The sequence below is a fragment of the Cervus canadensis genome, chromosome 30 (genome assembly GCF_019320065.1).
Source record: "Cervus canadensis isolate Bull #8, Minnesota chromosome 30, ASM1932006v1, whole genome shotgun sequence".
Taxonomy (NCBI): Eukaryota; Metazoa; Chordata; class Mammalia; order Artiodactyla; family Cervidae; genus Cervus; species Cervus canadensis.
In genome coordinates this window covers 30,066,121-30,138,209 of record NC_057415.1, presented here as the reverse complement: position 1 = coordinate 30,138,209, position 72,089 = coordinate 30,066,121, and the positions used below count along the sequence as shown (strand labels likewise).

General features: G+C 41.3%; 1 long non-coding RNA gene across 1 annotated transcript; it reads left to right on the top strand.

Annotated features, from left to right (window-relative positions):
- The first annotated feature begins 44,852 nt into the window (after positions 1–44,852).
- On the top strand, positions 44,853–68,151 carry LOC122431743. The gene is made up of 4 exons (XR_006266615.1): positions 44,853–44,966; positions 61,999–62,010; positions 66,048–66,052; positions 68,140–68,151. It is a non-coding gene; the product is annotated as an uncharacterized LOC122431743 (long non-coding RNA).
- The last annotated feature ends 3,938 nt before the right edge of the window (positions 68,152–72,089 follow it).

Here is a 72,089-nt window from a genome sequence, read left to right as displayed (position 1 = left end):
TTCTAGGTACCTCATATAAGTGGAATCACACAATGTTTGCCCTTTCTGTAGGACTTTTCATCCTTGTCGTATGTGTCAGAACGTCTTTCCTTCTTAGGAGTGCTAAATTGATTAAACAATGTGGCCATTAGACTGGATTGCCTCTAATGCCTGGATGGCCTTTGTAACCAAATCAAAACCCAAGCTCTAAATGTCTCAAGTTTAAGAAATTGAAACCTAAATACAATTGATCATAAACAGGCTTTCCCAAAAGAGGCAAAATGCTTAAGCTATAGCCAATCAAATCATTGCTTTGCTTCACACTGTCTCTTAAGTCTTTCCCTTGCTACTGCCTGCAGAGGACTCCTAATACCTCAGGTTTGGTGTTCCTCACTATGGATCAATTTTTGCTCAAATATACTCTTAAAAATTTTAATATTCCTCATTTTTTCTTTTAATCAGGGTGAGTAATGTTCCATTTTATGTTTATATCACAGTTTATCCATTTATGCATCGATGGGCATTAAGGTTTTTTTCCTACCTTTTGGGTATCATGAAAAATGCTGCTATGAACATGAGTGTGCAAGTAGCTATGTGAGCCTCTGTTTTCAGTTCTTTGGTGCATATGCCTAGGAGTGGAATCGATGGATCATATGGTGATTCTCTTTTTAACTTTTTTATGCAACTACCAAATGGTTTTCTATTTCCCTCAGCAATGCACAAGGATTCCAATTTCTCCATACCCTAATGAACATTTATTATTTTTTCATTTTTTTTCAAGAGAGTTTCTTAAATTTCATTACCATTTAATCATTAACATTGCTCTGCACAGTAATACCACCTTTGTAGGCATCAATGCATTATGATCCTGCATTTATTTTTTTAAAATATGAATTTATTTATTTTATTTGGAGGCTAATTACTTTACAATATTGTAGTGGTTTTGCCATACATTGACATGAATCCGCCACTGGTGTACATGCATGTGTTCCCCACCCTGAACCCCCCTCCCACCTCCCTCCCCATCCCATCCCTCTGGGTCATCACAGTGCTCCAGCCCCGAGCACCCTGTCTCGGAGCACACTCATGCATCGAACCTGGACTGGCGATCTGTTTCACATATGATAATATACATGTTTCAATGCCATTCTCCCAAATCATCCCACCCTCGCCCTCACCCACAGAGTCCAAAAGACTGTTCTATACATCTGTGTCTCTTTTGCTGTCTCACATATAGGGTTATCGTTACCATCTTTCTAAATTCCATATATATGCGTTAGTATAGTATATTGGAGTTTTTCTTTCTCGCTTACTTCACTCTGTATAATAGGCTCCAGTTTCATCCACCTCATTAGAACTGATTCAAATGTATTCTTTTTAATGGCTGAGTAATATTCCATTGTGTGTATGTACCACAGCTTTCTTATCCCTTCATCTGCTGATGGACATCTAGGTTGCTTCCATGTCCTGGCTATTATAAACAGTGCTGTGATGAACACTGGGGTACACGTGTCTCTTTTTTGATCCTAATGAGTGTGAATTGGTACCTTATTTTAGTTTTAATTTTAATTTGCATTTCCCAAATGCTTGTCTTTTTTTTTTTATGGAGGAGGAGACTAAGTTACAGCAAAAGTAACTTATTCAAATTCACACAGCTAATTTGTTGGTTATAGATGCTAATCTGTAGACATGAGATTCAATCCCAGTTTCCTCTGACTCTGTGATTTTAATTGCCTTGCTGGTTTGCCTCTTCTTAGATCAGAAATGCTTGAGGTGGCTAGTGGTATAGGTCAGGAATGGTTTTCAGCAAGAAGTCACCCATTAAGTGGGAGATTCCCTAGTTATACAGACCTACATCACAGCATTCATTTAATGACCACTGAAAGATGGTCTTTGCTTTCAAAGATCTCTCAAACTTAGAGACAGTATTTTCAGACTTGAAGAGGTTTTATTGCTTTAATTTTTAAGGATAATTTTATTTATTTTTGGCTGTGCTGGGTCTTTGCTGCTGTGCAAACGTTCCTCTAGTTGTGCACACAGGGCCTACTCTGTAGTTGCGGTGTGTAGGTCTCATGGCGGCAGCGTCTCTTGTTGGGGAGCACAGGCTCTAGGGCACGTAGGCTTCAGTAATCGCAGCACTTGGGCTCAGTACTTATGGCTCCCAGGCTCTAAGCACAGGCTCAATAGCTGTAGCACATGGGTTCAGTTGCTCCACCACCTGAGGGATCTTCCCGGACCAGGGATCGAACCTGTGTCTCCTGCATTGGCAGATGGATTCTTTACCACCTGAGCGACCTGTGAAGCCCTATTTCTTTAATTTTTCAATCCATTGTGTATGATGTTTTAATAAACCACATTAAAAATGAAATACTAGGAGAGAAGACATTCATAAAATAAAAACATAATAAAAGATGTACATAATATATACTATCTTGTTATTTGATTCACTGCAAAAAAAAGCTTGCTCTGTCAAATAACTGTAAAGATTTACTCACTTTCGGTTTCTGTACTCGTCTCATGGTGGATCAGTAAGAGGGCACGGAGATCACTGTCCACGACCTACATGCAGAGGGCAGAGCGCGATCCTCAGTGAGAAGACACACATGTTGAATTTAAAGGACAAATGTGAGTTGCGCCTTGTTAATATGGAATACACAGATCTCCATTGTTTCCATATATTTTCTTGAGGGACTAGAACTTGCAGCACAGAGCAAATTCCATGAGCCTTAAAATTTGGCTGCCAAGAATTGACGAGGTAAAAATTAAAATAGACTTTGGAGTCAGGCTGATCTAGGGTTAAATTCTAGAAACTGTGTGTTCCCATTTGGGTGGTCTAGAGCAAGTCAGTTCTTCTTTCTGAACCTTATTATCATCATCCTAAAAAAAAAAAACTGAGGCTAGAAAAATCCTGTCTTATAGGGATGCTGTTGAGATGGAATTGCACCAAGTATGTAGTTCACTTAGCATAGTGCCCAGTCTGTCATAGCTACCCGGCCAATAAATGGTAGTCCCTTCCCTTTTCTCTTGGCAGAGCTCTGACAGCTTTCAGAAGCTGCCAGCAGAGTAAGACCACAGCAGTCTAAAAATGCATCCTCTCTTAATGACTGTTTGGTTTGGATGGAGACTGACTCATCTTTAGCCTCAACAGCAGCAGCAGGTCCTGGGCAGGAGAGAGGCAGTCCTGGGTCACTGCCCTCACCCTGGAGCTCTGCCTCTCCCCAGCGTGCTCTGGGCTGCCGCCACACCAGGCCCATTCAGATTCAGCAAAGCAAAAATACTGGAAGCATTCCTTTTAATTTGAAAAAGGTGCGCTTTGAAAGAGCCCAATAAGGAGTCCTTACAAAGCAGATGCAGTGTTCCCCATTATCCTGGCTTTACGTCAAAAGAATCAAGTACTTTACAGAAGACTCTCACAGTATCTTTGAAAAATCTGTGAAATCCTGATATCCCCAAATCTTGGTGAATAATTGGTGTTCCCCATCCTCTCCTTTTTCCTTTTGGCAGGACGTTTTTGGACATAATGCCTGGTAGGTATTTGGTTTGGATCTAGGTTGAAGTTCTAAATCCACAATGCCAGTTGTGTGACCTTGGAAGAATCACATATAAAATGGGTTTATAATTCTCATTGTAATGCAAAAGTTCATTCCTTCGGAAAGGAAAATTTTCTCTCTCACTATTTCCTCTCCCTAAGTGGAAAAGGGCAGATGGGTTTAGGCACAACTGAATGTTTTGGGGCTCATGGCTTCGGAAACAGTATCAAGGATGTTCTGCTTCCGATCTAGAGCAGCAGGGTTACCTCTGGGCTGGTGGAGTATAAACTTTTACTGTGTAGAAGGCGTACATCAAAGACTAGTTGGGCTGCCTGCACACCTCATAGTTAGCTATTCTGAACTGTGAGCACAACTGCTGAGCAAAGAAATAATGGGTTATTCTTTAAAGGAGCTCTGAACTTAGACCAATAACAGGGAGCTGTGTTTATCTGGATTATTTCTCTAAAAAGTTGATAGCTCAGCACATGCCTAGAAAAAAGGGATGAGGAGTCATGGGGACCACATGGCCCAAGAACTTTCAGCTGACTTCACGCTCACAATATGTAGGACTGTGTTTTCCCTATTTCTTCAGTGGACTGGCCTTTCCACATGCCTTCAGGAGAGGCCAGGCATCAGCCTGCTCCTGGAGGGTGGCACCCAAGCAAAATGATAGACGTACTAGCGCTGGACCAGTGCTCTGAGAAGCCCAGCTAGGTGCCTTGATGATGACACCATCCTCATTAGCAGTTCACACCTTTCACACATCTTTGAATTCACTCCCTACCCTACTGTTTCCTCCTTGTCTTAACGCCCAAAGAGCTTTTGCTTTCTAGGTAAAAAAAAAACCTTGGTAACCTGGCCAAGCTGCCTTAGACTGCCTTGGGCAACATCTCCCCTACTTGACCTTGACCTTAGAATCCTTTCCACCACAGAGCTGTCTTACAAGCAGCCCTCTGCCTCGCTTTTACCCCATGTCCAGTATAACTTGTTCATCTTGAATATGTATTGGGCTGGTGGGATTGGAGGTAGACCACTTCTCTTGAAATTCAATCAGTGGATATATTAGGAAGCCTGAGTGTGGTAAGAGGATACAGATGGAAAAGAACAGTCCCTACTGTTTTTAAATCAACCAAAGGACTAACCATAAACATGTTTTGAGTTCTCCTCTCTTTGTATTGTGACTGATCTTTTAACTTATAAAGGAAAAGGGCCCCTGAAAACATGTTCTCTTAAAATAGTCAGGAGAGAGATAACTTTTCATTTTCTGTGCTAAAGGAGAGACAGAGGCATGGCAACCCAGAGGGACATATATCCCCCACATCCTTGATGTTTTTATTTTGAATTTGTTATCATAATTGTACAACTGGTAGAACATGTGCCACTGGAAAGATGCAAAATAGTCTGTGTGGGATGAAGGACTTTCATAACTGTTGTTAAAGATCTATAGGCAAATTTACTACCATAATTCATGTAGGTTTTGTGTTTTTTTTTTATCATCTTGGAACACGGCTGAACTAACAGCCCAAACTAAAATGGTTCTGTAGAAAAATGGACTTTGTGCTTAGAGGGTTTCACGATCAGGGGAAGAGAATAGACTTTGGATTTAACTTTTTTACATGAGACAGGACAAAAGAAAACACAAATTCTTTATTTAAAAGAACTATATTTATGGGGCTTCACTGGTCGCTCAGACAGTAAAGAATCTACCTGCAGTGTGGGAGACCTGGGTTCAGTCCCTGCATTGGGAAGATCCCCTGGAGGAGGGAATGGCAACCCACTCCAGTATTCTTGCCTGGAGAATCCCCATGAACAGAGGAGCCTCATGGGGTACAGCCCGTGGGTCACAGAGTCGCACACAGCTGTCTGTCTAAGCATAACACATACCTATTTATATATTTTAACAGTTCATCTTTGGAGTAATACTGCTGTTTTGTTATAAAAGCATTTTGATGAAGCTATGGGTTATTCAAATATAAAACCTTGGACCTAAAATGGAGGGGAGACTTAAGACAAAAGGAAGATAAATTATTCTGCTTATAAAGTAAAAGGAGTCTCTGTTAGGGAGAGAGGTTTTTGATTGTTAACTATGAAGGTAGAGAATCCAGACATACAGAGTCTGGGACTCTAAGAGACAGAGTGAAGAAAAGATTCAGGAGGAGGGATTAAGTATGATAGGAGTAGGTCCAGCAATATGGTGGCAGGTGGGTGATAGGAGAGGCAAGGGAGGTACTGAGGCATGACTGTTGCCCAGATATAGTTCCACACCAGTGCTGGAAAATTCTCCACTACCTCTCCATCTTTTTTCCAACTTAAATTACAGTGGAAGAGGAAGGAAAAATAAAAGGAGACAACCTTGAATTGACCAAATTTTAATCTTGAATTGGCCAAGTTTATGTAAAGAAGCTGTTAAATTTGCCATGACTTTAATTAAATTTCATTAAATTATAATTATAGCATCATCTTTCTTTGAGTCAATGCCTATGAAATAGACACCCACACTCATGAAATCTGCTGAGCTTTTATCCAGACTTTGTGATTTCAGTGGTCATTTTTTTTCTGGGAATTGATGACATGCTAGAATGATTTCCGGTTTCCATGCCACCTATTTCTTCCCCATCACAGCCCCTCCCACATGTCTGTCTGTCTGCTTACTTTTCTCTTCTTCTTGAGCTTCAAGAGGGCAGACACTCTGGAGACCACTGTCACATCTGTATCTTGATTCTTAAGCAGAGTGATCAGATTAGTGGGTACAAACAATTGTTTGTTGAATGAATGCCTGAAAAAAGGAGGGAAAGAATGCCCAGGAGAGGAGGAGCAGTCACAGTGGGAGCAAAGGAAGGGATGGTCAATAGGTTCTGGGGATGAAGTAGGCCTTTGGTTGGGTCATAAAACTGGGTGTCCAGAAGCCACCAGCATGGCTGCAGGGTATAAGGACGAGAAAATTCAAGGTGGGACAGAGATAGCACAGGGAAGTTGCTGTAATCCTATGTCAAGTATTCAGTGAGCTAGCAAGTGTCTGATTCCCCCTGAGAGTCTATCAGCCTGCTGAAATGTTGTCTGGTGGGGAGGGCAGGCTGGTTTGGTTCAAAGTATCAAAGTCTTTCAAATTCTCACTAAAGAACAGGTATGAGGCCAACTCTGTGACTCTGTGAATAGTACTCTCATCCTATCCCACTGCAGTCATTTACTTATCACTTTGAACTCCCCTTTAGGATGTTCTGCCGGTATGTGAAGCCAGAAGCTCAGAGAAAACCAAGACCCTCTGCCACAAGCCCTAAAACACCACCTGGATTATGTTATTCCCTCTTCTGGCACCTTCAATGGCTTCCTCTTGCCGTCAAGGGGAGGTGGGGCTTGTTTCACACAGTGGTTAGGAGGAGTATTTGATGCCTCTCCACTAGAGTAAACCTTCTTGAGTGGGAAGGTTGAGAATCCTCATTCCTTACAGATTCTGTTAGGTAAGGGGAATGGGAATGAGAATAGAAACACTGGGGAAAAATCCCTAGTGGATGGAAGAAAGTGCAAGATTGTTGCTGGGCAGAGACTTGAGAAGGCTGGGTGATGGTGAAAGGAGGTGGTGAGAGCTGACACCCCTAAGGGCAGCAAACTTCCCTTCCCTGTTTCCTCTTCTTCCCGCTCAGCCCCTCTGGATTCCTTATGTTGCTGTCTAACCCATTATGAGTTTTAATAGATAAAAATCCTTAGAGCTGAGGCTGACTCAGAGTTAGCCCTGAATAAATATTTGTTACTCTTGAGCTTATTCTATTGTATTTTTTCTGTTTCTCACTGCTCATGATTTTGCTACTTTTAAAAAAAGGCTTGAATCAATGTGCTGCACGTCAAGGTGAATGTGGGGTGAGAGTGGGATCCAGGAGGTTTGGTGAGGAGATCAATCCAAGTATGAGTCGGTAGGTAGGTCGGCAGAGAGTGGCTGGTAGGAAGGTCCAATGTGAGAATCAAATGAAAATGACGTACCTCTGCTGTGGGGCTTGGGTCAGAAGGCACCAGATAGCCGCCTCTTAAATTTTCACTGAACAACATGCAGGGTGGTATTTGACTGGGCTTGGAAGTGTGGCTAGAATTATCTGCTAATGAGAGAAAGAGATGTTCAAAGTGACAGTTTCTCTGTTGGAGAACTAAAGAGGAAGCAGCAAGAAGGAATTCTGTGACTATAATAATAAAAGAATGTGGGCCAAATGGGAAAAAAAAAGAGAGAGAGAGAGAGAACAGAAATGTAAGTAAAAGCATGGGAGAATTTTGCCTTCCAGATTTCTGAATAAGCTTTCCTCATGCCTTGGGACTTAGGAAGATCCCCATGGAAGTCAGATGTGTGTGCAATGACACCAGGCGGGTGGTCTTCCTGCCCAGAGACATCGTGCCCACCCACCAACATAAGGAGAAAACTGAGCATGGTTCCTGGGAATGCTATGAGTGAGTGCTGAGCCATCCACGTTTGCTCTGGAGCTGTGTTCTTAAACATAACATAAGAACATTTAAGAACATTTATGTCCTTAAACATAAGTTGGGCAGAATTCCTCTCTGCCCCACTGCCTGAAGGATAGGTCCTGCTATTTAGCTGACCAGGATATGTCCCTGGTGATTTCTCCAGCTTCATCTCCTGCATACCTCACCCATCTGCATCAGCTACGATTCTGGGTCATAGGGATGCTGGTGAGTGCCCAGACACACTGTCCTCTTTTCCAACTCCATGTCTATGTACATGTCTTCTCCCATCTGGATTTCTTTCCTCCCTTCATATGCTTGTCAAGCTTCTATCCATCCTTCAAAACCTAGATCAAATGGTCTTTCCTTTCAATAGCTTTCTCTGAAATACTGCCACCCAAGTTTAATATAATCTTTTGATAGCAATAAAATAACATGCACTTATTTGTATTCTCGTTGCCTGCAATGCAGGAGACCTGGGTTTGATCCCTGGATTGAACAAATCCTCTAGCGAAGGGAATGACAATCCGCTCCAGTGTTCTTGCCTGGAGAATCCCATGGACAGAGGAGCCTGGTGGGCTACTGTCCATGGGGTCACACAGTCTAACATGACTGAAAGACTAACACACTTTGATAGTAATAACATAGCATGTACGTATTTATATTCTCTTTTAAATGTGTCTTTCAAGAGCATTCTTTTATTCAGTAAATATTTATCTAGCACCTATTGTGTACCAGACCCTCAGGGTAAGGAATATATATTGCTCATCTTTGTTTTTCATTGCAATAAACAAGTGCTGTAGAGTAGAGAAAAAATGAATGAGTGAGTATATGAATGAATGAAATGAACTACCTCCCCTAGGCTCTTCAAGTTCCTACCAGAAATCTGGTGTGATGTGCCATGAAAATTTGAGTACTCTGAGCTCCTAGTGAAAATGCTGACTCTTTTCTCTGGGATTCTCTGGCTGCCTATAATTTTTTGTAAGCCAGAGAGCCCCATGCAGTTCTCCAGAGAAGAACTCTCTCTGATGATCATCCAGTCTCTACTTTTCTGAACTCACATGTTCCTGTGGTTCTGGAGGTTAAAATAAAGCAATGACATCATGAGTTACCATCCTCTTATCATGTCATGGATGGGCTTTTCAGCTTATATCCCACCAGGAGGGAGGCTGACCACCCAAACTTGCCTTGCTGCCTGTCCGTGTCTTGATGTCAAATTAAGACCAAGGCTGAAGCAATTAAGTTTGTTTTTGTTTGTTCTTTTTTTTTCCTCTAAAAGTACTCTGTACCAATTTCAAAGACAACTCTCAAAATGGGATTTGAGGAATAAATAGGCCTGCCATATAATCACATTCTTGTCTTCTTTGGGAAAGACATAATAGTCCCCTGTTTTGATTTGATGATGAATAGCTTGGTCTATGTGTTTCCAGGTTCTTAGCTGTAATTAGAATATTTCTATAAAGGGTGACTGAATCAATAGGACTGATTTCTTCTCACCAGTGCCTGAATATAGATATCAAATGATGGTTCAGCACCCTCCTGGAGAAGATGTACTAGAGATAGTACTTATTGGGAGTCAGAAGTACCAGGCATCAGCTCTCAACTCTACATCTACCAGAGGGTAACACTGGGTAAATCACTCACCTCCTCCTTTGTAAAAATGCAGATAATGCTAACTTTGCAGAGATGTCTTAAGTTTCAAATGAGGCAGTGTAGACAAAGATCCTAGCATACAGAAGATGGTAGTATGTGTGAATTTCCTGTTTCTTTGGAACCCATGTGTTCTTCATACTCATGTTGCCCTTGGAGCCTACCTTTGAAAATGACTAGCAGAGTCATATGTCAAGTGACAATATTACAGATACCATTTATTGATGGTCCTGGCACTTCTATCAGTCCCTGGGATTTGCTGGGAACCACTGGTGATTCATTCTCTGCTCTGCTGTCCCATTTCTCTTGGGGCCTGCATCTTTGAGAGGGGAGGACACTTGTCTGACCATGGACCCCCGTCCCATTGGTCCATGTAGAATGGAAGAAGAAAGAGACTCAATCCAACAATTTTGAGATGTTTGAGAGAACTACCTACATTATCTGAGATCAGTGACTGGCCTGCCAATAAGGTAATTTATCCCACCTTTATTAGGTGGGATGAGGGATAGAACAAGGGGCCAACAGGGTTCACAGTGGACCACATCCAAGAGGACACAACCTGTGACACTCAAGCCCTGACTAAAGCCAGGCTGTACCTGTCTCGGGGGTGGGGCCTTCCCCTCAGCCCCCCACCACTGCCAGGATCCAGTTACCGCAACATTCACCGCCAGTTCACACCCTTGCACAGAAAGGAGACAGATGAGCATACTGAAGGTGCTCATTCTGCCTGGAGTTGTCACTTGGACTTTTTCTTGTTCCTGGTTTCCTCCTGTCTGCCCAGCTGGTATTGTATTGGTGTTTTGATTGGCTCTTAATGAGGCTTCTGAATAGTTATTGTTCAGTTCAGTTCAGTCGCTCAGTCGTGTCCAACTCTTGGCGACCCCATGAACCGCAGCACGCCAGGCCTCCCTGTCCATCACCAACTCCCTGAGTCCACCCAAACCCATGTCCATCGAGTTGATGATGCCATCCAGCCATCTCATCCTCTGTCGTCCCCTTCTCCTCCTGCCCTCAGTCTTTCCCAGCATCAGGGTCTTTTCAAATGAGTCAGCTCTTCGCATCAGTTGGCCAAAGTATTGGAGTTTCAGCTTCAACATCAGTCCTTCCAATGAACACCCAGGACTGATCTCCTTTAGGATGTTCTTGTTATTACACTTTTATAGATGGGCTGTTCCCACTTCGCTTTTTCTCACAGCTGAGAGCTCCTACCTCCCCATGAGAGTCAAGAAGAGATCAGTGGATGAGCTGGCAGAGTTTCTACCAAGACTGTGGAAAGTCAGAGTCACCTGGCCTCACAGAGTGCCTGTCAGAGCCCTGGATCAGGAGACAGAAACTTCTTCCCAAGCTGTCAAGTCGGGCCTCAAAGCTACACTTTGCCCTTTGTTGGGAACTTCTGTGAAGACCAACCTTGGACTGATGACTTTTGTCCCTGTTTGAAACAGAAAAGGAAAAGATCATAAGTGCCTAGAGTGACTCAATGCTGAGTGGTGGAATTTCTTCTTCAGCTAATCAAAATGTTTTCCAGGAAGAAGAGTCAGTAATTAGAAAGACACTTTCTATAGTGTCTTAAGAACAAAACCCTGCATTTTATATTATTGAACTGTCAACATATGAATGAGGCTCTTTGTGTCTTCTTCAACCTCTATTTTAATCAGGTAGCAGGATATAATTAATTTCACAGTTCATGAAATTGTACAAGGTAGAATATAGCCTTTCACTGAAGCCTTGACTTGAAAGCATCATGTGTCCTTTATAGAGAAAAATGATGGAAAATGTAAGCAGAGAGAGTAGAGCATCTTAGAGATGGAGAAGGGCTGTACGTCCAACGATGAGCTCAGCTCCTGCTCCACCCTCTTTTACCCTTTAGGAAAATGAGCAAACCTGAGGGTGGCTGGCTTCTTGGTGTATATAGAAGGCAGAGTTCTGGACGCTGGAGTGGTGGAGTCCCACCCGGCATGGAAACAGCTGGTTTTCAAGGGGCCGCTTCGGGCTCAGTGAAGATTCATGATGAGCATGATAGACTGGGAATCAGAGCGCCCTCCTCTTTTGGAGGCCTCCCAGATTTTGATGTGGCTTTACGAAAGGAAGGGTCTACCCCTTGTAACTGAAATTGGGTTGATGCCACCCTGGTAGAATGACAACTCAGAGTCATGTTTAACTTGATTTAAAGAGAATATAGAAGTTTTTTATTTCTCATATGCCTGGAGATGCAAGCTGAGATTCATACTTTCATTTATAAAATAAGTTGAGACTCTATTGTTACCTACTTACAGAAGGGCCCTCAATAGGAACGTTATACATTGGTAATTTCATCCTTAAAAATAAAAGTTTGGTTTTTTATCTTGTTTTAGCTGAAATGCCAAGTTTTCTTTGAAACCCCATGGACTTGAGCCCACCAGGTTCCTCTGTCCATGGAATTCTCCAGGCAAGAATACTGGAGCTGGTAGGCATTCCCTTCTCCAGGGGATCTTTCTGACCCAGGGATTGAATCCAGGTCTCCTGCACTGCCGGCAGACTCTTTACTGTCTGAGCCGCCAGGTAAGCCCTTCTGCACTATGTCAATATACAATCCAGGTGAAAGTATAAATGTCCCAACTGGAGCTGGTGGGACCCAGAGCCCTCCTACTTGGCCTGTCTCTCACTCTGTCGGCTGTCAGTGAAGCCTGTGGAGTATGAGGGCTCTGACAGCCAGCTTGGAGTCATCCTGTGACTCACAGACGTGCTGAGATAAGTAAGTGGCTGAGATTTCGAATAGCTAACTTCTGGGTCATGCCAGCCTTCCTTAGCGTTTTCCTCAAGGTCCTTCCTCATGGGGCCCATTCCTCCCTGACAGCTCTATCCTTTGCTACTTGTATCCATCTTTGTATTCTGAGGGACAGCCCTGGTGCCCATCTCAGTGCCTGGTGCAGGTGCTAAATAAATGAAAATCAATGATGTAACACATATCATTTGAGAGACGTCATCTTGCAGCCCAGATTATTCAGGGAACTGGAATAAAATTTGGGGGATGACAGAGAGAGAGAGAAAAAAAAGTTAAGCTTTACTTTTTTTTTTTTAAACTCTTTTAGTTCAGGATAACATCTACACAGTTCTACCCACATTGGAATTTAATATACAAAAGCTATTTGCATCTTTTGCTCTATCTCTTCCAACCTCACAGGGCATGGCTACATGCATATGCACACACATTGAGTTTAAAATCAATTGAGGGATAGTGAAGTCAGAAAGAATGTGATCAAAATAACTATTGCTAGAGATGCTGGATCAGAGAATGTGTTTTGAGTAAGCTTCCTCCTCCTTCTTCTTAAATCTTGACTTTGGAAAGAGCTGCCTTGCTCAGTAATTGGGCTTATTTAACCAGCCAACTTAACCTCAAGGCTCCAAAATCACTGCAGATGGTGACTGTAGCCATGAAATTAAAAGACGCTTACTCCTTGGAAGGAAAGTTATGACCAACCTAGACAGCATATTAAAAAGCAGAGACATTACTTTGCCAACAAAGGTCCGTCTAGTCAAGGCTATGGTTTTTCCAGGAGTCATGTATGGATGTGAGAGTTGGACTGTAAAGAAAGCTGAGCACCAAAGAATTGATGCTTTTGAACTGTGGTGTTGGAGAAGACTCTTGAGAGTCTCTTGGACTGCAAGGAGATCCAGCCAGTCCATCCTGAAGGAGATCAGTCCTGAGTGTTCACTGGAAGGACTGATGTTGAAGCTAAAACTCCAATACTTTGGCCACCTGATGCGAAGAGCTGACTCATTTGAAAAGACCCTGGTGCTGGGAAAGATTGAGGGCAGGCAGAGAAGGGGACGACAGAGGATGAGATGGTTGGATGGCATCACTGACTCGATGGACATGAAACTGGGTGGACTCAGGGAGTTGGTGATGGACAGGGAGGCCTGGGGTGCTGCAATCCATGGGGTTGCAAAGAGTCAGACATGACTGAGCAACTGAACTGAACTGAGCTGAACCTCAAGGAATCATGGCCACAGCACACCTGGACCTCAGGGTAAAAACAGAAAGATTTGAGTCTTCAGAGCTGCCTCTGGGCTCCAGTCTAGATACACTTCCATTTAGAAGCTGATGCAAAATACAACACACACACACACACTCACACACACACAAAACACCCCCAAAATGAGAAAAGAGAGACTTCTCGGAGAAGTCTTTCCTACTCCTTGTAGTTGGGGGTGGGAAGTAGAGAGTTAAGGATGGGGGAACTACTTCCTAGTATTTATGGTGAGATAGTAGACCTCAGTCTATAGAACAGGGGAGAAAATTCAGAAGATATCCTTAAGAGTCAGGTCCCACTACATTTAACCCTGTGGAATTCATGAAAGGCCCCACGTGGATCTTCATGTCAATCAGACATCTTGAATTGTGGCTTGTATGTTTATTGACTTGGACAAGCCCTAAGCTCATTTCTGGCAAGGCGACCATACTTGGTGGGTACTGCACAATGGATGAATTCTACAAAAATGAAGCAAAACTAACGCAAAAGATATGAGGACTGTGTTTACAAATGTATAACGAAGCTGTACATTAAATGCCCTAAAAGAATTTGGCTTTAGCCCTAGTGTATACAGTTAAACCCTAGTATACACCAAACATGATATGTATGAGTAGAAATTAGGAACTGTAAACAGATGGGCACAGACGAAACACAGCTATGTGAGTGAAAAGACAGGGCCAAACAGCCTATTAGGTCTAGGAAAAGCGGTAACACAGTTAAAGATCAACATATAAAATTAATCATCCCGTTCAGCACCCCTGCTAAGTGAAGTCTTTTAACGCCAGCAGTTCTCAAGGGGAGAGGCCAATGGAGACTCTAGTCTGAGACCAGGTTGAGGGTAATATAAAAAGAACCTGGGTTGGGCAGGTTCCACAGAGGATGAAGACAAAGGTGTCAGTGACGGTTCACAGGGAGAAGAATGGTGTGCCAGCCAGACTCCTTGGATGCAAGCAGCATCCAACTCTCTTGGAATAACAGAGAATTTTTGTAATTCATGGAAGCTTGAAGAAGTAGATTTGGCAAACAGACAAGATTCAAAGCGCGTCTGGAAGCCAGGCTGCAATAGCAACCTGACCAGGATCATAAACCACCCTCGCTGGACTCGACTGCAACGGAGGCATGTGGCTTCCACTGCTCTTAGTGTTCTGCACTGCGGGTCATCACTGCCGGTACCAGGCACTGAGCTTAAATGCCATGGATCTGTGTGACACCATAATTAGTTCCACCATCACTTCTTTTTAGCATCTCTTGCTTCTGATTTCAATTTCCTAGTAAAAATGCGTCTTTGGCTCAATCTGGATTATATGCCTGTGCCTCTGATTGTCAAAGGGAGAGTAGACATTTCCCTTCATTTGCTATTAAGAAAACATGCTATGGAAATGTTCCCCACCTCCTACCCACCAATGGAAGGAGAACTGAATGATGGGCCACTCTCCTGCCCTAAACACATTCACATATAAAGCTAATGGAATGTTAATTGTCTCGAGTCGTTTAACATTCAAATGCCAAAATTAAATGTATATCTGAAAGTATTAGATGCCAGAAAACAAACAAGCAGGCAAACAAGCAAACAAAAAAATAGTTTTTCTAGTCACAAAAAGTAATCTTTAGTTAGTTTTATGATCACTTTTTAAAATTAAAAATCAAGTTATATGTCATCTTATATTGACAAATTACAAATTATCTTGCCTAGCCCACACCTTTTCTCTTGTTATTTCTTCTTTCCCTTTTCTACCTATTTGCCCTTGCAATTGTCAACATATATACATTATATGGAGAGTTAGGCAGTGGCCAATAGAAATTACTACGGAAAAAAAGAGAAAAATCAAAATGGAGCAATGACGCAGTTTACTTTTTTTTTGGACACATTTGTTGACTCATATGTTAACAGATAGATTGTACGAGTTATGCCCACTAAATAAAATATCTGAGATAATAATAAATAGTATTTATTGCATGCTACTGAGTCAGATGCTTTGCATATATTATCTTGTTCAACCATCATAGCAACTGGGTTGAAATTATGATTACCATTTTACAAAAGAAGAAACTGAGGCTTAGAGAACATAAGTGACTTTGGTGAAGGTTTTAAAACTGAGCAAAGGGCAGAACTGAGGTCTTAACCCCTTGCCTATGTAACCCAGAAAGTCCTTTCAGCCACGCCTCCTCTGAGTTTTAGCGCATCTGAATGGACCTGAGTTAGTGTTACTCTGATGGGTGTTGGCTTCCTGCACAGGCACATTTCTTCAAAGATAAAGGCATTGCCGCGCTCACAGGCCTGGTGCACCGGGAAGACCCAGAGGGATCGGGCGGAGAGGGAGGTGGGAGGGGGGATCGGGATGGGGAATACATGTAAATCCATGGCTGATTCATGTCAATGTATGACAAAAACCACTACAATATTGTAATTAGCCTCCAACTAATAAAAAAATAAGTGGGGAAAAAAAAATAAAAAAAATAAAGAACACTATTAAAAAAAAAAAAAAGATAAAGGCATTGCCGCTCTCACAGGTTTCTTGGCTGAGAGAATGGTAGTCTCAGCTGCAAACTGAAACTGAGGATTTGTTTCAGAAAGTGGGGGTTGGCAGAAAAGGGAAAAAGAGGGTCTTGAATTGCAAGATGCAAGCACTGGCTGAATAAGACTGCCTGGAAAAGCAGTGCTTTTTCTTGTAGGATGTCTTGGCCAGTGAAAATAATTTGGGCCAAAGATGCCTTCTTCACAGCAGATGGACACTCATGGTCTGCCCAGAATAATGTGACACAATTTGCCTTTATTTGATGGTTCTTTCCACCTGTGGGATGTTTTCCAGGTCCCCCCCCCCTTTTTTTTTTTAATACAAGCATTGATTCTATAATTGAAAGAGAAAAAAGTTGTTAAACATTTCATAAATCTTGACAATTTTGCCTTGGCGTTGGATTTAAAAAAATAATACCCAACTTCTATAAGTAAAAATAATCAGAGCACAGGCTTTAAATTGTCAAAGTGTGACGGGAAGACTTTGTCAGGTAATAGTCAACAGAGAGTTAAGGATCTGCCTTAGTGGTTTACTCAGTGCTGCTTCTTGCCATCATTTTGAAATTTTTTAACTGGCAGAGTTCAGAAAGCAAACCCAATGCCTTTTTGGGAGATGGAGCCATATTTTTGCTCTGGGCAGGGTCACCTCTGCAGGAAGGCAAAATACTTGTAGGTTTTGCCTCTTCATTTTGTCCTCACATTTAGAGTTACATTTGTTACAAAATTTTATATTTGGGATGCTTTTTCTGTAATTTTATCATTTGCTAAAAAAAAAAAAAAAAATGCCCCAGATGAATTGCAGCTAAACTGGAAGTACAAATAAATTCATAAACATCAATATGCATTTCTCAAATGCATTTAAAAACCCATAGGTCTATACCATATAACTACATGCTAATTCATGGAATGGGTGAATTTAACGCAGATGACCATTATATCTACTACTGGGCAAGAATCCCTTAGAATAAATGCAGTAGCCATCATAGTCAACAAAAGAGTCCCAAATGCAGTCCTTGGATTCAGTCTCAAAAATGACAGAATGATCTGTTTGTTTCCAAGGCAAACCATTCAATATTACAGTAATCCAAGTCTATGCCCCTACCTGTAATGTTGAAGAAATTAAAGTTGAATGGTTCTGTGAAGACCCACAAGACCTTCTAGAACTAACACCCAAAAAAGATGTCCTTTTCATTATAAGGGACTGGAATGCAAAAGTAAGAAGTCAAGAAATACCTGGGGTAACAGGCAAATTTGGCCTTGGAGTACAGAATGAAGCAGGGCAAAGGCTAATAGAGTTTTGCCAAGAGAATGCACTGGTCATAGCAAACACCCTCTTCCAACAACACAAGAGAAGACTCTACACATGGACATCACCAGATGGTCACTACCAAAATCAGATTGATTATATCCTTTGCAGCCAAAGATGGAGAAGCTCTATATAGTTAGCAAACACAAGAGCAGGAGCTGAATGTGGCTCAGATCATTAACTCCTTATTGCCAAATTCAGACTTAAATTGAAGAAAGTAGGGAAAGCCACTAGGCCATTCAGATATGACCTAAATCAAATCTCTTATGATTATACAGTGGAAGTGACAGATAGATTCAAGGGATTAGATCTAATGGACAGAGTGCCTGAAGAAATATGAATGGAGGCAGTATATGTATAAGAGGCAGTGATCAAGACCATCCCAATAAAAGAAATGCAAAGAGACAAAATGGCTGTCTGAAGAGGCCTTACAAATAGCTGTGAAAAGAAGAGAAGCAAAAGGCAAAGGAGAAAAGGAAAGATACACCAATTTGAATGCAGAGTTCTAAAGAATAGCAAGAAGACATAAGAAAGCCTTCCTCAGTGATCCGTGCAAAGAAATAGAGGAAAACAATAGAATGGGAAAGACTAGAGATCTCTTCAAAGAAAATTAGAGATAACAAGGGAACATTTCATGCAAAGATGGGCTCAATAAAGGACAGAAATGGTATGGACCTAACAGAAGCAGAAGATATTAAGACTAGGTGGCAAGAATACACATAACTATATAAAAAAGATCTTCGTGACACAGATAATCACTAGGTGTGATCACTCACCTAGAGCCAGACATCCTGAAATGTGAAGTCAAGTGATGCCTTAGGAAGCATCACTATGAACAAAGCTAGTGGAGATGATGGAATTACAGCTGAGCTATTTCAAATCCTAAAAGACGATGCTGTGAAAGTGCTGCACTCAGTATGCCAGCAAATTTGGAGAAGTCAGCAGTGGCCACAGAATGGGAAAAGGTCAGTTTTCATTCCAATCCTAAAGAAAGGCAATGCCAGAGAATGTACAAACTACCACACAATTGCACTCATCTCACATGCTAGCAAAGTAATGCTCAAAATTATCCAAGCCAGGCTTCAAGAGTATGTGAACCGTGAACTTCCAGATGTTCCAGCTGGTTTTAGAAAAGGCAGAGGAACCAGAAATCAAATTGCCAGCATCCGTTGGATCATCGAAAAAGCAAGACAGTTCCAGAAAAACATCTATTTCTGCTTTATTGACTATGCCAAAGCCTTTGACTATGTGGATCACAACAAACTGTGGAAAATTCTTCAAGAAAATTCTTCAAGGTCAGGCCAGCTGACCTGCCTCCTGAGAAATCTGTATGCAGGTCAAGAAGCAACAGTTAGAACTATACATGGAACAACAGACTGGTTCCAAATTGGGAAAGGAGTACATCAAGGCTGTATACTGTCACCCTGCTTATTTAACTTATATGCAAAGTATATCATGAGAAATGCTGGACTGGATGAAGCACAAGCTGGAATCAAGATTGCTGGGAGAAATATCAATCACCTCAGATATGCACATGACACCACTCTTATGGCAGAAAGCAAAGAAGAACTAAAGAGCCTCTTGATGAAAGTGAAAGAGGAGAGTGAGAAAGTTGGCTTAAAACTCAACATTCAGAAAACTAAGATCATGGCATCTGGTCCCATCACTTCATGGCAAATAGATGGGGAAACAATGAAAACAGTGACAGATTTTATTTTGGGGGCTCCATAATCACAGCAGATGGTGACTGCAGCCATGAAATTAACAGACACTTGCTCCTTGGAAGAAAAGTTATGACCAACCTAGACAGCATATTAAAAAGCAGAGATATTACTTTGCCAACAAAGGCCTGTCTAGTCAAGGCTATGGTTTTTCCAGTGGTCATGTATGGATGTGAGAGTTGGACTATAAAGAAAGCTGAGCACCGAAGAATTGATGCTTTTGAACTGTGGTGTTGAAGAAGACTCTTGAGAGTCCCTTGAACAGCAAGGAGATCCAACCAGTCCATCCTAGAGGAAATCAATCCTGAATATTCATTGGAAGGACTGATGCTAAAGCTGAAACTCTAATACTTTGGCCATGTGATGTGAAGAACTGACTCATTTGAAAAGACCCTGATGCTGGAAATGATTGAAGGTGGGAGGAGAAGGGGACGACAGAGGATGAAATGGTTGGACTGCATCACTGACTCAATGGACATGAGTTTGAGTAAACTTGGGGAGTTGGTCATGGACAGGGAAGCCTAGCTTACTGCAGTCCATGGTATCATAAAGAGTTGGACACAACTTAGCGACTGAACTGAACTGAAGTCACCTCAGTCATGTCCGACTCTTTGCAACCCCATGGACTGTAGCCAGCCAAGCTCCTCTGTCTGTGGGATTCTCTAGGCAAGATTCCTGGAGTGGGTTACGATTTCTTCCTTCAGGGGTTTTTCCCAACCCAGGGATCGAACATATGTCTCTTATATCTCCTCCACTGACAGGCAGGTGGCTTTACCACTAGCACCACCTGGGATGGACCTATGTACTATAATGTTACTATAATATTACATACAATATTAAAATCTTTTTTCCTCCCTAGAGGAAGTACATAAGTACAATCTTTGAATAAGATGGAAAGAAAAAAGGATAAACTGATTATAGGACTTGAATAAGATGACTCTTCTCAGATGTTTTCTGTCTATTAAGATTTATGTCTTGAATATTCAGTAATGTAAATATATCATAAATCATTTAATAAAGGGAAAATTACTAGTTGTTTTGCCACTTTAGTAACTCAAGCACAGTAATTGTTTCTTTTTCATACAGTGTCAAGGTGTATCTGAGTTTCTTTTACTTTATGTCATAGACATTTCCCATGAATATGTAAAATTTTGAATTACAGTTTTATTGGTTGCATCAAATTCAGTTGAGGGGTTATGGCACAATTTATTTAACCAGTTTCCAATTTGAGAACTTTAAAATTGTTTCTAATTTTTCACTATTATGGAAGGTACTATGATAAATCTAGTTTTGTATTTAATTTCCTCCACTTCTGCACTTTTAGGGAACTAGTTCCGTAAAGTAAATTTCCTGGAATTGAGTCACTCAGTCTTATGAAGTGAAGTATTTGCTATTCTTGGTAGATATTATAAAATTGCTTTCCAAAGAAGTTATCGATTTACATTGCCACCAGCATTGTTACTGTAAGCCATTTTTTATTGCAAACTTAGCAGCGGAAGGTGTTTTATGTCTTTTAAATTGAAGTTCTTTAGGGGAGATTTCTCTGAGTTGAAGTGTGACTAAAAACCCACTGCTCGGCTCTGAGAGGCTATGAACTCATAGCAATGAAAATTGAGGATGTCAGAGGCCTTTTTAGTTTGATCTATCCCTCTGTGGCGTGTGTTGGATTATTACCCCCATGCCAGTGCTTTGGGGGACACAAATGAGTAGAATATGTTTGTCAAACATGTCAGTCAGAATTCCCATAAGACTTGGCCACAAAATGTGGACAGAGCTGGAATACAAAGGCCTGGCTCTTTGCCTGCCATCCCCTGCAAGGCTGGGGAGCCCATGAAAGAAAGGGCATCTCCTGGGTATGCTGCAGAGACTCTCTGGGTTCCAGAACTTTGCTTGGACACCTGGAATTCAAATTTCTAAGACTGCTGAACCGGAATAAACAAATGTACCCTAGGGCCACCTTCTACTATTTCATTCTCTGAATGTGTCATTTGTAATGTCAAAATGTATTCTACTGGAACACCATTGGACTTGAAAGTTGCCAAGGCATTGGAAACCATCTGGTTCAGACCCCTCAATCAAAGAGGAGGGAACTGAAGCTCAGGGAGTGGAAGGTTCTAAAGCTTAGGTTTCTTCATTGCCAAAGTCACGGTGGAACTTCCCAGGTAACTCAGTGGTAAAAGAATCCCCCTGCCAATGCAGTAGATGCAGGAGACTCGGCTTCAACCCCTGGGGTGGGACGATCCCCTCAAGGAGGAAATGGCAACACACTCCATATTCTTGTCAGGAAGATCTCATGCACAGAGGAGCCCCATGGACTATAGTCCAGGGGGTCTCAGAGTTGACTTGACTGAGCACACACTAATGTCATAGTAGTGCCATTTTCTCTATGCGTTATTTCTTGGTGATGAGATGTTTTCTTACAAAAACTGATTCAGGACTCTGTTGCTAAAGTAATCTATTAGTGGAATCTTCCTTGTTACCAATGACTGTTTCTGGTCTATCAGGCAGTAATTGTAGAACGCGTACTGAGAAATAATGGGCCTTAGTCTCAGGAATTCTGTATAGTTCAGTTACAGTGAAAGTAACATTTATTTAGCGCTCACCCTGTGCCAGACTCTGTTTCAAGTAATTGTCATAAACAAACTTATATACTTAAACAGTTTTCTGAGATATATTTTATCATCAGTTTTATAAAGAGTTAAGTTGAAATTGGTTTTTAAATAGTATATTAAATAGTAAAGCTAAATTAAGCTGCAGTAATAAACACCTGCAGATCTCATTGACTTACAACAGTGAAGCTTAATTTCTCTCACTTACATGTGCATTGTAAGTTTGTATGTATACATATGCACTATAAAATACATGTATTTGTATGTATATCTTTTATATGTTATATTTCATTGTTAAAAATTTATGCATTATATATTTTAGATATTTACAAGTATTATATTATATTTTATGTATTGCATATCATAGCTTCATTTTAGATGCTTAGCCCCTGTTTGTTTCAACATGACCATCAGAACTGCAAACTGCTAAATCTAAATGTTCAGCTAGAATTTTATGTCTGAGTTCCAGGTTTGTATCTATAACTTCCTATTGACCATCATCACTGGAATGTTCTGCAGGCACCACAAAATCATCACTATCTCTCCCAGCTTTGTGCTTTAATGCAGGTGTTGTGGTTCCCCCCAGTCTCTTCTCCAGCTTTACATCTCAAAACATCTCAGCTGCCATTTTTCAAGGTACTTTGATACTTTCTATCTTGAGTAGGGGGCTTCCCTGATAGCCCAGTTGGTAAAGTATCCACCTGCAATGTGGGAGACCTGGGTTCAATCCCTGGGTTGGGAAGATCCCCTGGAGAAGGGAAAGGCTACCCACTCCCATATTCTGGCCTGGAGAATTCCATGGACTGTATAGTCCACGGGGTGGCAAAGAGTTAGACACGACTAATGGGGTTTGTATAATATTATTCATCCCTCCCCTTTTATTTATACTGTTAATGTTATAACTCCCCAAATAAAAATGAATTCTTTAGATTTATTTAGTGTGATTTTTTTCTATGATGAATTAGAAGTGTTTAGAAATTTCCATTAACACAAGTCAAGTCTGATATTTAGAATACTCAGAAATGCTCAGAGATGAGGTAAAAATATCCCTAAAGCCTTTAAAACATGCTTCAGAAATTATTACAGGATAAAAAATACCTTCCTCTTTTGATAAGTAAGATGGTTTTACTTTCATCCTTATTATTTACTGAAACAACTGGTTTATATGTGAATATAGGGCTTCCCAGGTAGCGCTAGTGGTAAAGAACATGCCTGCCAATGCAGGAGACATAAGAGATGTGGGTTGGATCCCTGAATGGGGAAGATCCCCTGGAGGAGGGCACGGCAGCTCACTTCAGTATTCTTGCCTAGAGGATCCCATGGACAGAGGAGCCTGGTGGGCTGCAGTCCATAGTGTCTCAAAGAGTCAGACACGACTGAAGTGACTTAGCATGCACGCAGAGAATACATATAGTTTACTTCTCTTCAGTAGGTGTTTGACAAATTCTTTTTTAAAATTGGCTTTTAATGTCAGGGAGGCTATTGAAATAGACAAAATCAAACCACTTTCAGAGATTATCTAAGATAGTTTGTATCTTTGTTTTTTTTTTAAGTTTTACTTCTTTTATTTGATGTCAAAGACTCAAGGATTTGTTATAGTTTTCAACTGTAACATATACTCCATTCCATTGTACAGTTTATATCTTTAGAATAACATTCCTTTTACCTTATAGAAACTCTGTGCAGGGAACGACCACATCTTTCTTGTTCATCACTGTCCCCTCAGTAGTTAATATAATGTGTGGTACATAATGGGAACTAAATAAATATTTGCTTAATTAAAACATTAAAAGCAGTGGAGACCTTCGGGCAGTGACTGTATAAAATTTGCTTCAGTTTTGTGCATAGCAGTTATTCATGCTCAAAATATCACAAATTACTATAATTGATCTAAAAACATTGGTGGTAGGGTGGGGAAAAAAGAGATTTTAGATTCGTTTAAGAGGTACAGACTGAAAAAAAAAAAAGGAGGTACAGACTGGTAAAATATAGTGAATGACTGGAAGATGTGAAAAATTAGGGGAAAATAAAAGTCTAGGAGTGTCTGCTTTGACTGACTATGAGTGAGTGGTCATGGACTGTTCATAATAGTCTATTCCTTAGTTTTGTTAATAAAGTTTTATTGGATTTGAGCCACGTGCATTCATTTACATATTTCCTGTGACTTATTTTACACTATAATGGCAGAGTCGGGGAGTTGTGACAAAGACTATATGGCCCACAAGAACAAAAAATCGACTACCTGGCACTTCCAAAAAAAAAAAAAAGGTTGAGTCTTGCTCTACAGAATATGGATTTTTTTGTAGTTGTTGTTATTATTAGTGAAAGTGAAAATTGCTCAGTTGTGTCTGACTCTTTGCAACTGCATGGACTATAGAGTTCATGGAATTCTTCAGGCCAGAATACTGGAATGGGAGGCCGTTCCCTTCTCCAGGGGATCTTCCCAACCCGAAATCGAACTGGGGTCTCCTGCATTGCAGGCAGATTCTTCTATTATTATTAGAAGGGTGGCTATTGGGGCAAATAATTCATCTTTATTAATATGCTGAATTTGTGGTGCCTGTAGAATATTTCAGTGAGAATGTTCATCGGGAACTTGTAGATGCAAGCCTGGACCTCTGGCATGAAATTGTGGCTAAACATATGGGTTTACTGATTTGGAGTCAAGCTGTGGCTTGGGCGACCGCATCAAAACAATATGGTGCTTAAGCATCTGATGTGACGATACTGTTGTGCTCCGTTGCTTCCATCATGTCTGACTGTGTGAGTCTGTGGACTGTAGCCTGTCAGGCTCCTCTGTCCATGGGATTCTTCAGGCAAGAATACTGGAGAGGGTTGCCATGCCCTCCTCAAGGGGATCTTCCCTACTCAGGGGTGGAACCAGGGTTTCCTGTGGCTCTTGCATTGCAGAGAGATTCTTTACTAATGAGCCATTGAGCCACTGGGGAAGATGGAACATCATACTCACTGAGATCTAGCTTAGGCGGTGAGTCAGCAGTGTTTGATTCCATCCTGTAGAAGCACATGGAAAGAAGGCCCGGGGTGGGTGCAGCACATTAGCCTCCTCTCCCAGAGTGCAGTGTAGGGGGCCCGCTCGGCACGAGGCCCAGGCGGAGTCCTGTGTCGGCCACCACCCATTTTCTTCTGCACATCCTCACGACCGGCCCCAGGCTGAAATCAGAAGCACTCCTTTCGGTTTTCCAGTGCGGTTCTGCCAGCCCAACCACAGAACATCTCATACTGATTGATTAAGAGGAGGAAAAACTAAATGTTGGTTATAGTTCGAAAATGATGCCAGCCCCAGAGACGTGCAGCTCTGCCGTAACCATCAGGGTCAAGCCTAACAAGGCAGCGCAGGTCCTTTCCAGGCTGTTTTCCGGGGGCTCAGCCCATGTTTCTGTGCTGCATGCAGTACAAGGCGCTCAGCCTAGTGCAGGGACAGTTTGTTCCAACAGAGTTTGTAGGTCAGTTCCAACATGCCTCTGAATCCTCTTACTTCCGGAGTGATTCACTTCCATTTCCTCTTTCGCCAAGTAGGGGAAATAGCAATCCTTCCTTCTCATCCTTGGTCAATGTTGAAAGAATGAATATTTTGAAGGAGATGAAGAGTGTACAACCAGATGGATAGTGAGCTTCTGGAGGGAAGATGCTGCTGCCTTTGTAGACTAGAAAAAGTAGTAGAGACTCAGGTTGTTGAATAAGTGGGTTTTCAAAGGATAATTTACTCCAAATGTTGTATAGACTTTCTAATGTGGTGATCCATACCACAGACATTGACTGTATTAAAGAAGCAAGATTATTGGCAACTGTGCTAGGATCGCCTCCCCCCCTCCTTTTTTTCCTATTTCTTAGCCACTGGAGATAATGAACTTCATGCATGCAACTGATTTTTTGTTGTTGATGGTGATGAATTTACCTTAATAGGTGGGAAATCCTGCTAATACGTTTGAATTTACTCCAGTACACATTCCTGAGCTGTATTTCTGGAAATGTTGCTTCAGAGCACAAGTGTTTGAATTTGCCAATTCCAGCAGAAGCCATTATGTGAGATAATGCAAAGTGCATTGAAAAGTGGGTGGAACAAAAGGGGAAAGAAAAAGACCCTCAATACTATGAGCAGATTTTCCCTCCGATCTTGTTATTTTTTTAACCTCATTAAAAATTGTGGAATTTTATTTTTAACCTTGAATTTCCATGCTCCCTTTTTGGATTTCATGTGTATATAAGCATGTGCCCATGTGTGTATGAATGTTGTTATGTCTGAATGTGTATGTGTATCTATGCACCCCTGCCTGGCTGCAGTAAATTTCTGAGTCTGTGTGCGGGTAAATGTGGGTGTATTTTCCTTGTGGATATGCTGTTCTGATGGGAGGAAATCTTAGCTCCCACAAGAGCCGCATGCCTATCAGAAGGGATCTTTGTTACGTTTTTCAGCACATGCATTTGCAGAATTAAAGAGTGTAGGCACCAGGACAACCACAGAACCCTCTGTGAACTATTCTGGGTCTCCACAAAGACCTTTAATTTTACTATTGTATTTAGAGACAATGCCTGGCTTTGCATAGTTGCACATGGTTATCTGCTCGGAGGTCTCAAAAGATAGACTAACACCTAGCTGAGATCAACTCAGAGGCTGAACTGGCATCCACCGAACCTTAGTTGAATAATACATTTCACTCGAGAGTTTTGTTTGCTGTTTGTTTTCCTCCTGGCTCACTCTTGGCCCAGATTCAAGATAAACTTTGCTGCCTTTCTGCCTGCTGTGCTTAATTTTCTGTGGTACCTAAAATGCTGGATTTGTAGCCTTTTTCGTTTGGCTGTGGTTTGGCTTCTCCTTTCCAATTCAACGTTCAAGTTTCCTCTCTGTGTGCAGGACTCAGAAATGTTTCACTTGAGAGTTTAAGTTTCATGATTTTAATTATTCACATCGTCTAAACTTGGCTTTGAAATCAACCATATCAGGCATGACAATTCACCCAAGAGTCTGAAATGGAATAAAGAAAGCAGAGATGAGGCGACATCTGGTGCCAAACCACCCCTGCGAGGTGCCCATATGTTTATGAAGGGAGCGAGGGAGGTGGAGGGACTTGGTTGGAAACAGAGGAGAACTAACATGTATGAAGCACATACGATAAGATTAGCACTGAGTGTGAGATATCTAATGCACTTCACTGTCCCAAGAATCCTTTCGGAAGTAGGAATTTCCCAAGTTATTTTTCAGTTCCTGCTTGCATTTCTACACATGTGTGCTCTAGGCTGGATGCTGTAGTTGCAGTGGGGTTAATAAAAAATATTACTCTAACACTGTGGGTTAAACAAAAGTGTGTGTGTCTTTTTCTCCTTCTCCCTTTCTCTCTTTCTCTCTCCCTCCCTCTCTCCCTCTCTCTCTCTCTCCCTCTGTTATCCAGAAGGTTTTGTCTCTCTGGGTGTTTTCTGCATCCCATTAACAAATGCCACCCTGGTTTTATGAACTGAAGCTAAAAACTGCCAGCTCAGGTTTTGTTTTTTGTTTTTTTGGCCACCAGTATTTTATTGTTCAACTGTTTCCTGCCCGCTATGTGTGGGTTCTTTCTATAATGAAGCAACAGTCTAACATTAAGGATACTACAGCATCAGGTTCAGAAAGTTCTGTAAACACAGATTTGAAACTATAATACCCAGGAGAGAGAAGCTTCTCCAGTCTTTTCCTGTCCAAGGCTTTTTCATTTTTCAAACTCTTCTTTAATAAAGTCACATGCTATCAAGACGCCAAACATGAAATTTTCTGCATGGGAGGGTAGATGCATGTAAAACTTATTTGTTTTATTTTAAAGGTGTAACCGTATTGAAAAAAGAAGGCAGTGAAGAATAAAACATGAATCGCCTAATCAACCTGAAAGAACTCTATTAACATTTTCATGTATTTCCTTTCCCTCCCTCCATCCCTTTCCTCTCTCCTTCCCTCCTTCCTTCTTCATTTCCTCTCCTTTCTACTCCGTCCCTTTCCCTCCACTGTTTTCTTCCTTCCTTCTTTCCTTTCTTCCTCTCTTTTTCTGTTTTATTTCTACATGCTGTAAAAAACAACTCTTGAGATACAATCATAAAGCAAAATTGCTTCACCTCTTCCACGGTCTTTTTAAAATTAATTAGAAGAAATAGTTCTTCCTCTGCCCTAAACTGAAAGACTGAGGAATCTCATGATTATGCCTAAGTGATAAGAGAGCTGATGGTCTCTTTTTCAACAAACACACAATTGCAATTCGGAGATTACAGTTCCATGTCTCTTATGGTGATCAAAGCTTTGATTTAAAATAGTCTTCTGCACATCCCTCGCTAGACTAGCTGCCACTGGAAAACCTGAAGAAGGCAAAGGGGGTGCAGTTGACTTCCACTCTGTTTTTGCCCTTCAGTTTTGTTCATTTCTGACCTTTCCAGAGTTGGAAGTCAGGGGAAGAAACAGAAGTTTCTTAGTGACTGCCACTATCCAAGGTGGACTTTCCACCCCCTGGTCAGGCAAACGCTGAAATCATTGCTCTCATTGACCTTTAATGTGTTCTTTAAGACACTCCTGTCCCCACATGATGCTTCCCAAGGTCTTCTGTCTGCAGTTTTCTTGTTGCTGGTGATGTCCTCTCCTTCTGCGACTCATGCTGACTCCTTTCTCAGTCCCTAGTAATCCAGCACTGCCTTCAGCCTCTCTCCAGTGGGACTGTCTACCCTCCAGGAGTCTTGGTGAGTAGGAATCCAACCCCGTACTGGTTCTGTCACTCCCTCCTGATGGTTGTTCAATGAGAAACACACATTCTTTCCTCCTGCTGGGGTGCTTGCCCTCCAACACAACCTACCACCAGCAGAGCTAGCCACACTGGCTCCCTCCACTGAGATTTTCCACTGTGTGGCTCCCAAAGTCAAGAAACATATGTCAGGTTTCTGGGTGGTTCTTGTTGAAACTCTTCTCAGTAGGCTTGAGAAGAGTTTGAGGGCACTCTCTCTCCAACACACACACACACACACACACACACACACACACACACACACTTTGTTGACACCCATGGAGAGTACTCACAACCACAGCAGCAGTTTTCTCCAAAGACATTCTCCCTCAAAATTCTTCTCTCTTAACTTTCAAAACTGGATATTTTCATATTCTAAAGGTGAATAGGGATTTAAAGAGTAACAGCCTTTTTAATAACCATTTCCTTTAGAAGTTTGCATCTAGACCTGGAATCTCACTTTGAAATGTTGTATCTGTCAAATCTTAGTAACAATCAACTCTCATGATTTAACATTTTCACCAGCTTTTATTATCCTTGTTTTCAAATAGCATTTATCTTCATCATGATCCTATAGCATTATTTCCAAAAATATGATTTTTAATGGTGTTTTAGTACTAAAATGAGTTTCCTATTACTGCTGTTACAAATTACCACAAACTTTGTGGTGTAAAACAACGAAAATTTATTGTCTTGTAGTTCTGGAGGTCAGAAGTCCTAAATCATTCTCAGTGGCCTCAAATCAAAGCATTGGCGAGGCTGTGGCTTCTTCTGAAAGTTTCAGAGGACAATATGTTTCTTTGCCTTTTCCAGCTGCCTACATTCCTTGGCTTGTGGCCCTACATTACTCCAATTTCTGTTTCCATCATATTGCTTCCTCTCTCTCTCTTTCTGCTTCCACTGTCAGATTGCCTGCTCTCACTCGGAGTCTTTTGCCCATACCTCTGTGATGACATTGTACCCCTCCAGATAATCCAGGATAATCTCTCCATCTCAATAGTCTCCACCTAATCATTTCTTCAAATCCCTCTTTGCTGTGGAAGGTGGCATAGTCATAGGTTCTGAAGGCTAGGACCTGGATATTTAGAGGGGCAGCGGGGGCATTATTTCATGGACTACACCCACATTTTGGATGTTTCGCAATTTAACCAATTTTATTTTCAATTCTTTTTAAAAAATATTATTAAAAGTGCTGTAGGGAGATTCATTATAAATGAAAACATTTTTATGAATTTCTCTGATGGTTTCCTCAGTGTAAGTTCCTAGAAGTGGAGTTATTGAGTAAGAACATTTTTGAGAACTTTTGATTCACCTTGCCAAAATCCTTTCTAGAAAAATTTTGTAAAATTTTAACTATTTCATATTTAGAAGTCATGCCCTATTTTCAAGATAATATTATTTATTTTTAAATAATTGTTTTCCTTGTTCCACTTAGATCTGTAAAATATGGAATTTGAACTGTTGGCTATGTAAGCTGAGGATCATAAACGTATTTTTCTCCCCATCCTTTAGCCATGTTCCCTAATATATTTTGGTGAATATTATTGAATTTTATTGCTTCCTTTGCTGTGTGGTAAGTTCTATACTGTTTTATGATTGTTCTAGAATTTTGTTATTTTTGACTGATACAGCTGTTTCGTCTTATGACAATATGTTCCAGTTTTAATGATAATAATATTATATATGCTTTGGTAGGTGAGCTGTATCTTATTTCTCTTGCTTTAAACTTGTCCTGCACTATTTTATTCCTCTAGTCATTCTCTTCTGAATAACTCTGCACTCATTTCCCTAATGTAAAAACTATGATCATAGTAATCTCTCTATGATTATGATAATCTCATATATTTGTTTAGGAAGATCTGGCATCATTGTTCATCTCATCTGGGAACTTAAAATCTCTTGATTTTGTATTTTTCTTTTGAATTTTCTTTTCTTTTGAATTTGTTTTGAATTAAGTTTTCTTTTGAATTTCTATAAAATTCTGACATTTCATTTCCATAGATCACACAATTTTATTAAAGCTATCTAGGAGTATATTTTAATATGAATATAATCAATCTTTTACACTACATTTTTAAAATAGATATTATTGCTAAATAGAAAAGTTATTGATTTTATTCTTAATCTTAATTACCAATTTACTGACTAATTTACTCAGCTCTCTTATTAGTCTTAATAGTTTTTTCCTGACTTTTTTCCTTTACCTTGACAATATGTAGTCAATCATTTAAGGATAATAATTTTATGGCCTTTCCCCCAGGATTCTTGCTTTAGTTTTCTGATTCTTGCTTTATTGTATTGGCTAAGGTGTCCAGAAAAATAATAAGCATTAATATAATTGATGGTATCCTTGTCTTTTTTAATTAATACATTAATTTTAATGCTTCTGGCATTTCACCATGAACTAGGGCAAAGTAGGTTTTCTCCTCATGCAAGCACTCAAATATTGTTCTAATTACATCCCCTGAATATCTTCATTAGAATTATTAGAAACATGTATGTCAATAGCCCAGAAATATAGCAGACAACTTTTATGCATTTAGAACAAAGAAAAGAACATGTGCTTTGGAGTTGGGGCACTTGGGTTTGAATGTTTGTTCTAGCACTTACTGGGTGGACAGTTTGCACAAAACACTTTCAGTTTTTATTTCTTTCTTTTTTCAGTGTAGGTGATATTATTCCTTTATAAGACTGTATTGAAGATTCAATAAGATATCAGAAAAATACCTAGAGCAGTGCCTGGCAGACACTAGGGTCTGGGAATGGAAGATATCCTGTGTACATTGTTTTGTTCTGCAAAACATGGATTGTAAACCTGCAGAATGAATTTTAATAAGAAACGAGAGACTTTGCTGGTGACCTCTATGGACTTAAACTTCGACCTCTGTGCCTGCGTGCTAAGTTGCTTCAGTCCTACTCTTTGCGACCCCATGGACTGTAGCCCACCAGGCTCCTCTGTCCATGGGAATTCTCCAGGCAAGAATACTGGAATGGGTTGCCATGCCCTCCTCCAGGGGATCTTCCTGACCCAGGGATCGAACCCTCATCTTTTACGTCTCTGCATTGACAAGTGGGTTCTTTACCACTAGCGCCACCTGGAAAGCCCTTGTCCTCTATTTATGTATAAACTAAATAGTTAGTACAGTCTCTCCTAGTTGGGAAATTTCTGAAAATTCTATTACTCTCTAATCAGAGCCACCATAGCACCCATTTCTCAGATCCTGGGGCAAAGTGGCTGTCAAGGCAGTCTTTGACCTAGTAGGATTTCTGCAGAAGGAAGAGGAGAAGCCGCTGGGAGCCTGGGCAGCAGCTGTATTTTCCTCGCGGGCCCTCCTCTGGGAGCAGAACTGCGTGTTGTTGCAGTTGTACTGTACTGTTCTACCCCATGGATTCATAGTTAACATTTTTCTTCCAGGCACATTTAAAACATTTGGCTCACATCCGACTTGAGCTGTTTTATAAGGGCAATAACCGAGACCAGGGTGTGCTCTTGTCAGCAAGCAAAGCACGCAGCAGAGGCTGCCAAAGAGTTTCCTGCTCAAGGGGCCACCCATCCTTGGCTGCAGGATGCATGGCTGGAGCTCATGGCAACTTGCACACAGCGAGAGCTGGAACTTTCTGTTCTCAGGCCTCGTGCTTTGGATTCCATCCTTCAGGCCTGCTGCATTGATCAGTGGAGGCGGTTGTGTTTGCGCTTGTTTGGGACTAGCTCAGAACACATGTCACAGCGCTGGTTCAAGGCTTAATTCAAAGGCTTGGAGCCGGGAACATTCTCTTTAAAGACAAGTGAGAGTTAGCTAGCAGACACAAAGTTCCCACGAAACAGCTGAGGGGGAGACAGGCATCCCCTTCAGCCCACTCTCTGTGAATTAACTTCTGGAATGGGCAGACAGCATAGATGCCAAGTGGAAGGTTCCAACACTGCCACCCCACGCTCTTTGAAGTCCACCTTGGCAGGAGCTGATCTCTTTTCATGTGTTATTTGTTGCCAAGGACTGTGACGGGGAGGACCTGCAGCAGATCGCTGAGGCTGTTTTTTCAGGATTTCCTTTGATTGGAAGCTGCTGGCTGTGCCTTCTGCCACTGGCTCCGTCACAGAGCAGAGGGCTCGGCATGTCCCCCAAGCGACAGCTGCCTTGCCAACACAAAGGAGGAGCTGGCTGTGAAAGTGCCTTGAGCTCTAAAGAGCTGCGCAAGGGATGGGATATTGTTACTGCTTCCCTTGCCAGTAGGGAGGCAGTGTGTTGTTATGAGTAGAAAGAACAGAGGCTCAAGCCCAAGAGATGCAAGCTGAAATGTCAGCTTTTTCATTGAATCACAGTGTCCTCTTGACCTCAGTCTTCTCATCTGTAAAATGGCCATGAAAAGATTGACTCCCAGAACTTTTAGTCAAGGATTAATAAGACAGACATGTAGAGTGTTTAGCTCCTTCCTTCTGAATTCCAAAGTTAGTCCAGAAATTTTAATGCAGTCTGGGTTGCTGTTTATGTTGTTGTTCAGTTGCTGTCAGGTTCGACTTTTTTGTGACCCCCACGGACTGCAATATGTCAGGCCTCCCTGTCCTTCACTATCTCCTGGAGTTTGCCCTTAATACTCTCTTTATCATCTTCATTCATTCATTATTCACTCAATCAGCATTCAATACAAAAGTTGGACCACTTAAATGCCTTTAAAATTTTAGGTGGTGTTCTTTCTAAGTGCTAGGAATAAAAAAAATACATACTCAAGACATGGCTATCTCAAAGATTAAAAAAATGGAAATGACATTAAAAATGTAAAGGATGTTATGGTGGCTGAAGATTCAGGAAGTAAAGAGTAAACAAAGGTTTATACCTTTATACGAAAATACTTATACAAATTTATGGAGTAACAGATTTTATGGCAGAAGGGACATTTAACCAAGGGATGACATCAGTAGATAGAGAGCAACATAAAATATTTCAGAATTTAGAGATAAGGACCCTTTAAAACGTGATTGAGAGTGATTCATGCTTAGAGATGGACAGTCAGTCCAAAGGTTGCTATGGAAAGGATAAAAATGTCAAGTCTTATCAAAGAACGCAGGTAATGAAATTCAACCAGGTCTTACTCAGCGGAACTGCCTTTGTCAGTTGGATGCAAGGATAGGCTTAGTCAATCATGGACTGCCTGAAAGCTAGAATTGGGGTTGGACCGCAGAAGGATAGGTTCTATCTCCTTATCCTACTTCTATAAGACCTGCTTCTATTTCTCCTTGACTATTTTGTTACTGCATTCACCCAATCTTTAGGTTAAGCAGAGGATTCCAGGCTAAATTAAGACTCTGTAAACCACTGCAGTGTACCCTACTACCCAAGAAGAAATTCTTTGAAAGATGAGTTTTATTGCTGGTAACAGGAATTTGCATTGTGATTTACAGAATTTCCTTTTCTTCTTCTTTGCCTTCCCCTTCATTGTCTGAGGATACCTGTTGTCCCAGGAACTCCTTGAGAGCCGGGACTTTGGCTAGTCATCATTTTACCCTGAGTAATTAGTGGAATACTAGACAGACAGTTGCCATTCATGTACTACTCAATACTGCCATCCAAACGATCACTTTAGTATAGATATTTGATTAGCTACTTGCCCAGTGCTGCTTAATATTCTCCAGTAAAAGCTTATAAAGGGTCTGGCACTGGCTGTGGGGATGAGGAAGGAATATTAAATACAGCATGAGACTAAGAGGGAACATCTCCTTTCCTTATGATGCAAGTTGCAGTTTAATCTCAAAAGAATTGACCAGACAGCCAAGACGTAGAAGGAGTATACCAGGAGGAAGACCAGAGACAAATGATGGACAGTAATTCTAAGTAGACAATAGACATGGTCTTCTTTAGGTTTTCTGCTCCTACTCACAGGACTTACATATTTTCATCACAGGTCTGAAAATATTCTGAGGAGATAAAGATGCTTGGATATCAATCCTTCTTTCTAGTAAAAAGCTTTTTTAAGGAACTCTACTGGGGCCAGAATGATACCAGAATATCCCCTTTAATAACACCTTTTACCCGGGAAAAGTTGTGGGCACCCAGGATGGCATAGACTGCTCAAGCCAGATTAATAAGTAAAATTGCTGAGGTTACATTTATGCATCAGGAAACAAATTCAAAGAAAGAAAGTGAGTTGACCAAATTCTCACAGAAGTTATTGCCTTGGATCAGGGCCCATATTCTTAAACTCCTCATCAAATACCTTTCATACTAAGATCATGTGTGAAATGGCATCTTTTATCTAATTTAAGCTTGAGTTGACCACAATAATGTAGCAGAACAATTAACCCAGTTTATAAACAAGGTACCTGAGTCTTGCAGACTGCCTGAGCCTTTATGCCTTCAAGGTCATTTAGGAGCAGCTCATTCGGTGCTTTTACCTTGAATGAGTGTCTCGTAGTTGTCCCCTTAGTGACAGGACAGTGATAGTGATAATGGGGACACTATTCATGTTCCTGCCATTCCATCTCAGGGCATCCCATGAAATAACCCCTGGCTCTCCACCATTTCCATAGTGTATGTGATATCAAGCATAACAATTGGCATTTAATCCTCTGGCTAATAGAATCCTGAAATTATCTGGGGAAAAATACAATTAAATCTCTTCCTGGGTAGATACTCAACTTGATATATAATTTCTCTGGATTTAAATCACAAGTACAGTATCCATGTATATTAATTTATATTATTTAAAGTTGAATCAACCTGATCAAAAAGACTACTCCTTTTATAACTTATGATTGATAACATTTTTTTATCCATCTTATTACTGCTCTTATCAACATTATAAGAAAGCGATCTACAAGTGTACAGCACTTGAGTGTGGATTACCTAATTACTCATCAAGTTAAACTTTAATTTTTGGAGGCCATCATGGATACCACAGGAAGTGATTTTGGAAATCAACTTTTTTGCATGATCGTTATTTGTCAGTAGTGGATTTGTCCACATCAACACCATATCTTACAAATAAGAAAGGTAGTCAGAGCTGGATGAATGTGGAGGAAATGTGATAGCCTGATTGTTTCCAGTATCTGTGTGTATGAGGCACTGGAGGGTGAGAGAGTAAATATGTACAGGACCATGTTTATGAAAAAAAGTAGCAAGTCAAATAAAAGGAAAAATTTCTTCTGTGTTAGGTGGCCAAGGTGAGGTCAGTATCAATATTGGCATTGGCACTGCCAGGTTCATGTTTTGCATGACGCTAATTTAATCAAGATGTATTGGTGACAAAAGGCTTATCAAACACAGAATGTTTTATTACATAGGTTGGTTTGTTTGACAAAAGTGACACCCATCTTCTTTCACAATGCTACTGCAAAATTCGTATCCGGCCTTGCAAAATTTTATATTGACAGCCAAGACTGAAGCATATGAATTTATTGAACATTTGACATGCTTCTCATCATTAAAAAAAAAAAAAAAAAAGGTGTTTCTTTTCTCAGGAAACAGGGATGTTTATTTTTATCCCACAGAAACAAAATGTTTTAACATAATAAGGGCTATGTAGATGTATAATCTGGGCGTTCTAACGTATATTTATTGAATCTATTTTATATACTAAGAGAAGTACAGATATTGTTGTCCTGTTTTTACTTGTTTGGTAAACTAGTATATAATGAATTTGAGATGCCTGTCAACTTTTTCTATTACCTGGTGTGCTAAGTTGCTCAGTCGTGTCCGACTCTTTATGACCCCATGGACTATAGCCTGCCAGGCTCCTGTGTCCATGGAATTTTCCAGGCAGGAATGCTGAACGAGTTGCCATTTACTACTCCAGAGGATCTTCCTGACCCAGGGATCGAACCTGTGACTCCTGTGTCTCCTGCATTGACAGGTAAATTCTTTACCACTAAGCCACCTGGGAAGCACTTCCAATGGCATTTCTGTTACTTTAGGCAACTACAATAGGCGGCCATCTGGTAAAGCCAACCAGCATTAAGCTTGGAGTTCTAAGAGACCAGCTCAGTAGAACATTTTATGTGTGAATTTACGCTTTTGTTATATATTTGGTGTGTTTATTCATTCAATTTCTGCCAAATTTCCAATAAAAGTTTTGCCACCAAAAGCCTTTGAAAAAGAGGGAAAATTTTAAAATGTTAACAAAATTATATTCACAGGCAGTTTCTACAGGTGAGGACCAAATTGAGCTGAGTCTTTTGTTAGTTAATACAAAAAAAGGAAAAGGAAACAGAATGTAGCCTTACTATCACTATCAAAATAAGAAGTGTGTCTCTACTTAGGTTGTGACAAAATTTTCCCATGCAGTAAACTAAAAGAGAAATTCACCTACTGTTTTATGTACACACACACAGAGGACATTTAAATAACAGTCATTATTATCGACAGAACCATTGAACCAACTGTGATACAAGTGAGAGCAGCAATGAAGTTCCTTTTTGTATTAGTCATTGAGCTTTCAAGGGTAGTGACTGGTCACAGGAAGGTTAAGGTCATCTGTAGTTCATTCCCAGGCTTTATAAACAGTGAAATACTCTGATTAAAAATGATGGCACTTCCTAGATGAATTGCCCTTCCATGAAGATTGGCTCCTAGTGGGAGAAGTTTCCAAATTTCTTTTAAGGTGACTGACCAACGGTGAAGGTCATTCGCAGCCATATTCTCTCATATGCTCTGTGTGCACCCCTCTGATGGACTCCTACTCATGCTGAAGAGCCATCACGGCTTCCTTAGAAATTCTACCCACCTGTTGAAATTTTAAATCTGGGCCACACCAGTCAACTCCACGTCTACCTCTTAACTGCAGGCCTTCAACTATTTGGAGATGACTGTCATGAGCGGTGGCTCCAGATTTCTGGGTGGAGAGATTTGAGGGGGGATATTCTGATTGCTTAAGGAGCCAGAGGACTTGTAGCACTACCTTTCTATGGCAAACATGCTATTCTGACAGCTTCTGTGCGTTTGTTTGTGTTGATTTGGAGAAGGAGGTATTATGGAGATTAGGGGTTGATCCTTAATTATTCTCACCCCAGCCTTTCTGTCATCAAGAGGGTTTGGAAGCATATAGGCAGTGCCTACTGACCTATGGGCTCACTGGTATATGGACAAACAAATTAAGATAACTCTACTCCCAACTCCCATCTCTCAGCTACCTGAAGAGAATATCAAGAAAGGCACTTCTGCCTGACGCCGTATGTGAAGACAGCTTCCCTCTAAGCCCATGTTGTATCTGATGGAAGTAAGTGGCTCAAGATTCAAGGGCCCCAGGTTAAAAACCAGCTATTAAAGATTGTTTAGGCAAAAGGGATGGATGGGCTGGCAGATAGCATCATTATGCTCACATGTGCTTCTAAGAGACATCTTATGTGGTTGAGCTGTATCACAAAACCCAGGGTTATGTATAGTATTAATATCACCTCTTTTATTGTTAGGGATGGAGGAATGAGCTCATCTCTTCTATGGAATGTTGGCTCTGGAGCATCACTGTCTTCCTGAGCCTGCTGTTCATTTCATTTCAGTTCAGTTCAGTCACTTAGTCGTGTCCAGCTCTTTTCGACCCCATGGACTGCAGCATGCCAGGCCTCCCTGTCCATCACCAACTCCTGGAGTTTACTCAAACTCATGTCCATTGAGTCAGTGATGCCATCCAACCATCTCATCCTCTGTCATCCCCTTCTCCTCCCACCTTTAATCTTTCCCAGCATCAAGGTCTTTTCAAATGAGTCAGTTCTTTGCATCAGGTGGCCAAAGTATTGGAGTTTCAGCTTTGAGTCTCTGAGATGGGTAACATAATTCCAGTTAGATTCTTTCTGATCCCTCAATATCTTCCCTGATAGAAATGCCAAAATCCACAATCATAATATTGACAATAACCATCTTTTACCTCTCTCTGATTTGGCAGTGATTAAGGAAACTTGACATTTGTTCCTCACAGCATTCCTGAAACGGTGGTATTAAAACCCCTATTTCACAGAACACAAAACTGTGGTTCAAACAGGTGATGTGATTTGCTTTCAGTTGTACACCTAGTAAGCTTCTGTAGCTTTGGGCAAGTTTTGACTCCTTCACTTAAAGATGGGTCTTTTAAGGTGGGTGAAGTTCAAAGATAGTAAATGGTGACTAAGCTTGAGAATGGAACTTTCTCTGTGGAGGAACAAAGGGATTAAAACCTGAGGCCAGAGAGAGGAGGTGAGGCAAGAAGAGGCAGGGAGAAGCTGCTGCCCTGGGAAGTGATTCAGCACTGTCTTGACTCACTCTTGACTTTCTCATTCTCCCATACACTGCTTGCTCCTCTTAGACGTTCTTTAGCAGAATTAAGTAAGGTTAGAAGCTCTTGTCCTGTCTTCAGAAGGACTGGGTTGGTAGACCAAATTAGGTCAGCTCCAGGCTTTGGGGAAAGCCCTTTGCACTTGCGTTGACCTGCTTTCTCTTCCTGGGCTGCCTTTTCCCCTGCAGAAGAGTGCTCAGATTTGAGGAACTAAGGTACCAATTTAGGCAGTGACATGCTGGTAAAAGTTTAACAACAAAAGACAAGAGAAAAGAAAACCAAGTCCCGATTTATAGCATTTGCCAAATTCTGTGGTGTGAATATCCTCATCATGACCGATATCAAACAACCAACTTGACATCAGTTGAGTCACAGAATTCCTGAAAATTTAACTATCTGCTCACATAAAGTTAGTACAAGCTTCTCCAGGACAACACTGGTTAGAAAAATGGCAAAGGAGAACAGGAAACCGGCTAAGGCGTTTTCCATACAACTCAGTCTGGATCATCAAGGACCTACGTAGATATTTAGGCCTAAGTTGCACAGTTACAAAGACTGTGTATAGATTGGACTCTATCCTTGGGACATTTATTTGCCTTAGAAACTGCAAGGGTGACAGGTCAAAATAGGATGTACAGAATTCTCTAATATTCTTATATTTCTCTTTCTCTCAACAGACATCTGTGTATGTGTGTGTATTGGAGATCAAACCAGTCTATCCAAAGGAAATCAACCCTGAATATTCACTGGAAGTACTAATGCTGAAGCGGAAGCTCCAGTACTTTAGCCACCTAATGTGAAGAGCCAATGCATTGGAAAAAACCATGATGCTGGGAAAGATTGAGGGCAGGAGGAAAAGTGGGTGACGGAGGATGAGATGGTTGGATGGCATTATCGACTCAATGGACATGAGTTTTGGCAAACTCCAGGAGATAGTTAAAGACAGGGAAGCCTGGCTTGCTTCAGTTCACGGAGTCACAAAGAGTCAAACACAGCTTAGCAACTGAACAACAATGTGTGTGTATATGTATGCACATATCCTCACAAATATACAAACTCCCCATTGTATTAACCCAATTCATAAGCTCCAACCTAAGTAGAGCAGATGTTGAGATATTGGGCAATAATGAAATAGCCATAAATTTGATTCCCAGCTCTTTTACTTTAGCAAGTTGCTTAAACTCCATCAGTTTCTTTGTATGTAAATTAGGGATAGTAAGTACCTGGGCTTCCCTCATAGCTCAGTCAGTGAAGAATCCCTGCAATGCAGGGGACACAGGTTTGATTCCTGGATTGGGAAGATCCCCTGGAGAAGGAAATGGCAGCCATTCCAGTATTCTTGCCTGGAGAATCCCATAAACAGAGGAGCCTGGTCAGCTACAGTCCATGGAGTTGCAAGAATCAGACATAACCTAGTGATTAAACCAGCAGCAAGTACCTGTTAGGCTTGGTCCAGAGATTAAAAAAGATAGTAGTGGTTTAAAATTTGTTAACATCCAGTAAATAGTAGCTGCTGTTTTTATTTTCCCCGTGCCCACTGTGATGAATTCTCAGCTGTTACCAACATCTTTCCTCCCTGTCCTCTATGGACACTTCAGGAATAAGCTGCAAAGTACATGACGGCAGAGTGACACTTATTTGGTTCCTGTTTAAACTGAGTGATAGGGGTGTTGATAATCTTGTGCATTTTTTATTTAAATAATGTTCCCACACATTCAAATAATAATAGTTGTCACCCTTTACAGGCCTGGGAACCGAGCTTATCTGCTTTGCCACAAAATGGGACCTGCCTGAGTAAACACAAACACAGAATGGAGAGACAAAGTCTTTGCTCAGCATTTGTAACCTAATTCGCTAAAGCAAATAGACAATATGGCCACCAGGCTTAGCCTCCAGAGCAATTTTAATCACAAAAGCAATGACTTATAAGTCTTTAAGATGCAAATAAAACATTGTTAAATTGTCCCAGGGGGGTATCTTAAATCCTTAAAGAAAGAACTAGAGTGTCAGTTAATATGGATACGTATCTAGAAATTAAAATAGTTCCTGAGAACCAAGGATAGACGCTAATGTCTAATCATTCTTTATAACTTGATACATTTATTTTTTAAAAATTAGTTTCCATTTTTATCAATGAGATTCACACACGTAGCTTAAAGGATCAAATAATCCTACTTGCAAGTATGTACACTCATTCTTTTAGTTTATTCTTTCATATTTGCTTCATATCATCTAAATAACTTGCTTAGAATGCTACTTAATGTTTATTTTAGTTTAAGGATTGTAAATTAACTTCCAATTATGTAAAATGAGGATTTAGATCTTTTTCACCCTTTGCTACACTTAATCCAGGCACACTTTTGACTCCCTTTTTTTTTTTTTTTTTTTTTTTTTTTTGACTCCCTTTTTAGCCCAAGATAACTATGCTCTAACTGTGGTTTGACCAACTTTCAGTATTTACATTTCAATGATTATGTAAATATTATTCAGAGTTGATTCATGTTATATATTTCTATTCCTGCACAATCTTTTGGGCTTCCAAAATCTTTTCCTTTTGGCTTAAATTTCTACATACATATCACTAATTTATCCCTCAATTTGTCTCAAGTTATGACTACTCTCTTAATATGTTCAAATGCATTAGTTAATACTGATTTCACCTTGAAGAAATACTTCAGAGTCCTCTGAAGTTGTCTTATGTAGACAGATTGTTCTCTAGACCTCTTGCATGATTGACACTTTGGGACTTTGACCTTTAACTTGGTGACTCCCCTTTGCCTATCTCCCATGTTGGATCCACTGTTTCCTGGATTCTAGTTGTTTCTTAATTTTCTCTCTCTTGGTGGTGTACATTTTCAAGTGGCTTCCTAAGGTGTTACAGTCAGTCATTTTTTGGAGACCTTTGAAGTTTGAAAAGGGCTTCCCTGATAGCTCGATTGGTAAAGAATCCGCCTGCAATGAAGGAGACCCCAGTTCAATTCCAGGGTCAGGAAGATCCGCTGGAGAAGGGATAGGCTACCAACTCCAGAATTCTGGCCGGGAGGATTCCATGGACTGTATAGTCCATGGGGTTGAAAAGAGTCAGACACGACTGAGTGACTTTCACTTAAGTTTGAAAATATCTTTATTTTACTGTCTCAGTTAATTGGTGCCTTGGCTAGGTTATAGGGGCTGCCCTGGGGGCTCAGACTGGAAAGAATCTGCCTGGAATGCTGGAGACCTGGGTTCGATCCCTGGGTTGGGAAGATCCCCTGGAGGAGGGAATGGCTACCTACTCCAGTATTTTAGCCTAGAGAATCCTGTGGACAGAGAAGCCTGGTGAGTTCATGGGGTCATAGAGAGTCGGACAGGACTGAACAATTAACACTCTAACTGTCACTTGGCCAGCTATAGTATACTCATCAACAGATCAATTTTGAATCAGTTCAGTTCAGTTCAGTCGCTCAGTCATGTCCGACTCTTGGCGACACCATGAACCGCAGCACGCCAGGCCTCCCTGTCCATCACCAACTCCTGGAGTCCACCCAAACCCATGTCTATTGTGTCAGTGATGCCATCCAACCATCTCATCCTCTGTCGTCCCCTTCTCCTCCTGCCCTCAATCTCTCCCAGCATCAGGGTCTTTTCCAATGAGTCAGTTCTTCTCATGAGGTGGCCAAAGTATTGGAGTTTCAGCTTCAACATCAGTCCTTCCAATGAACACACAGGACTGATCTCCTTTAGGATGGACTGGTTGGATCTCCTTGCAGTCCAAGGGACTCTCAAGAGTCCTTTCCAACACCACAGTTCAAAAGCATCAATTCTTCAGCGCTCAGCTTTCTTTATAGTCCAACTCTCACATCTATACATGACCACTGGAAAAACCATAGCCTTGACTAGATGGACCTTTGTTGGCAAAGTAATCTCTCTGCTTTTTATATGCTATCTACTTTGGTCATAACTTTCTTTCCAAGGAGTAAGTGTCTTTTAATTTCATGGCTGCAATCACCATCTGCAGCGGTTTTGGAGCCCAGAAAAATAAAGTCTGCCACTGTTTCCACTGTTTCCCCATCTATTTCCCATGAAGTGATGGGATCAGATGCCATGATCTTAGTTTTCTGAATGTTGAGCTTTAAGCCAACTTTTTCACTCTCCTCTTTCACTTTCATCAAGAGGCTTTTTAGTTCTTCTTCACTTTCTGCCATAAGGGTGGTGTCATCTGCATATCTGAGGTTATTGATATTTCTCCTGGCAATCTTGATTTCAGCTTGTGCTTCCTCCAGCCCAGCATTTCTCATGATGTACTCTGCATACAAGTCAAATAAGCAGGGTGACAATATAGAGCCTTGCTATACTCCTTTTTCTATTTGGAACCAGTCTGTTCCATGTCCAGTTCTAACTATTGTGTCCTGACCTGCATACAGGTTTCTCAAGAGGCAGGTCAGTTGGTCTGGTATTCCCATCTCTTTCAGGATTTTCCACAGTTTATTGTGATCCACACAAAGGCTTTGGCATAGTCAATAAAGCAGAAATAGATATTTTTCTGGAACTCTCACTTTTTCAATGATCCAGTGGATGTTGGCAATTTGATCCCTGGTTCCTCTGCCTTTTCTAAAACCAGCTTGAACATCTGGAAGTTCACGGTTCACTTGTTGCTGAAGCCTGGCTTGGAGAATTTTGAGCATTACTTTGCTAGCGTGTGAGATGAATGCAATTGTGCTGTAGTTTGAGCATTCTTTGGCATTGCCTTTCTTTGAGATTGGAATGAAAACTGACCTTTTCCAGTCCTGTGACCACTGCTGAGTTTTCCAAATTTGCTGACATATTGAGTGTAGCACTTTCACAGCATCATCTTTCAGGATTTGAAATAGCTCAACTGGAATTCCATCACCTCTTCTAGCTTTGTTCATAGTGATGCTTCCTAAGGCCCACTTGACTTCACATTCCAGGATGTCTGGCTCTAGGTGAGTGTGAATGATCACACCATCGTGATTATCTGGGTCGTGAAGATCTTTTTTGTACGGTTCTTGTGTGTATTGTTGCCACCTCTTCTTAATATCTTCTGCTTCTGTTAGGTCCATACCATTTCTGTCCTTTATTGAGCCCATCTTTGCATGAAATGTTCCCTTGGTATCTCTAATTTTCTTGAAGAGATCTGTAGTCTTTCCCATTCTATTGTTTTCCTCTATTTCTTTGCACTGATCACTGAGGAAGGCTTTCTTATCTCTCCTTGCTGTTCTTTGGAACTCTGCATTCAAATGGGTATATCTTTCCTTTTCTCCTTTCCCTTTCACCTCTCTTCTTCTCACAGCTATTTGTAAGGCCTCCTCGGACAGCCATTTTGCTTTTTTGCATTTCTTTTTCTTGGGGATGGTCTTGATCCCTGTCTCCTGTACAGTGTCAGGAACCTCCATCCATAGTTCATCAGGCTCTCTGTCTATCAGATCTAGTCCCTTAAATCTATTTCTCACTTCCATTGTATAGTCATGAAGGATTTGATTTAGGTCATACCTGAATGGTCTAGTGGTTTTCCCCACTTTCTTCAATTTAATTCAATTCAATTTTGAATATATTGCTCAATTTTATTCTTGCTTTCAGATGTCCTTAGAAAAGTCTGCTACTTTGCTGATTGTTGGTTCTTCTTACGTAAACATTTTTCCCTTGCTGAAAGATTTTAAAGATTCTTTTTGTTCCCAGAAATCTAGGATTTTGTGATAATGTGTTTCAATATAGACATACTTTCAGCTGTTATGGTGAAACCACTCAACCTGAGAACTTCATCCCTTACTCTGAAATTTTTTCTTGATTTATTTCTTTAATGATGTCTATCTTTCAATTTTATATCTTGTTTTTTCTGAGTTTCTTTTTTTATTCAGATGTTATACCTTATAGAATGACATCTATTTTCCTCTTCTGTTTGCCATCTCTTTTGTTTATTTTTCTTTCTGGACAATTCCTCAGATTTACCTTTAATCCCTGGGTGATTCTCTGCTGCTTAAATGGTTAGGGTCTTGCAGGAGGTCCAGTGGTAAAGAATCCACCTACCAATGCAGGAGACACAAGAGATGTGGGTTTGATCCCTGGGTCGGCAAGATCCTCTGGAGAAGGGAATGGCAACCCGCTCCAGTATTCTTGCCTGGAGAATCCCATGGACAGAGGAGACTGGCAGGCTACAGTCCATGGGGTTACAAAGAGTCAAACAGGACCAAGCGACTAGCACTACTACTACTAAACTTGTCCAAATGGAGCTTTGAGACAGAAGCAGAGGGAAATGCACGTCTGCTCCGTCTCTCTGTCACGTCCAACTCTTTGCAACCCCATGGACTGTAGCCCTGCAGGCTCCTCTGTCCATGGGATTTTTCCAGCAAGAATACTGGAATGAATTGTCATTTCCTCCTCCAGGGGATGTGTACAATTTATAATTGAAGTCTGTATTTACTTCTCACATAATTTTTCCCCAGTTGTAGTCACTGTATTTTTCCCCTACCTTATTTTAATCGCTTTTCCCCACTATATCATCACCATTAAGTCTGATTAAACATGATGTATGAAATAGCTACTAGGAAAGAGGCACTATACTGACTGTTGTAGATACACAAAATCGAGAACACAACTCCCCTTGAGAAATTTTGGTGATACTGATTATAAAAATATCAAGTTATTTTGAAATAGCCATTCTGTTGAACTTAAATGTGTATTCCAGTTTCATCTTGATTTTCCCAACTCCCTTTTGGTTAATCTAAATTTTACGATTTTCCCTGTGTCTTCCAATGCCGGCAGTGTGAAGATAAGGCCCTTTGCTTTTGTAGTCCATATATCTTTATGTTTTACCTCTAGGATTCATCAGCCTCTCTGTCATGCCTGTTCCTGCTTCATCCCTATCATGCACTATACCTAATGAATCTTCTTGCTGCTTTCTTTTTTTTTTTAACATGACACAGAATTAGTATACTTACAACATTTAAGAAAAGTCCGTTCATTTTTACATCTGTAGTCCCTTTGTTGCAAACTAAGATGTAAAGAGATGGTCCTTACTTGATGGAAGCAGTTGCCTTGTTAGAGAGATGGATATGTAACCAATAATTTCAAGATAATATATCATGTGCACTAATAAATGTGATTAGAAATGAGTTACTCATTCTTCAGATGAAGGAAAACTTCCTGGAGATGGTGGCAGCTGAGCTGTTTTGAAGAAGGAATAAAAGTTGACCAGGTACTTCCTGTAACACATAATCCGGTTATAAGTTCCTCACTATGTTGTAAGCATGTTAATACAGGGCCAATATTTGTATCACTTTTTGAATGCTTGAACCCTGGTATGCTGCAGTCTGTGGGGTGGTAAAGAGTTGGACACAATTTGGCAACTGAACAATAACTTGAGTTCTTCATATCGAGAGCAGTGCCTAGCACATGGTAAAAGCTCAATAAATGCTGTATGATGCAAAGATAGAGAAAGTGTAGAAGTCTGAGTTAAATCTATACTGTGCTCAGAACTTTCCCTGAATTAAATAGATAAGTAGATTAGTACATAAAACCAATAGTACAACCTGACTTTCCTATGACAATTTTGATTAACTAGCAAGTCATTTACTATTTTATCCTTTTCTTAAAAAAAAATATTTTTTTGAAGTTAATTTTTTTAAATGAAGTATAGTGTTGATTTACAATGCCGTGTTAGTTTCAAGGGTATGCGTGTGTATGTGTGTGCCACCTCATGGACTGTAGCCTACCACGCTCCTCTCTCCGTGGAATTTTCCAGGCAAGAATACTGGAGCAGGTGACCATTTCCCACTTTAGGGGATATTCCTGACCCAGGAACTGAACTTGCATCTCCTGCATTCACAGGTGGATTTTTTTTTTTTTTTGAACACTGTGCCACCTGGGAAATCCTTCAAATGCAGCCTATAATGAAAACAACATATATTTTAAAAATCCTATTTACTTTTTCAAAATTACCTTGCTTTTACCCACTAACTTGATTGGAGATACTATACTTGATAAAATCTTGTAAGACAATCAACTATTTCTCCTTCTCCAAAAGATTCTATCATTGTAATTTTCAAACAAACAGAAAAATTCAGTGCTTTAACCCTAGACTCAGAGCAGACACAATCACACTTTATCTCCTGTGGTCCTCACCACAGCCCTGAAATGTAGAACTTTGGGTTACAAATGAGGAAACTGAGGCACAGGAAATTTAAGTTCCTTGACAAGGCCACATGAGTAGAAAGTGGCAGAACTGTGATTCTCTGGGGACAGAACCCCCAGAGTAGATAAAATGTCTCTAGTAAGCACTCTTATCCGTACACGTGTTGTTGTTTAGCTGCTAAGTTGTGTTTGACTCTTTGAGACCTCATAGACTGTAGCCCACCAGGCTCCTCTGTGAATGGAATTTTTCCCAATAAGAATACTGGAGTGGGTTGCCATTTTTCTACTCCAGGGGATCTTCCTGACCCGGGAATTGAACCCATATCTCCTGTGTTGGCAGGCAGATTCTTTACAGCTGAGCCACCAGGGAAGCCATGGGTAAGCACATCCTTTTATTTATCCCACTTGCAATGTTAAACACAATCGTGTTGTTATTAATTGAGTTTGATTCATTTCTGCCTTCCCTCGGCTTCCCAGGTGGCGCAGCTGGTAAAGAGTCTACCTGTAATGCAGAAGACCTAGGTTCAATCTCTGGGTTGGGAAGATCCCCGGGAGGGCATGGCAACCCACTCCAGTATTCTTGCCTAGAGACTCTCCGTGGACAGAGGAGCCTGGCGGGCTGCAGTCCAGAGGGCTGCAGAGAGCTGGCCAGGACTGAGCGACTAAGCACCAGTGCTAGTCCTGGGAGGACAGCTCCCTGAGGTCAGACACTCTGATCTCAGCTGACTGTTGCATCCCCAGCACCCATCACCGGTATGAAAAAAGCTCAAGAAACCTCTATTCAGTATATTCCATCAATGAATCCAGGTCTCCTTCTCTATCTAACTTTCCATTTAGAGATTTTCAATTTCCGCTGGACTACACTTCTTCAGTTCTCTGGAAAGTTGTGTTTAAGCTGACCAGAGATGTCCTGTCTCTCTAATACAAAGCAACATTAAAGTTCAAACAATTTACATTTCTTCCTCATTTAAGTTAGAAGACTATAACTTGTCCTCAAATCTCACGCAGTTATAGGAAATAGAATTTATGATTAAAAAATGGAGGTTTTAAAAGCGTAAGAGTGAACGGAAGCCTGGAGTATTTTTCCATATCTGTTAAAATATGACTAAGAAAGGAGCTTCCATATTTATCATTTAAATTTTTAATCATCTTTAATTCCTTGTATAGAGCAGAGGGAGAACTGGGGATGGAAACTGGAAGGCAGGTGCCCAGCCCCATCCTAGGACATCTGAGGACTTGTAGGGATAGTTATTTAGACACATCTCTTATTTTAACCAGCTTTCCTGGTGGCTCAGCTGGTAAAGAATCTGCCTGCAATGTGGGAGACCTGGGTTCGATCCCTGAGGTTGGGAAGATCCCCTGGAGAAGGGAAAGGCTACCCACTCCAGTATTCTAGCCTGGAGAAGAGTTGGACATGACTAAGCGACTTTCATACGCTTACTTTGACCATGCAGTGCCATAAGCAGTGCTCACTTTTAGATAAACCTTATATTGCAATGTGCCTTCTGCTTACCTTCACTCTCAGTATTCTAACTGAAACTCTGTTGTTGTTTAGTTGCTCAGTCATGTCCAACTCTTCTTTGACCCCATGGACTGTAGCCCGCCAGGCTCCTCTGTCGATAGGGTTTTCCAGGTAAGAATACTACAATGAGTTGCCATTTCCTACCCTAGAGCATCTTCCCAACCCAGGGATCGAACCTGCGTCTCCTGCATTGGCAGGTGGATTCTTTACCACTGAGCCGCCTGGGAAGCCCTGAAACTCTGTAGCAGTCAGTACATGATGCTCTGAAGTGAGGCCCCATTGCAGATGTGAAGACATCCTTTCTCACTGGCTGTGGTCTGTAAGTGCTACAGTTCCTCCCTCTCATTCCTGCAGAGCAGGGTGAGCATCAGAAAAGTGAAAGGAAAGGAAAGAAATTGACCCCCAGGACTCTGTTGGCTGCGCTCTGGAGCTCTCAGAATCTTAGATGCCCATAGGTTTGCCTCCTCCAATTTCCTTTCTCTCCTGTCACATCAAAATTATGTATCAACATGTAAAAGGTCTTGGTTACCTTCTTCTTGGTCCGATCCTTGTCTTTTGTTGGTATTTGCTGTGAATTTTTCTTTTGTTTTTGCACATATGCTTTGGCCACATCCTGGGCTAAGTACTTGATCTGGACTGTCATTAACCTTTATAGTCATCCAATGAGGTACTTCCACTGTGTTATTATCTCCATCTTACAGAAGAGGAAATGGTTTAGAGAAGTGATTTGACTTATCCAAGTTAAACAACAAGAGTTAGAAACCGAAGTCATCCACAGAAACTGACACAGGTGTCCACATTTTAAAACCTATATTCTGGCTCAGGGGTGATTTCTCACCTGGACAATTACACCATTCTTCTGACTGTCTTTTTGAGTTCAATCCAGTTCCCAATATTCTAATCTCTAAATGCACTTTTACAAAACTTGATTTAGTACTCCATAAATATATGCGAACATAAAAGTAGTTATTAACTCTTTGTACTTGTGGCTCTTTTAAAACTACCAAACTTAAATTATATGAACAGTACAATTCAAACTGAAAACTTTAGTGAGATATAAGTTGTGTTGGAAATTAATCAAATGTGTAAGTTTCACAGCACATTTCAGAGAGGAATATTTCACTTGCTGTCTACTTGATTATTTTGATGTTGGACTTGATGAACCAGAGTGATTGATTTCATCTCAGATCTGACCACCCTCCTCCTGCCCCCATTTATCTGGGTTGTAGCTCTTGGCTTCAACCCTGTGATCCCAGTCCCTGTCCACTTCTTTGCATTTGATACTTGAGTCGTGACACATGGCAGGGAATTCTTACAACATGCTTTTGAACACACACTGCTGCTTCTGCCTTTAATGCCCATCCATCATGCCCACGTGAGCTGTTAAAAAACCCTTCTAACCTGTCACCTCCTCTGGGAAGCCCACCTGGGTGCTCCCAGAAGCTCTTATACCCTGGACTAATTGTGTACTTTGTACATATTTGTGGAAATTGAACTCATTTTAGGAAATGATTGGTTTGGGGCACCTGTCTTTCCAGTGACCTGTGAACTTCTCAAGGGCAGGGGCAGTGTAAAAAGTGTGGTCATTTTCATCCCTCCGTTACAGATTCAGAGAGGTAGATCGACTTGCCCAAAGTCACTCAGCTGGCTCTCCCAGTGTAGGGTTCCAACAGCCTGATCATTGCACAAAGACCCGACCTGACGATTTCTTTTTCTGAAACTGGGGTTTCAGAGGGTAGTTTGTTTTTTCCATGCTCTGTTTTCCTTGGTGACTCAGCATCTGAAGGGAAAGCCTCTAAAGGCCCAGGTTCTCTCCTCGCTGCTGGTAACTTTATGTGGGATCTTGAGCTAGTCTCTATCTCCGGGCCTCAGTCTTGTTATCTGTCAAATGAGTGTGTTGGGCCAGATGGCATCAAGCCTCCTTTGATTCAGTCCAGTGTGTGTGGGTGGCTCACAACCTTGTCATGCCAGCAACTCAAACTTTGCCAAAAGAGCTGAGCCAGGCTGTGGCAATGGGCAGAGGAAAGAATGGCTCCTTCACACGGGCCATTTGTGTGGGGTGATTGTTAATCACTGGAGGAAATTGACTCAGGGTGATAGCACCTTGGTATCAGAGAAAGCCTGGCTATCGGTGGGCAGCCCCTACAAGCCTAGCTCTCCTCGCCAAGGATGTCGGGCTGGGCAGCCAGCCTTCCTGCCACTCAGCGAACATGGCACCAGGCCCAGGACAGGCCACTGTGGGAAAGTGCAGAGCAGAGTCAGGCTCTGGGGATTCAGAGAGCTCAGACAGGCTCGGGGGCTCTTTGTGGTACTGGGACACCTAGGCAGTCAGACCTCAGGCTCAGTCACTCTAACAGAGAAGGACAATGTTTCCCCCAAGAAACACTCTGCAATTTCCACGGTGCCTGGTTCTCTATCCCGTGCAGGGCTTTTCGGTCCTCTGGCCTGTGGACTCCTTTGCTGAGTCAGGGGACACCCAACACTGGTTCCATTCTGCCTGCCACTTCCCTGAAACAAGGGGCACTGGACTGCAAGCACCGAAGCAGCTTCGGCCCATCTTCAGGAGCTACATCAAGTTTTCCCAGCTCTTCCTGCTGCTTTTGCTGGTCCTACTTCACCTCAAGCTTCGTACCTTAGCCCAAGGGTCACCTCCTCCAGGAAACCTTCCTTGACTTCCCACAGTTTAGGTTGGGCAATGAACCCAGTGGAGAAGGCAATGGCATCCCACTCCAGTATTCTTGCCTGGAGAATCCCAGGGACAGAGGAGCCTGGTGGGCTGCCGTCTATGGGGTCGCACAGAGTCAGACACAACTGACTCGATTTAGCAGCAGCAGCAGTGAACCCAGAACTTCCTTTGACCTTGGCATTGTCACTCTGCTTATTTCCAGGATTCTGAGAACCTTGAGAAAAGAGATCATTTTTTCTGCTTTCACTCATCCATACAAGCGTGCTAAAACTCTTTGCGACCCTATGGACTGTAGCCCTCCAGGCTCCTCTGTCCATGGGATTCTCTAGGCAAGAATACTAAAGTGGGTTGCCATTTCCTTCTCCAAGGGATCTTCCCAACCCAGGGATCGAACCTCCGTCTTTTACTTCTCTCGCATTGGCAGGCAGATTCTTTACCACTAGCGCCACCTGGGAAGCCCTTCACTCATCCATAGGTTAAGCAAATATTCACATGTGCTTCCTCCGCAAGAGACACAAAATCTTCAAGGGGAAAAAAAACTCATAAATTGTCCCCAGTGTCATGATACATACAGTCTAGTAAGGGAGTTAAAAAGATCATTGTCCAGTACATGAAAAGGTGAAATTTAAAGGTGCTTGGAATGGCAATTCCACAGTACACCAAATAGCAGGAGAATTTGATATAGTCAAGGAGGGCAGAGGAAGCCTTCCCGGAGAAGTGTTGATGGAGCTGAGGAAGAGCTGGGGCCATAGGCAAGGAATCAAGGAGGTTCACCCATGTCTCATTGATCCTTGTGTCCCAAGTATATTGCAGGACCTGAAAGTTACACAATAAATGTTTATAAATACTGAAGCCACATTGTCTACAAAGTTGGCTCTGAGGCGGAGGTCCAGTCCTAAGGCAAGATCAATGCTTTGTTCCTCTGTCTTATAACTGCCTTCAGCAACTATTTTTATTTCGCTGTCCTTCTGAGAAATGTTACTGTCTTGCCCAAACTACTTACCCTCAAGATCCACATTCTTTGATCTAGCCCTGGACAAAAACCCTGGCTATACTGTGTGCTGCAGACTTCCATATGTCCTCTTTCTATGGGGGATTGGGTCTCCAAAAAACCACCTGCACCTTGGATTTCTAAGTTACCTGGTATTTCATGCCTGTGTCGTTTGCCCAAACCATCTGACCTCTGCCACAATAACCCCACGTATTTCAGTATTCAGCTGGCCACTTGGGCTCCTGTTTCTGCCACTGTCTCCCAGTCTCCAGAGAATGGGATTAGTTCTGAGGCCCTGACATCCTTGGTTCATAACAGCAGACCAGCCATGCCCAGCACCCTCCAGAGACACTCCCCAAACTTTCTTAGTATTGGGTTCATCACAGCCAAAAAGACATTAAGTTAATCAACCCCTTTTTTTCCCCCAAACTGGAGCCACTGTGATCAAGATTGAAAATGTGCCCCCATTGTAAGTGGCTACTGTTTCCAATTACATAAGTTTCTCCCAGCCACCATGCAATCTGTTCACTTCATGCTGGCTTGCAAGAGCTGTTCACACCAAACCATTGACAGCCACTATCTAAACTGAAACCATCTGCTTAGCCATTTGCCATGCACGGCTGGGTCTTGCAGGCTTACCCAGTTGAAGCCCTGTGGAGCAGTCCATAAAACAAGCGTGAATTAACGCAGCCTGTTTTTATTAAATGTCTTGCAACTGATGAGAAGATGGACAAGCCTGTCTGGCAAGGATAATGGCCAGTCCTCAGAGCATCTGAAGTCTTGGATAAATGCCAACAGCACCCTGCATCCCAAGACCATCACACACTATTTCAGGAGTGTGGTCGTGCTAAGAAACAGTTTGTCTATAAAAGCCTTTTTAAAGATTTTGTGGTTTCTCTTCTTTCTTGTGAAACAGAGTTTATTGGTGAATTCTTCAGCCTATCTCTGCTCCTTCTGTTCTCTTTGATATTACTTAGAAATGCAGAGAGAAGCAGATAAGAGTGGCTAAGAGCTTTAGTGGAACATGAATATCCAGGGATATCCTCCATTGCTATTACCACCTCCAAAAGATTGGGGGTGGTTAGGGTTTCTCATGTTCATATGGAGTAAGAGTCGGGTTATTCATAACATGAAGGACTCCTCATGCACTTTGAAAACCTTGACCAAGATTGCGAGGCTCCAAAGGAGAAGATACCTTGACCCACTCACGCCAGCCACATCTTTGTGACTGGAAAATTTCCAATGCACTGGAGAGGAAAAATCAGAGGCTTTAGGGCACTGCCAATAATTGGGAAAAGTCAGCATATTCTGGCTGCTCTGATTTCAGTGTCATCAGGTGACTTTCTGATATTTTGGCCTCCCAGGTAGGAGAACTATTTGTGAAAAGAGACTGAGCTCTAGAACAAATGCAAGCATTCATCCCACTTGGTATTTCATACTGTAAAGCAGTAAAAAGGCATAGGTTTCTATTATATATATACATAAAATATAAATATTATATAGAAACCTATATATATTTACATATGTATATATATGTACATACAAGGTTTATATTATTATTTGAAATTTTGTTCAAAGTAAAATAATTTTTTTAAAAATAATTTTTATTTAAAAATTTTAAATGAATTCAGAAGGGAGAGTTCAAGCAAAGAATGATATGCTCCTTCCCATCTGCAGGATATATTCAAAATGTTTAACATTAACCATTCACTCATGATGGATGCTGGCTGGAAGCAAGTTGGTAGCGCATTCTGGCATGTTCAGGCTGAATAGCAGTGCTGCCTTGACGGTATGCTACATTCTATTTCATTCAAAATTAGGTGAATGGAAGGTTGTCAACTAGGGTCACATCCCTTACCTTTCATGATTCGATCTTTAAGATCACATCAAACATTGCTACCAGCAGCACTGGTTGTGTGCAATTTGCTTTTATACTTGCTGGAAGGCCACAGTCAGGAGCCTGTGACACATTGATCATTCACCCAGCTGTCATCTGTTGTCTTCCTCAGACCCATCAACCCCTCTGGACTCCAGAAATCTAAAGACGCAGGATCACATGGTCCCTTCCCCCAAGGCTCACACTCCAAGGGTGAGAGACTGTCCTCTGTTATTCAATATTACTCACATGGATTCCTAAGTAAGATGTTTGTTTAAAAATGCAGCCGCAGGGGAAAAGGGAAAAGAAAAACCCAACAAAGCAAAACTACAGCAATCCCCAAAGACAAACACGTTTATCTTCTTTAGGCAGCTTTTATAGTTTTTGCTCCTCAGATAAAAAGAGCTACAGAATTTTATATTCTTGTTTTTCCCACTGCTGGGAAACTCAGAGCCCAACGTGGTGCTCCACCACATCAAGGAGAATTAAATTTTCCCTTAAAATTCCCAGTCCTCTTTTTTCTTGTGTTTTTGGTTCTGCTTTACTGCTTATCCTTTCGTGAATTTCTATATGCCTGGCCCTTATTGTAAACGAACTTTAATCCTTATTGAATAGAACCTAAAATGACATAAATGCATTTTTATAAGTATGCATTTTAAAATAAATACATCTTCAAGGGCTTAACTTTTTAAAAGCAGTTTTAGATTTGTAGCAAAATTGAGATGAAGGTACCAAGATTTCCCAAATGCTCTCTTTTCCCCGCTCAACACATGCAACTTTCCCCATTATCAGCATATCCCACCAGAGTGGTACATCTGTTGCAGCTGATGATCCTACACTGATACATCATAATCACCCAAAGTCCGTAGTTTACATTAGGACTCACTCTGGCTGTTATACATTCTATGGGTTTGGATAAATGCACAGCATGTATCCACCATTATAGTATCATACAGAGCATTTTCTCTGCCCTAAAAGTCCTCTGTGCTGCACCTAGTCATCCATCCCCAAACCCTGCATTTTTAAGATTAAAAATGCTTGGTTTATTCTCACAAATTTTGTTTGGCCCCCCAAAGCAGGAATTCCAGTTTTGGAAACTTTGAGAAATGGAACACCCTTTGCTCATTCACATCATCCTCTCTGCCCTTCCCCTTCTCTTTTCACATTGCTTTTTGAGCTTATGAGTTTGTTGACTGAAGAATATTAATTCATTAGAGGGGCCATCTGGCCTATTTGTAGGGAAAAAATGATGGCGTATTGTTGGTTGGTTATCATACAAAGAAACACATGATTGTTGTTTCATGTCATAAATGAGGCTTCTTGTTTGCAAACGATGAACCCTGCAGGACTAAGAGTTGGTCCAACTGTGTTGCCACATTTACCCAGACGCCCAGGGCACTTGGTTTCTTGGCTGCCATTCATGCTTAGTCTCTGCTTTCCCATCATATGTGCCAGCCCCTCAATCATGTATCTTTCCTTTCTTGGCATAAGCTGTCAAGGATCAAAATGGTTGGAATCCCCTTTGGCGATGTCCCTGTTGGGGGCCAGGCTCTGTGCAAATACATTCACACATGTACTATTTGATCCTCACACAATCTCCTGATAGTTAGTATTAACCCTGTTTTGCAGATAAGAGGAGGAGGCTCAAGGAGATTAAATGCAGCTGTTAGGGAAAGAAGTGGAATTTTTTTTAAGCCTTCAAAGCCAGTGCCTATTTTAATGTACCAGGAAGAGTTAGGCTATGAAGAGGCATACTGTCACCAAACCTCAAATAGACCTGAAGATAGTGGAGGAAATAAATTGTGGAGAGCAATAGGGGTTTAACAGGGTCATAGCAAGAAATTTCTTTTTATGGTAATGGGGTACACCCTTAAGTGCTTGCTGCTTCAGCATAGAAACCGGCGTAGAAAACAGTGAGGCCTTGGTTCAGGCTTCTCTGATTTGGCTTATTTTTATTTTCTGCATTTGACCTTATCTCTGATCTCTGGGTAATTTGGTTTGTATATAAATGTATATATAATTAATTGAAGTATAGTTGACTGAAAATATTTGTGAGTTTTAGGTACAGAGCAAAGTGATTTGGTTTATATATTTATACACACACACACACACACACACACACACGTGTGTGTGTGTACTCAGTCATTCAGTCATATCTGACACTTTGTGACCCCATGAACTGCAGGCATCTCATCCTCCATCACCCGCTTCTCCTCCTGCCCTCAACCTTTCCCAGCATCAGGGTCTTTTCAAATGAGTCAGTTCTTTGTCTCAGGTGACCAAAGTATTGGAGTTTCAGCTTCAACATCAGTCCTTCCAATGAACAGTCAGGCTTGATTTCCTTTAGGATTAACTGGTTTGATCTCCTTGCTGTTCAAGGGACTCTCAAGAGTCTTCTCCAGCACCATAGTTTAAAAGCATTAATTCTTTGGCACTCAGCCTTCTTTATGGTCCAACTCTCACACTTGTACATGACTACTGGAAAAACCATAGCTTTGACTATATGGACTTTTGTTGGCAAAGTGGTAGCTCTGCTTTTTAACACACTGTTGAGGTTTGTCATAGCTTTACTTCCAAGGAGCAAGAGTCTTTTAATTTCATGGCTGCAGTCACCATCTGCACTGATTTTGGAGGCCAAGAAAATAAAATCTGTCACTGCTTCCATTTTTTCCCCTTCTATTTGACATGAAATGATGGACTGGATGACATGATCTGAGTTTGTTTGTTTGTTTCCATGTTGACTTTCAAGCCAGCTTTTTCACTTTCCTCTCTTACCTTCATCAAGAGGCTTTTTAGTTTCTCTTCACTTTCTGCCATTAAAGTGGTATCATCTGCATGTCTGAGGTTGCTGAAATTTGTCCCAGTCATGTTTCGCCCCCCACCCTCTACCCCTGGCAATCTTGATTCCAGCTTGGAATTCATCCAGCCTCGCTTTTTGCATGATGTACTCTGCGTGAAACTTGAATAAGCAGGGTGACAATATACAGCCTTATTATACTCCTTTCCCAATTTTGAACCAGTCCATTGTTCCACGCCCTGTTGCTTCTTGACTCACATGCAGGCTCCTCAGGAGACAGGTAAGGTAGTCTGGTATTCCCACCTCTTTAAGAATTTTCCAGTTTGCTGTGATCCACATAGTTAAAGCCTTTCATGTTGTCAATGAAGCAGAAGTAGATATTTTTCCGAAACTTCCTTACTTTCTCTATGATCCAATGAATGTAGGACATTTGATCTCTGGTTCTTCTGCCTTTTCTAAAACTAGCTTGTACACCTGGAAATTCTTGGTTCACATACTGGTGAAGCCTAGCTTGAAGGATTTTGAGCATAACCTTTCTATCATGTGAAATGACTACTTTTGTCCTTGGGTTCATTATTATCTAGGAGAAGTAACAAGTATGAAGAATTGTGGTATCTAATTTAAGTGCTAACCTTGAACCAAATACTGGGTTAAGTGTATTTTTTATCAGTTACTTCTTCTAGCAATGCAATGTAGTAGGAACTATTTTAGTCCTGATTTTAAGGCATTTATATTTGCTTCTTTTGTGCTTTTTGGTGTTTTGTTTTATTTTTGCCATTATAAGTGAGGCTGAGATGTCCATTTTTGCCTACATTGCAGAGAACTTCTTCAGGATGACTTCCAGGAAATGAGAGAAATTACTCAGTCAATTCTTGTGAGCAGTTTTTTTTTCCCCTTTATTTATTTATTTATTTTTTCAGTGGGTTTTGTCATACATTGATATGAATCAGCCATAGATTTACACGTATTCCCCATCCCGATCCCCCCTCCCACCTCCCTCTCCACCCGATTCCTCTGGGTCTTCCCAGTGCACCAGGCCAGAGCACTTGTCTCATGCATCCCACCTGGGCTGGTGATCTGTTTCACCATAGATAATATACATGCTGTTCTTTCGAAACATCCCACCCTCACCTTCTCCCACAGAGTTCAAAAGTCTGTTCTGTACTTCTGTGTCTCTTTTTCTGTTTTGCATATAGGGTTGCCCAGCAATCCCACTTCTGGGCATACACACTGAGGAAACCAGATCTGAAAGAGACACGTGCACCCCAATGTTTATCGCAGCACTGTTTATAATAGCCAGGACATGGAAGCAACCTAGATGCCCATCAGCAGATGAATGGATAAGGAAGCTGTGGTACATATACACCATGGAATATTACTCAGCCGTTAAAAAGAATTCATTTGAACCAGTTCTAATGAGATGGATGAAACTGGAGCCCATTATACAGGGTGAAGTAAGCCAGAAAGATAAAGAACATTACAGCATACTAATGCATATATATGGAATTGTGAGCAGTTTTAAAGCCTCTGATGCAGACTACCCAAGTGCTTTCTGGAAGGTTGTACCAGTGCCCCCTGAGGCCGGTAGGGCATTTGCTTACTGGTTTCTCCAAAGCCTGCTAATACAATGATGTATCGTGAGGAGACTGACAGAAGCTTATCTTTTTAGTGAATCTGAAAACAAGTTAGAAGGCCTCCGGCCTGAGCCCAGAAACCTGGGCTCTGCTCTACAATTCACCCCGTGTGACATCAGATTAGTGCTTTTGCCTCTCTCTGGATCACAGTTTTCCCAAGTGAAATGGGGGTGGGTTCACAGATGATCATGTAAGCTGTTCCAGCTCAAATTTTTCTTGACATTTTGGGAGAATATAACTTGTCTTTCAGCAATAGATGGCTCAGAACTTAAAGTGTGATGTTTTCATATATATATATTTATAAAGCAGCTAGTAAAATTGCTTTGTAGAGGCAGGCTTGGATTTTAATCCTGCCTTCACCATTTGCTATGTGGGAGATCATACAAGATCATCTCTTCTTTCTGAGCTCCAGTTTCCTCATCTGTAGGAGGTAGATAACAATGTCACAGGGTTTTTAGAAAGGTCACATGAGATAAAGCATATAAAATGGTACAAAACAGGAGCTCAATAAATAATAGTTCTCTTTATGGAGGAAAATGTGATACTTCCCTTCCTCCCACTCTTTTTAAAATATATGATCTTGTTTTCAATTGAAATAATTATTTTATATATATTGTACAGTTTTTGTTTTATTCAGGTATAATTGATGTACCAAAAATTGCACACAGTAAATGTATACGTCGTTTTTGTTAAAGCATAGTTGATTTACAATATTATGTTAGTTTCAGGTATACAACACAGTTATAACGTTATGGACTATATTCCCTGTGCTGTACATGACAGCCCTGTGTTTTATTTATTTCATAACTGGTAGTTTGTACCTCTTAATCCCATTTACCTATTTCATGTATCTTCTAACCCTTTCCCCGCTGGCAACCATGACCCTGGAGGGTATGTTAAGTGAAATAAGTCAGACAAAGAAAAACAAGTACTGTATGTTTTCACTTACATGTAGAGTCTAAAAAAAAAAAAATGAAACAAACAATAAATAGAACAGAAACATTCATAGATAATGTTTACATCTTGATGAGTTTAGACATAGGCATACATCTGTGATACCATCACCACAGTCAAGTTACCATCGTCTCCAAAATTGTCCTTTTGTCCTTTTTAAATGGTAAGAGCATTTAGCATGAGGTCTATCCTCTGAACATGTTTTTGAAGTGCACAATTCCATATTGTTAACTACCGTGTTTACAACAGATCCTCTTCCCACCCTTAAGAATAAGGGATTCTTTGTTTGTTTGTTTGTTTGTTAGATTCCACATATAAGTGAGATCATGCAATATTTATCTTTCTGTGTCTGGCTTCTTAAAGTAGCTCTGAGTGACTATTCAAAGCTCTTGAACCCCCAGAGGCCTCAGGATTCTGGTCATCTAGGCATCTGCAGTTCCCAGCACCCTTCAGCTCACCCTCCCATCCCTGAGCACCATGCATTCAGGTCCATGTGTTTTCAGGTTTAAAGTAGATTTGAGAGTTCCCTGTGACATGTTAACTTGAGGCATCATCTCGTGGATACCGATCTGTTCTGACATCACAGGTTAGCCTCAGCCACTTTGATGTTACAACAGTTTACTAACGACTCTGTCAGTTCCGGGAGCTCTTTGAGATAAACACTTGATTGACTGGATGATGAATTCATTCTGCAGGTTTGCATATGTTCACCACACATTTGCCCGATGTGGACTTCCTTGGGTAACACAGTTACCAAGATGAATAAGAGGTAGTCCCCTCCCTTTGTGGTTTCCAGACTAGTGCATGAGAGGCCCCAGTAAACAAATAATTATAATACAATGTGGTATAACCACTATAATTGAAGCAGATGCAATGAGCTTTGGGAGCACAGAGGAGGGAGTGATTCATTATGTGGGGCAAGAGAAGTTGATACAGGCTTCCCAGAGGATGTGTCATTTAATTTAGATCTTGAAATCTGAATAGAAATGTGTTAAGTAGATGCTGAATAATAGGATGCTTGAGTGTAGCAAACAGCTGGAAAAAGCCATAGAGGTTTAAAATACAGAGTTTAGCCTGTTTGTGGGGAAATCAGATAGGAAGTATAATAGGAAACGAGACTGATAATGTAAACTGGGACTATATCATAAAGGGCTTTCAATGCCAGGCTAAAGGGCTTGGCTGTTGCCATGTGCTATACTCAGTTGCTCAATTGTGTCCAACTCTTTGCGACCCCATGGACTGTAGCCCACCAGGCTCCTCTGTCCATGGAATTTTCCAGGCAAGAATACTAGAGTAGATTGCTGTTTCCTTCTCCAGGGGATCTTCCTGACCCAGGGATCAAACTTGCATCTCTTGTGTCTTCTGCATTGGCAGGCAGATTCTTTACCACTAGTGCCACCTGGAAGCCCATAAGGGCTTGGATACCATTCTGCGGGGTTACAGTGTCTACTATGGTATCCATTAAACATGTATGGCTCTTTAAATATAGTTAAACAATTTTAAAATCTAGTTCATCAGTTGTACTGACTATATGTCAAAGCGCGATAGGCTCATGTGGCTGAAAAAGTGAAAGTGTTTAGTCACTCAGTTGTGTTCAACTCTTTGCGAGTCCATGGACTGTAGCCCACCAGGCTCCTTGGTCCATGGAATTCTCCAGGCAAGAATAGTGGAGTGGATATTCATTCCTTTCTCCAGGGGATCTTCCTGACCCAGTGATTGAACCTGGGTCTCCTCCCTTGCAGGCAGATTATTTACCCTCTGAGCCACCTGGCTGCCGTATTGGATGGCACAGATACAGAGCATTTTCATCATTGCAGAGAATTCTACGGATCCTGCTAGGAACTAAAGAGCCTCTTAATAAGGGTGAAAGAGGAGAGTGAAAAAACTGGCTTGAAACCCAACATTCAAAAAAATTAAGATCATGGCATCCAGGCCCATCACTTCCTGGCAAATAGAAGGGGAAACAATACCATTTTATTTTCTTGGGCTCCAAAATCACTGCAGATGGGGACTGCAGCCATGAAATTAAAGGATGCTTGCTCCCTGGAAGGAAAGCTATGGCAAACCTAGACAACGCATTAAAAAGCAGAGATATCATTTTGCTGACAAAAGTCTGTATAGTCAAAGCTATGGTTTTTCCAGTAGTCACATATGGATGTGAGAGTTAGACCATAAAGATGGCTAAGTGCCAAAGAATTGATGCTTTCAAACAGTGGTCCTGAAGAAGACTCTTGAGAGTCCCTTGGGCTTAAAGGAAATAAAACTAGTCAACCCTAAAGTAAATCAATCCTGCATATTCATTGGAAGGACTCATGCTTGAAACTGAAGCTCCAATACTCTGGCCACCTGATGCAAAGAGACAACTCATTGGAAAAGACCCTGATGCTGGGGAAGATTGATAGCAAAAGGAGAAGGGGGCAGCAGAGGATGAGATGGTTAGATAGCATCACTGACTTGATGGACATGAATGTGAGCTAATTCCAGGAGATAGTGAAGGACAGGGAAGCCTGGAGCGCTGCAGTCTGTGAGGTCGCAAAGAGTCAGACATGACTTATGACTGGGCAACAACAACAAAGAGTGAGAGATGGATTTCAAGGGGACCGTCATGGATAGATTTGTCTGTAACATGTAGCATGGGTTTCAGGGAGGTAAAAGCAGAGGCAAAGAAAACAGTGAGGGAGCTATTACAACACTCTAGACAAGAAATAATGAGAACTGAATTGGAGCATGGGCCATCACCATGCAGAAGGGAACCAAGACTATCTTGCAACTCATGAAATACCAAGAAAGCAAAGACCATGGTAATTGGTGCAGTTTGCCAGTTGGGATCTGACGGAGTTGAGGGATATACCTGTCTCATCTCTTGTCACGAGCGCCCTTTGGCTCCAAGCCCCAATCCTCAAGCTTCTTCCCTGGCTCTGGAGGTATAGACAGACGTCCAAGTGTGTGTGAGCTGTCTGGAGACTCCCTGCCCCTGCTTGCTTCTGTTTTGGCATGCCATTGTGTCTTAATCAGATGAGTATCTCCTCTGGCCCTTTCTCTACCCATGGTGACCAGAGTTTGGAACAGGAGCGTTATATGGCCAACCCACGCGTCTGTTTTGCTCTGAGTGTCTGGGTTCCATGGTTATAACACAGAAAGGCAGTGGCAGATTGGATGATAAGATGTGGTTCCTAGTCTCCTCCCTGCCTGATAGGATCTCTGTTAACCATAAACAAATTACTTCCATTCACAGCTGACAGGAGGAAGAACTGTACTCTGCAGGGAGAGTTGCTAAGTGTACTGTGGTAAAGAATGTCAACTATTTTCTATGAATCAGTGATGCTCTTAAAGAGAGTCTTGGTGCCATGGACAGCTTACCCCACCCCAGGAGACAGGGCTGCATTGTGGACTCTTCCTTGCTGTGTTCCCCTGGCTCAGCTTCTTACAACATAGACAGTTCTTGCTGACATTCTCTCTCTCAGTTCTTTCCCTGTCTGATGAGAGCTGTTAAAGACCACATATGAAGCATACTACTCCTAGAGAAAAAACAAATTCTCTGATGGTAAGCACCGATTTTCTGAAATCCTGTTTGTTCAAACTCATTCTTCAAGGCCCATCTCAAGCACTAATTGCTTTGTGAAACCTTCAGATACCTATTCCTGCTCCAAAGGATTCTGAATGCAAATCTCTTTGGTCCACACCAGTTGTAGTTGAATGATTATGTTCCTGCTCACTTCTCTACATCATGAGTTTTTCTGAGCAAGATTTGGCTCAAATCAAGTTTATACATGAAGGATGTGCCCAAAATTCCATTCCGTAAAGGTTCACTGAATCACATAGGTTATGATGTGTAGTCTCCAATATATCTGGTAAAAAGCAAGTCAGGAAAGATCTGAGAAAGACTTCAAATAAGAAGCTAGGGAAGAAAGTAACCATTTGTGTTAGGTGTTTTTGTTTATTTCATTTATTTCCTTTATTCTTTCATTCATGTGTTCATTCCACTACTCTACAAACATTTACTGAGCCCCTGCTGATGGCCAAGCAATGTTCACATAGAGAGCTTAATAAAATTGAGTTCAGAAATGGATTGGATCATTAAAATTTTAAGTAAGTAATGACAAACTGTTGTGGGAACCACTCTGCAGGAGGGACAGACCAAGTACGGGTGAAGAAAATCAGGGAGAAGTACTTGCTCTGTTAAGTGAGGAGCACAGACTCTGGAGTTCAAATCCTGGCCCCATAGTTAGTAGCTAGTTGGCCTTCGGCAGTTTATCTTTTTGCTCCTCAGTGTCCTCATCTATAAAATGGACAGGGTTTTTCTAGGGGGCAATATGATGACTTTTATAAAAGTCTTGACACAATGTCTAGAACAGAGTAAATAGTCAATTGATGTTTTGTATTCAGGACTTCACATCTGTCAACCTAAATGATCAGGACCATTTCCAACTTCTCTTTGCTAGAGATGAATGAGACTGAATGTGTTGAAGAATTTGAGACCAAGAAGAGTGCTCAGATGTCTCTGATATCATGCTTTAGATGAGTCAGCCTTTGACCAGAGACCTTTCTAATGCATATTCTTCTAGATTTGGCTGCTAGAAGATTAACTAGATGAGTCTGATTATATTTCACTTTCCTGTGAGACAGAAAACCATGACTAATCAGAGAACTGTAACTGTTTGGGGCTGGGATTGGTGAGTAACTTTTCACAAGCTTTCTTTGTAAATATACTTATTGAGAAAAAGTTCTGAAGGGGCCATATAAATTTTTTTTGAAAATACTGATATTATATTCTCCCTATGGAAAGCACATATACATTCAGATCATGATTGTGGTTACTATTGTCATTATTAAACCAACAGGGAGTTAGTGTTATCATGGTTGCATAAAATGGTTATTGATATTTAGAGTATTGGTCAAAACAGGGAAGAGAACCTGCTGCCACCTATATCTTCAGAGAGGCAGACAGTAAAACTGTGAGATACTAACCAGTCAGGCAATACTGTTATCTTTTCCCCAGTGGAATGAGTAAAAGATTGGCTAGTTTATATGCTCTCTGACTCCTTCCTTTGCTCGGAATGAAGACCAAGAGAGACCATGTCAAGTTTTGATAACTGTCTCAAAGAGGCAAGACAAGGCCATTGGTGGCAGGAGAGATGGAAGATTCCTCACTGACCTTTTTCTTTGAAGCTCTTCTTGCTCCTTGTTGATTGAGAACAAATATCCTGGACATTCAATAATCTGTTTGTTTAAAAAAGTCTCATTGCTAAACCACTGACCTAGAGCAGTCAGCTTTTCTCAAACACACTTAGCAATTGCTATCCCTTCAAGCAGTTGCTTTAAGATAAGGGGAAAGGAAACTATGTTTAATGGACCCTTTGCCTCAAAATAATGGAGTATCTTTATATTTCATTCAAGCAATCAAAAGCTTTAAAAGAAAAAAGATATGTTGGGGAAAGCAATGGTAGGTGCTTTTACTAGCTCAAATTCTCCTGATTTTAAGTTCTAGAAATCTAACTGAAAAGAGTTTAAGTGAACATACCTTGGTTATATAATTAGGAGGGAGAAATGGTTTAGGAATGACTTGAAGGTGTGGAATATAATTTATCTCTCAATTTATCCATTGTTTCTTCTCTGCTGGATTACTATGGCAGGATATTCTTGAGACTTTTTTTTATTGGAGGATAATTGCTTTGCAACATTGTGTTGGCTTCTGCCGTACATCAACATGAATCAGCCACGGGTAGGCCTATGTCCCCTCCCTCCTGAGCCCCTTCCCATTCCCCTCCCCACCCCACCCCTTTAGGTTGTCACAGAGCACTGGGTTGAGTTCCCCATGCCACACAGCAAATTCCCACTTGCTATCTATTTTACATATGGTAACGTATATGTTTCCATGCTATTCTCTCAATGTGTCCCACCCTCTCCTTCCCGCACTGTGTCCACAAGTCTGTCCACTATGTCTGCATCTCCACTGCTGTTCTGCAAAGAGGATCATCAGTACCATCTTTCTAGACTCCATACTCGTGTGTTAATTTTGAATGAATCTATATTTGTAGAACAGCCAGATAAAAACCTTGCTGCTTCCATCAGCTTCTGGGATGTTTCCAGTCCATGTCTCTAGACAATGAGTCCAGCTGTTATAAGTTCATGGCTGAGTCTTTGAATTTCTTCCGCCAAGGTGTCCACTTTCTGCTTCAGTACGTCCTCTGTCAAGAAACTCATTCCCTTCTGGGGTAGCTGAATGTTTTTCCTGAGATTATTTGTTAGAGGGCCTTTATTCCTTCAGCCTAGTCAATCTCCTTTCTTCAATATGTGCTCTGTGCTTTAGTCGCTTAGTCGTGTCTGACTCTTGGCAACCCCATGGACTGTAGCCTGCCAGGCTCCTCTGTCCATGGAGATCCTCCAGGCAAGAGTACTGGAGTGGGTTGCCATGCTCTCCTCCAGGGGATCTTCCCAACCCAAGGATCGAACCCAGGTTTCCCACATCGCAGGCGGCTTCTTTACCATCTGAGCCACCAGGGAATATATTCTTCATTGTATTTTTCTCCAATAGTACCATCATGCATCATTCATATCTTTCAGACTAGAACTTTCAAAGCTCAATTTATTCGCACTGATTCAGTTTGATTTGATTCAACTAAAATTTGCTGAACACCTTCTGAGTATATGGAACTCAGCTGGATTTTGGGAATATAGAAGTAAGTACAATATACTTACCACTCTCAAGATTTTGTGCCCTAGATTGTGGCATGAATATAAAATTTTTGAATCATATAAGCTTTGGAATGAAACAAAAATGTATATGAAACATAAGGAAGTTGTCAGGTGTTTTTCAGGTACTGGGAACAACACAGGATAAGTAAAATATTTCCACTGTTCTCGGGGAACTCCAGGACTACAGGAGAGCATAAAATCATTATTTATTATAATAGAATTATTATTCTAATCATATCATTAATGATGGGATTGTCTGGTGGCTCAGATGGTAAAGAATCCACCTGCAATGCAGGAGATGTGGGTTCGATCACTGCATTAGGAAGATGCCCTGGAGAAGGTAACCCACGGCAACCCGCTCCAGTATTCTTGCCTGAGGAATCCCATGGACAGAAGAGCCTAGTGGGCTACAGTCCATGGGGTTGCAAAGAGTCGGACATGACTGAGCAACTAACACTTATCTCTCTTCTTATCCTTAATGATACATTGTATTATTACATGAATTATCACATATTGTCAAAATTAATTAATGCTGGTTGAGAATATAACTGTATTATATAAAACTATATATACATAGGCTTCAAAATTGGGGATGTGACTGCACTGATTCAATGGACATGAGTTTGAGCAAGCTCAGGGAGATGGTGAAGGACAGGGAAGCCTGGAATGTTGCATTTCACAGCGTCGCAAAGAGTTGGACATTACTGAGCAACTGAACAACAATAATCTCTTGGGAGCTTTTTCTCCAGAAGTAGAATATTAACACATGGAGAGAAGCAACCTCTCTCCTGGCCAGAGGGGGCGCTGTCCAGCTTTAAGCCCTTTCTCATGGAAGCAGGGATCTCTTAGGCTGTCCCTGCATGATGCAGAGGGGTGGGTCTCCTTGTCTGGACCATTTGGCCTGGATTTTACATTCCCCAGGATTTTAGTATCACAGGGCTGGGTGGGGTTGAGAGGCCATCAGGACAACATTTTCTTGTTTTAATTTCCCCAGAGACGAAGAGTCTACAACTTTCTTCAAAATGTTTTCAAGTCTCTCAACATCATTTAAAGTGAGCAGTTCTCCAGTGGTGCAGGTGGAATTTGAGGCAGAACACTTTTCTGTCGTGCTGGGCTCTCCCTTGATTTGCAGGCTATTTATCCTTCTTGACCTCTGCTACTAAATGTGAGCAGAGTCCTCACCAGCCATCAAGACGACCAGAAATGCCCCACCCTTGGCTGAACACCCATCCCCAGAGGAACAGTTCCAGTCCCAATTTAGAGCCATTGGATGATGCTACCAAATTTGGTTTGCTTTGATTTTTAAACCTTTTATTTTGTATTGGGGTATAACCGATTAACAATGTTATGATAGTTTCAGATCAATAGTGAAGGGACTCAGCCACACATATACATGTATTCATTCTCCCCAAAACTCCCCTCCCATCCAGGCTGCCACATAACATTGATCAGAGTTCCAAGTGCTATTCAGTAGGGCCTTGTTGGTTATCCATTTTACATATAGCAGTGTGTACATGTTCATCCCAAGCTCCATAACTATCCCTTCCCTCCATCCTTATCCCACCCGGCAATCATAAATTTGTTCTCTAAGTCTGTGAGTCTTTTTCTCAAACGTGGTTTTAATTGAGTCTCAATAAGTGATTCATTCATGTAAATCTTGCAAAAACAAAGCACCTAAAAATGCTATTTTGCACCTTTAACTGTCACAAGCTGTGAAGACAGAGATGAGTAAGACTCCTACTGAGATCTTACCCCAAATAGGAAGAAAAGATAAACACAACAGTTGAAGTAGTTGCCCATTCATTTGAAAATATGTGCTGAACATCTGTTCACCCTGCTTTGGGAACTGGGACTCCAACAGCGTTCCACATACACAGAGCAGAACGGAGTGCAAAGACCCTGTGAACTCGGAGGAGAAGGCATCCTTCCCAGAGGAGATCTGGAAGTTCCCTAAAAGTAACATTTCAGATGATACTTAGGAAGATTTGGGTAGTTGGAGATTGGTGATGCCTTGGGTAAAACAACCTAGGTGGAGAAAACCACACCTGGAAAGTGACTTGGCAGATGACCCACCTTGACTGTAATGGTAAGAGAGAACAGGTGAGTGTGAAAGCTGTCTGGAAACATGAGAGGGGAGAGTGTGAACTCTTGGAGAATTTAGTTTCCAATGTATTGGCCCTTGAAGGGATTTGTTTCTCTGATTAACATAGGTCAGTTTCCTGCATCATTGGTTTCATTGTACCTGTCTTCCCATTTACGTTTCATGGGATAGCTTTTTGATTAGGTGTGTCTGCTTCAGTAACTTGTAAGCATAAGAGAGCAAGATACCATTTTTGTTTTTGTTCACTTTGATGCTGCTCCAGCATTCGGCATGTAGCTCTTCAAGGGCTCAGTGGCTAAATGTGTACATGAATGAATAGACCAGCTTCCTATGTTATGGGGCTTCACAAATCATGCCATGGGATTTACATGAACTCTACCTATAATGACTGATAATGACAAGGAATATTGAGAATAATACTTTAACTCCAACTTATCTTTATCTCCAGTCTATCTTAGCCTGAAAAGTTCTGGTCAAGAAAAAGTCAGTAACAATTTTTTAAGGCTAGAAATTAAAGCTGGAAGTTTTAGGGAATTTTGTTTTTCTTCTGCAGTGTTGAGATTTACTGTGTGCATGGGCACTTACATGCACACTTGGCTCCCAAAGGATGCTATCACTGACTCATCCAGGAGAGATTTTAAAATGTGGTTTCTAATCAAATCATCTGTAGAGCCATAAGGTGCTTCCTATGAATTCTGCGGTAATGAAGATTCCAGCATGAGATATCAGTCATTAGGAGCTTTTCTCATAATCCTTCAGTTCTCCTGGAAATAGAGTCTCCTAAGTCATCATTCAGCCACACTGATTTATTAAAACCCAATGACCTAGGGCCACAGTTAGGATTCCATACTAATGAAATGCTTTCTGGTAACTCCTTTTTTCTGGAGGCCAGAGAATGAATTTACATTTATTAAGATCAGGTCTTGGTTGTACCTATTTCCAAACTTAGAAACAAGATGCAGTATCAGCCAAAAACTAATACCCAAGGTCCACTTCGGTGTACCAATCCCTTAAACATCCTGGGTCAGAAGAAATTGGAAAAAAAAAAAAAATGTAGGAAGCCAGGATCCAGATCTCTATTCAAGCCATTGAGCAAACTCTCCACTGACCATCCCATCCTGCACGAGGCAGAAGAGGCTGGACTTGTCAGTGACCTTCAGCCAAGAAAGAGGATTCCGGCCAGAAGGAGGGGCACATTACTCCCTCGCGTCTGCAGAGCAGCAGGAACAGGACCCAGGGAAACCCCAAGCTCAGATCGAATGAACAGCCTGATGGAGCAGAGTTCCTACTTCTGCCACAGCTGTTCACTGTCATCTGTGTATCCTTCTGGCTTCCTTCTCTCCTGCTCATCTTCCTGCTCATCTGCTCTCCCTGGCCCCTTATATCTTTTGCTTCAAAGCAATGTCTTCCTGGATGCCTTGCCTTCTCCCTGAGTAAAGACCACAAATCCAGCCATATGTATCCTCCAACATTCACCAGGATTAGATGTCCTGTTCATTCTTCCCTGCACCGTCGTTGCTCCCCGACTCCCCACCTGCACACACCATGTGAAGAATCCTCTTTATATCTGATTTCTGGAGACATTCCTCAGCCGTAGCAGATGTGTATTAATGAGATGGGAGACATCCACTGTGTTGAAACAGATCAAAGAACTGACTCTTCTAGGCTGATGCTATTGAGTGTTCCCTCCAAACCAACCTCATGGCATTCAGGGTGAACTTTCTGAAATGTCGCACCTTGCATATCTCCTTTTAACAATTTTAGATCTCCCTACAATGCATAAATAATAAAACTCCAACTCTTTAAGCTAGCCTTCATTGACTTTCATCCTTTCTTCCCAGTGTCGCCTTCTATCATTTTCCTTGGCTCTCCCATCCCACACTCCCGTACGTCAATGGTTTTCATGCTTCCTGACATGGGAACCCTTTCCATTCCCCTCTGTGTTTGGCCAGTGCATTCCGTCTGCCTTAAATAAACTTATACTCATGCATCTCTACCCAGAAAACACTCTGCCCACAAGACACAGGTCTCAGACCCTTTGTCCTCTTCCTCTCTTCTCCGTCCTCATCACTCCCAAATACAGGAATTCCCTTTTCTATGCTATTTGAGCTTCTGATTCCACTTCTATTTAGTTTCCAAATTTCTGTTAGGGACAAGGAGACCCTGGAATATCAGATACAAGTATGAGTCTGAAGGTGAAAATTACATTATCAGGATGAGCATGGAAGACAAACCAGAGTGTGTGGTCACACTGGCCACCCAGTGTGGGTGAAATATCAGTATGAAGACAAGACTCAAAGTCACATTTAAGAGTAATGGCGAAGGGTTCTATTCAAGAGGGTCACATTGACAAGCAGAAGCAAGATGCCTTGTAGTTAGAACAGGGAGCTATACAAAGTACTGTAAGGATCTAAAGGAGGAAGGTAAGTAATTCTATTTGTAGAGGTTGGTCAAGGTCAGCTTTCATGGAAGAGATGACATTTGAGCTGAATTTTGATGAATTTGTGCTTGCCAATCACAAAAGGAATAAAAGGTATCCAGATCCTTATTATCAATGTTCCCAGCAGCCAGGCAGGTAAATGAACAATCATACCAGAGAAAGAGGGAGCAGCAGTCCTATTCATTTTCTGTAGAAATGTTATCACTGCAGTTTTGATAATCAGTTGTTCATTATTAGCAAATTACATGGAAATAGTGATAAAAGTTATCTAAGGTTTTTCTTCTGGTAGGTGCATACTCATGAACACATCCTTTCACAGATTTATGGAAGTTTATAAACTCTGATTCCAAAATCAGTGAGGAACCTATTGAGTCATTCTGTTAAGTGATAGTGTTAACTGTCTGCACAGAGATGTGCTATTAGTTATAAAGAATAATGGGCTTTCCTTGTGGCTTAGCAGTAAAGAATCTGCCTGCCAATGCAGGAGGTGCAGGTTCAGTTCTTGAGTTGGAAAGATCCCCTGGAGAAGGAAATGGCAACCCACTCCAGTACTCTTGCCTGGGAAATCTCATGGATAGAGGCACCTAGTGGGCTACAGTCCATAGGGTTGCAAGAATCAGTTACAACTTAGTGACTAAACAACAAAGAATAACACCTGGCACTTTCAGTGTATTTGATAGGTGTTCTCCATGCTTATTTAACTTATATGCAGAGTACATCATGAGAAACGCTGGGCTGGAGGAAGCACAAGCTGGAATCAAGATTGCCGGGAGAAATATCAATCACCTTAGATATGCAGATGACACCACCCTTATGGCAGAAAGTGAAGAAGAACTAAAGACCCTCTTGATGAAAGTGAAATAGGAGAGTGAAAAAGTTGGTTTAAAGCTCAACATTCAGAAAGCTAAGATCTTGGCATCCAGTCCCATCACTTGATGGCAAATAGATGGGGAAACAGTGGAAACAGTGGCAGACTTTATTTTTTTGGACTCCAAAATCACTGCAGATGGTGATTGCAGCCATGAAATTAAAAGATGCTTACTCCTTGGACAGAAAGTTATGACCAACCTAGACAGCATATTAAAAAGCAGAGACATTACTTTGCCAACAAAGGTCCATATAGTCAAGGCTATGGTTGTTCCAGTGGTCATGTATGGATGTGAGAGTTGGACTATAAAGAAAGCTGAGTGCTGAAGAATTGATGCTTTTGAACTGTGGTGTTGGAGAAGACTCTTGAGAGTCCCTTGGACTGCAAGGAGATCCAACCAGTCCATCCTAAAGGAGATCAGTCCTGGGTGTCCATTGGAAGGACTGATGTTGAAGCTGAAACTCCAATAATTTGACCACCTGATGCGAAGAGCTCACTCATTTGAAAAGACCCTGATGCTGGGAAAGATTGAAGGCAGGGGAAGAAGGGGATGACAGAGGATGAGATGGTTGTATGGCATCACTGACATGATGGACATGAGTTTGAGTGAGCTCTGGGAGTTGGTGATGGACAGGGAGGCCTGGCG